Source organism: Cygnus olor, chromosome 6 (assembly GCF_009769625.2).
Source record: "Cygnus olor isolate bCygOlo1 chromosome 6, bCygOlo1.pri.v2, whole genome shotgun sequence".
In the NCBI taxonomy this organism is placed as follows: domain Eukaryota; kingdom Metazoa; phylum Chordata; class Aves; order Anseriformes; family Anatidae; genus Cygnus; species Cygnus olor.
Genome location: NC_049174.1, coordinates 18,453,697 through 18,525,785, shown reverse-complemented (window position 1 = coordinate 18,525,785; position 72,089 = coordinate 18,453,697). Strand labels below are relative to the sequence as shown.

Genomic DNA, 72,089 nt, shown 5'->3' with positions numbered 1-72,089 from the left:
GTGGGGGATTTTTTTTTTTTTTTTGGGGGGGGGGGGGAGGGGGCTTTTTTTTTCTTTTGTAAAGTGTGACATGTAGGTCTGAGGACTTACGCCCAGAAGGCTACAAGCTTTCCCCCAGGCTGGCTGACTATTGTCTCATAATGCAAAATGGGTTTTTAGTTGGTATTGTGAATTCTTACGTAATCTTACAGTGGCAAAATGGAAGCAATTTGCCTAATGTTTCTTCTTCCACACCTATGAAAATAATTTAACTGGGGGGGGGGGGGAATGCTGTGGAACTAAGCCCCAAAACCAGGTAACAACGATGAAGCTTTTAAAAGAGAACGTCTCACAATCTGACATAAGCAGTAACACTGTTGCTGTGCGCTATTACTATAATTAAATTACATTATGCTATTGCATTAAACTTAATCCGTCAGTAATACTGTACTTAGCAGTAAGATTTTGTCACATAAACATTATGAGACTTTAAACTTCTGCATTTTGTCTTGCAAACTGCAGGGAAAATACAGAAATTGGAGCAGCAGAATATAACATGAAAAGCTGTAGCAGTAGAAAAAGGCCAGCTGGTTCAACATGCCAGTCCTTTTAAAGCAGGTAAGCTAAGAGTGTTAGAATACATTTACTAAAAGGTTGGAACATGACGTGTGTGTGAGGTGCCTGTTATTACTTTGAAAATATTAGGTGCCAATCTAAACTTTTTTTTTCCTGAAATTCAGAACACATAAGGTTAAATCAGAAGCTGCTGAGAGTAAACTGTTAAGAAAAACATGCAAATAACTGAAATGAAGCTGCAATCTTTTCTTTGAACAGAGCCAGAAAAAGAAGGAGGCTACAGATCACTTAGACTATGATCAGTATAACAGGGCAGCTGATCAGAGGGATGCAGCCTTTAGAACAATGTTAGCTCTTGCAGACCCAGGAAGCAGAATAGTATTTTTCAAACTGAAGATTTTGCTTCCATTGTAACAGATCAAACCATCATTTGGACCAGCAGTTCCCATCCTCTCTCAGCCTGGTAAGATGTTGTACATTTATTTTGGTGTGAGATCTCTTCTAAATGGGTTGCTGTAGCATACATGCACATCCTGTTGTACAGATAGCCCTTCCTCGCTTTTGTAAAATAGAGACAGTCTTAACTGTTCCTTTTTATTATCAGGAACAAATACTTGGATTTTAGCAAAAATTATTGAGAAAAAAATCAAGCAGACTTCTGAGCCTTTGCTTGCATCTCCGAGGGATATCACAAAAATGCCTGCTGTAGACGTATGCCACACTACTGTGACATTTACTATACTTCCTCAATTTGCCATTGCCTTTAAGTATACACTGTACCACCTTGGTGTTCAGAACTTGTAGTCTAATTGTGCATGCAATATCCATGCTTAATGAATAGCATGGCAATAGAATGGCCATACTATTCATTAAGGATTCAGAATTTATACAGGGGTCCTCTTCTAGCTCCTGGGGGCAGGAGAAGGATGAAAACATGAGACATTATTAAACCTTGTAAGACTGCCACCCCTTGCCTCTGGCAGACTCAGGAGTGGGACTTAGCCTTTACAGGGAGGTTATCATCCATAATACATATTTACGCTCTGTCCATCGTGTATAAGAATGCTCTCCGTAAAACTTAGACTAGGCTATAATAATACTTTGCACTTCTTTGTTGCCTTTCATCACAAGATTTCATTGTGCCTTTAAAAGCTTTCATTAACTAAAATTCACAACCCCATTGTGCAGTAACTGTGCATTAACACCTCCACCATAAGCAAAATACAGTTCAGAGAAGCAAGGCTGGTGTAAGTGGTTTAAAAAGCTGTAAAGAATGAGGGGGGGGAGAAAGCTGGAATTGATTATTCCTCCATCTATGTGCTAGCCCTGTGCTTTCTATCTAAAATGTTTTAGACTTGGATTGATGCTATAACTGCACTTCGCTGCATTTTTAAATGCTGATGTTTGCCAAATTTAGCATTGTTTCAAAATTCTCAAGACATTTATTACCAGGTTCATTTATTATCTGCTGAAAATCTTTCCTTTGATAACTGGATGCAGATGTAGCAATGAGTGTGATATAATTGCCTGTGGAGCTAGGTATGCGTTTTTCCTATTGTTAAGCTACAGGGTCTTGTTTCCCCAGGATGTGTATGACTTGTGAATGCCGGTTACATACATTCCTGAGAAGAGAATATGCCCCTAAAGCTACAATGTCCTTCGTGCATAGCCTCCAATCCTCTACAAAGCTTACATTTCACAGGTTTCAACAGTATTGGTTCTTTTGGGATCAATGAGAAACTCACCACCCATCTCCAGTATCTCTGAATTACAGAGCAGAACCAGATCAAACACAGAAGAGTTCCCTCATTTATCCTGCCTCTGTAATACATCAGAGTGTGTGCTGCATTCATTTTGTGTAGGCGGACTGGTGTCTAATGTACTCTCTGAACATATTTATAAAGGATTAACCTGTGCCTGGTATTCCTAAAAACTGATTTAGTTAAAATACATATTTTATTCTACTTGTATCAACCATACAAATCATTCCTGTTTAGCTTTGATATTAGTCATTTTTGCTGGAGTGTAATACACTGTGCATTATCACTAGTCCTGCTATGTATGACAGGCTTTTTTTCCCCCAGCCAATACTTCTCGGTGCATTGTACGATCTGTGTCTGAGAACGTTAACCTGCAGTGAAAGTGTTCGCTAATAGAATGTGCTGCTTAGCAAATGCCAAAACACTGAGGATTTCAACAGAGCACTCTTGCTTTAAAAGTGCTTAGAAGCAAACTGAAAGTGGAAGGTCAGGAATCACAGGCGCTGGGAAGGACCTGGACGCGTGGTGTACCTGGGGACACTGTCTGTGAGTACACGCTCGCTTACCTGACATCTGCCATGCCAGGAACGATCCAGTGATGTGAAGCTCCTGGACTGCAAACCATTGCAGCTCCCACTCCTCCCCATAGTTGAGGATATGTTTTAAAATATTTACTTGATGCAGGCAATATTTAAACATTTGTCTTGTGTAGGAGAAGGATTAAAAGAAATTAAAAAAAAATAGCTTAGCAAAGGATTATTCTGACGCTCATCTGCAATATGCGAGGAAAGCTCCAAAACATTAATGGCAACTTCAGAAGTTTCCAGATAGGGACTTGGGATAAAACTGAAGAAGTGCAGACTTCTGATTAGGGACAATTTACTAAAGATCAGATCTGCAGAGAAAATGACCTAAGCGAGCAGAGGAAAATGTGTTACTTCAAATGCGTGACAGACAGATTTCTGAGGGTTTCCTCTCACTTGGATCTTCAGCCTGAGGTTTTTGTTGTTCATTTTCTGTTTGTTTATTTTGACTTTGTGTCAGCCTACACTGGGATAGAAACTGTGTGAAAAAGCTTACAGAGATTTATTTTCAATATCTAGTATCTTCTGGTAGAAATTAATGATGGTAGTTGATTATATTTTTGCCACTTACCTGATTGTCTTTGAATTCAAGGAGTTCAGCCCATTTTGAAATCTGTTCTTGATCCTTGTTTTTTTATATAACTTGTGTGTCAAATATTATTTGTTCTGCCATCAGTCCATCTTATCTGGGTGTTAGAAAACACAAAAATCAGTGTGCATGGAGAGGGAGGAGGATTCTTCGCAGCAGCCCATCAAGCAGTTTTTCTGGTTCATTTTCTTCCCCATTGTTCAAATATCAACTCAGAAGCTTGCAAATGTTTCTTTTTCTTGCCAAGACAGTGGTACTTTTGCCCTGGCACACAGTAATGTTTTTTTTTCCCTTTTCTTGTGTTTTGAGTGCAGCTGAACAACAAATTTCTCTCTGTTTAATAAGCAACTTCCTCATATTAAGTTTTTTCCATACCAAAGTATTTTTTTTGATTTCAGCACAGCTCTGCATTTGTATTTGTTAATTAAGTACTGACAAGGGAGTAGCAGCAAGTGCAGCAATATCATGTTTGCGGACAGAAGCCCCTTTGGAGCCTGAGCCCGTCTGTCTCAGGACAGACACACAGCACATGCTTCAGGAGGTATCCAGGAAGGTGACAAGTGGGGATTCAGAAAACAGGAGCGGCGCTTCCGTAAGAAATGTAACCTCTTTTCTGCTGTTGCACAGAGATTAGACTTATGTTACTCTCAGAAAATTTCATGCAGGTTGCATCCATTTCATACTTCTCCCTGAATCCTAGATCATTTCTAGTTGTACAATGGCAAAATAATTTGCTACCCGTTTTCTGACCAATTCAAGAGGCTTTCTTTAAGTGGAAGTTGGGCCATTGGAGGCTGTTGGAGGACATGGACAGATGGATGGACAGTTGATGGATGTGTGTGTACATGCATCTGGAGTTCTTTTGTTCCCTCCCGGTTAGCTTTGGTTGTTAAAACAACCACTTCAGTAATTTCTTGGCTGGCTTTGCAGGGAAAAGAAATCTTGGTCTTGGCTGCTGGGGAAAGAGAGGTTGTCATAATGTTGCTCTCCCTCTTGACTGACAGGCACCTTTACGAACACACAGCATGTTTCATCTCAGAGCACTCAGTGAATATCCTTACCCCCTCTCTGGACCAGCCCACCTCTACTTGCAACGTTCCTTGCTTTTTCTACCAGGATTGCAATCCCTGCCTTTTGTTCCTCCTTCTCGGCAGTTAATACCTCCCCACCTTACAAGTCAGTAGTGGATTCTGTCAGTTAAAAAAACCAAATAACAAACCCTCCTACCCTGAAGGCCTTTCCCTTTCATGCGTGCATTTTTCTAGCCTGTAAGGGAGTCAGAGCCATAACCCTGAGCTTTCATGGAATAGTTTCTAAGCCTGTTTCTGTGCATTATGAATATCTTCCAAAGGGGGAACGAACATCCTCTCTTCTGGCAGCTCATACATTTCGTGACTTCCTGCCCTCCCCCTCTCCCCCTCCGCTCCTTACAAGCCGCAGCACTTCTTCCCCTCTGCATGTAATGTCTCCCTTCGAATCCTTCAACACTGTTGCTGTCACCTCAGCCTGCTCCAGCCATTGCCTGGCAATGCAGAAACAGGCCTGAACCCCCAAATTTTTGCCACTGTTAAGACATTCCACTGTTGGGCTTTTGCAGATTTCCAGAAAGCTAGATGACCTGTGACATAAGCTTCCAATCCTCTTCCATCCACTCACTTCTTCCTTGTCTGTTGGATTTCTCTCTACATTTTGCTGGTCTGAAAGTAAAAGCATCGGCGCATATTTTTTTTTTCTTTTACCCCATTTAACATAACTGGTATCGTGTCACCACCTTTCTAGCTGAGGTCTTTTATTTTTTTTTTGGTGTTATTCAATGTTGCTTCTTGGTTTCTAACAAGATGCTATTAAGAAATGCCAGACACATCTTCTGTCCTGGGGATAGTTGACTGTCTCTAACCCAGAAATGCAAGACTGCTGGCTCAGGGGCAGGAGGCAACACTTACACAGAAATGTGAAACACTGGTGTGACATATGGGGCCAGGTTATAAAGAGAAGCATTAGTAGAATCCATGCTCATTTCAGAGACCTAGAATAGGATCCTGAAGGCAAACTGAAGTAAGTGATCTGACATTATCTCCTTCATTTAATTGCTCACTTTTGCTGTTTCTGACACACTTGCAGAGCCCACAGTGCTTAAACTGTGAGTGTATTCAGATTTTTTTCCCTTCACCTCCTCACCCCATCTTGCCTTACTTTGAAATGGCATCTGCTTAGAAATCAAAGATTTTTATCTGTCGTCTCAGCCAGTGGTGTGTCAGGTGGGTATATAAGAGACAGCGATATTTAAAAAACAGGGTGAGACTATCAGGATGACTGTGGCCACCTTGTGCTTTGCAGTGTGTGTAACGGGGTGACACAGGACATCCTTCACTGCAGGAAGCTCACAATGACAATTCCATCAGTCTTTTTAGATGTGACAGTGATTCAAGTTTTGTTTTAGTTCTCTGTTGTTTTTTCATCTCCCAGACACAAGGGACTGATGGCCAAGCAGAACTGGCCATCCCACTGGCCACAGCTGTATGTAACCCCTCTGATGTCCCTAACAGACCTCCTGTTTGCCTGCTTCCCTGTACCTCCTCATACGCACTCTGTTCCAGCAGGAGGCTGTCTTGGAGCTCAGCTGCATAACACAACATCTCCTGGCAATGTTTTGCTCCGTAGTGACTCACTGCATTTTGCACCTGATGGTGCAAGATAATCTGTCACCTCAAATCCTACTAGTTCTGCGAGATAGCTTTTATATAATCAGTGGGTACTTTCCCCCTCTCTTTTCCAAACATGAATATAAGGTCCAGCTTGACTCCCCCATAAATTTTTTTAAAGAAAGCAGCTGTGTTGTCCTTCATGAAAACAGCTTGTAATTTAGCATTACTGCATTATATCCCCTAGGCAACGCTTTCTGTCTTCAGGACATATATTTATCACAGACATCACAGTATCTCTATGGTATTTTAGTTTTCCATCAAGGGAAGCTCAAAGAGCATTTAATTCCATAAAACTCTGATTGATCTTCTTCACAATGTACCTTTGGTGCTTCTCACAATGTCTCTTCTGCTGACCAAGATTTCTTCTTCCTCTCTTGATCTCTCAGAAGTCTGAACTGATCTCAGAAGTGTGGGCTTGCTTTGCCTTCTAGCACTACCTGTCTTTGTGCTAGGCAGAGCTTTCCCGTCCTTTGGGCAGCTCTTCAGTCCTGGTCAGCTCCATCAGTCAGGGGCTCTTGGCCTCACTCAGTAGGCTCCTGAGGTGAGCCGAATGTATGTCAGCAAATAATTTGTCAGCATTGGATGGCTTTTCACTTTTTGTTCTGACTTTCACTTTTGGTATTACAAGACTGCCTTGGAGAGTAGATAGATGGGCACATCATAAAATGAGTTCAAGACAAATAGAACATGATGGCTTCACTATTTGCTCTGAAACTTTTTTCTCAGTTCCTAATGCGAGCTGCTTTGCCAATTGCTGCTCCTGCTGGTGACCCTTGAGCTCAGAGCAATACCATTTGTTGATATAAATACTGAGCCCCCCAAAAAACACAAGAATTCAAGCTTAGTCTTCGAGTAGGAGATACAAGGTACTACGGAACTTACCAAACCTATTTGGTCAGCACATACAGCTTGAGAAAAAGCAAGCAAGCAAGGTAGAAGTGGGAATGCAGATTTCACAGAATCACAGAATCAAAGAATCACAGAATTGTCTAGGTTGGAAGAGACCTCCAAGATCATCTAGTCCAACCTCTGCCCTAACACTAACAAGTCCTCCACTAAACCATATCACTAAGGGCTACATCTAAACGTCTTTTAAAGACCTCCAGGGATGGCGACTCAACCACCTCCCTGGGCAGCCCATTCCAATGCCTAACAACCCTTTCGGTAAAGAAGTTCTTCCTAATATCCAACCTAAACCTCCCCTGGCGCAACTTTAGCCCATTCCCCCTCATCCTGTCACCAGGCACATGGGAGAATAGACCAACACCCACCTCTCTACAGCCTCCTTTAAGGTACCTATAGAGAGCGATGAGGTCTCCCCTGAGCCTCCTCTTCTCCAGGCTAAACAACCCCAGCTCCCTCAGCCGCTCCTCGTAAGACTTGTTCTCCAGACCCCACACCAGCTTCGTTGTCCTTCTCTGGACTCTCTCGAGCACCTCCATGTCCTTCTTGTAGCGAGGGGCCCAAAACTGAACACAGTACTCAAGGTGCGGCCTCACCAGAGCCGAGTACAGATTTCAGAAAAATCTTTCCAAGTCTGCAGTAATTGGCAAGGTAAATGCAAGGCTCTTTCTGCTTTTCAAAGCACTGGTAATATCAGTTTATGATAAAAAGCTATTCTGAAAAGCTATACACAAGATGGCAAGATATTTGCCAAAAAATCTTTAGTTTCTGTTCTGTTTTTTAGGATGGACAAGAAGCGTCATCCATACTGATTGACTGTTGGCATGCGACTTACCACTGAGCAACTGTATGTTGATGGATAAGCCAGTCTCATCCAAGTGTCAGGAAGATTATCAGAAAAAAGAGCTGTCTGTAGTTGCTCCATCTCTGAGGAGATTGCCAACTCACCCTAACAAAAGAAAACATTAGTGTGCTATTTGCGTCTCACAAAGAGACTGTGATAAGATGACATGATAAATGATAGAGGGCTTTTTTTTCTCCAGTAAAAACACATAAGGTAGCTAAATCGTCAAGTGTAAAGAATATCTTGGCTCTTGCAACTGGAGCGAGTCATTTATTTTTTAAAAGGGGGAAATGGTCAGAAAAACGAGAGTGTAGGTTCTGGGCTTTCTGTATTTCTTAAATTCACTCTAATTGCATTAAGTAATTGTATGCTATATTAATTGATATACATATGCACAGAAGCACCCACCTACGCACATGTTCAAGGAGAAAATGATAAAGGGCCAAATTACTAACTTGCTTTCAGATATCCCACAGAAAATCGTACATGCAATCAAGCTACCATTCTGCTGGCTTGCTTGCACTAATGGCTATTTGAGTGTCCGTGTTTTGTTACTCTGAATTAAAGATCAAAAAGAAGGTAATTCTAGGTGGCAAAAAAGGAGGTTCCTTTAAAAAATATATAGCTCTTAAAAAAATATAGCCCTTAAAAAAAAAAAACAACAGATTTTCTGTATGTAGTCTAGAGTCATATGCATTAACCATAGCTGTGCATGGATATACCACAATTGTGCAAATTGCCAGTGATGCATAAGAAGCTATGTGGTTGCCCAATTCCCTGATTTGAACATATGTTAAATTTTAGAGCAGCAGGTACATTGCTGTTTGAGATTGCTAGATATCGTGGAGATTTGGCCCTGTGTGATTTTAAGAATATTACATGTTGCTATTCAGCACTTTTAGGCATTCAGAGACAGGTATTATCTACAAAAAAAAAGGCCAAAGATTTGTGACGAGTTGTTCATGTCCTTACCTAGCTTACTGCACTTATTGCATGCGTAGTGAGGTGAGGACATGGGTGTTGCTGTTACTGCATTTGTGCTCACCGATAATGGTTATCCCCTAGCGATGGTCAAACACCACATGCCAATGGCTCTGAACATGTCTGCTATTTAACAGGATCTGGACCATGTGCCTTGTCCAGTGGGAATCTGTATGAAGTAGAGTTTGTTTTTTGCATCAGAGGGTCTCTGAGGTGCCAAACCTTCTGTCCTATGGATTGCCTAAAACACACGTGTGCGCACACCATAGCTAGCAACCATATCTGTTAGCAGTTGTAACAGAGCACCCAAATATCTGCAATGGCAGAAGAGAAGAATGTCACTATCTTATGTCCTGTTCTGCATTGAAACACCAGGGTAACACAATAATCAGAGACCTTGCATTTTGCTTCCTAATTTCCAGAGAAATAGAGGGTTTCAATCTCCTAAGCAGTTTCCTGATAACTTCTCTCACACAAACTAAATGATTTGATATATAGAGACAAGTTACATGTTTGGAACAGGCAATGTAAGAAGGCACAGTTTTTAAGTCAATGAAATAAGAAAAAAGCTCCCCAAATAATCACTCATATCTTCCATTACAGGCATCTACACTGATGCTATGTTTAAAACCATGCATCCCCTGAGGTTAGTAACATATCTTCAGACGTAAATTAAGTTGTTGAAGAGACAGCCTCATATATTAGCAGATCCAGTCTCTCATATTCTTGAAAACAAATCACTTTATTTTGAGAAGCATGCTGCTGCTGTTTGGATAAAATATCTGGTGTTATTTTCTTCTTAATGTTTTTTTTTTCTTTATATCATATAGGTCTGCTTTCTCCTTGAAGAAATACCAAGCTGTCATGAGGCAAGTGTCTTAAGCACCCAATTCTGTGATAACATAAAGGAAAGTCTAAAGTTTTATGTATCTTAACTTTATGCAGTGTAAGTAATTCTACTGCCTTCATATCATAGTATGAAGGATATGGAAGTTTTATTCTGAGAAATGGAGAAAGAGTGGAAGACCTTTGCAGCAACATTTCATGCTGTTATGAAGAAAAGCAAATTCTGCATTGTAGTTTGCAAATAATGTCATTTTGCAACCTGACAAAAGATACTAAATGACTCAACCCTGTTAATGTATTGTAACACACCAGCAAGATCTTCTTCTTGTGTGGTACAAAATAATGCATATATTTATGTCTCTCATAGAGATCATTTTCCCACATTACAAATTTCAAATCAAATCACTGTAAAAAACAAGTATGAAAATATCTAATTGTGTTGAAATTGGTGGCCTCAGGGAAAGAAAAAAAAAACACAAAAACAAGCAAAAAACCATAAAACCAGAGACATCACACCATCTTGTGACAAATTTGCAGCCTGCTCTATGTTTTTACTGACCTTGTTTTCCACAGCTTGGGAGACTCCTTCTCCAGTGGCTATTTGAATTGCAGCTCTAATAGCATATGGAGCAGGTTGTCTGCAGTTGTTATTGCAAAAGCAATCTCCACGTTGGGGTGTGGGCCATATGGATGGGGCTTTGGGGAGGCAGTGTTTCATCCATATCTTTATGGTAACCTTCATAATCCAGGTTTGAAGAGACTGCAAACCCAGAAGCAAGCACTGACTTCCTATCAAACTGTCAAAGAAATAATAAAAACCCTGTCACCGAGACACCAGTGGCAGTCCTTGCTAGACAGAATAAGGAACCTGCTTAGGCATAAATCAAATTGTTCTGTTATGGAGTCATTGTTGAGAACAAGACTTTTATAACGCTCTTACATCCGTGGAAATTAATCTAATTTGTTCCCTGTTTTAATTAACCTCTTTATGTCACAACCAAGTTCTGATGCTTGCAAGAAAAAAAAAGAATTTGCTAATAATCAGGTTATTCTTTAGATAGAAAACAGCAGAAAGAGAATTTTAATTTAAAAATAAAGAGACAGAAATGTTTTAAAAGAAAAATGTTATTTCTTCCAAATTACAAAGTGCTGCTCTCTGGTGTAACATTATTATTCTGTGTAGCAATTTATTAAATGAAGCAATTTATGGTAGCATCTCTGAAAGATGCCATCCTTTATCGAAATGAAAGCGAGTAATAGCATAAAGACTGTAAAATAAAAAGGCAGAATATCTTCTTTTAGACCATTACAAAAATACACGTATTGTCTATTTGACAATCAATACACTACCATAAAATAAAATGGGGCTGTAGTATCATCATCATAATTTCTATTTCAAATGGTTTGCTGAGAGCCAAATTGTGTCTTTTATGGAAAAGAATGACAAATGGTTTAATTCAATATCACACACACATGTATATATGAGCTGAAATTCTGTTGCAGCTCAAAGCTGTTAGGCAAATATTTTAGGATCATCACAAGTTTAAAAACAACAGACGTGGGAGTACATCCATTTATTTACAGTTGTACTGACTTAAAATTCAAAATGTCATTTGATGCTTTTAAAGTACTGCTGTGGGATGTTAAATTACTGCTGAATTCGTACTGTTCTGAGATACCTTTCAACCTGCCAAGATGCATGATGATGATGATGATAATAATAATAACAGCGGCAGTGCAGGGATCTTTAAAATAATGCGGGGCTCATTCCTCTAAGATAAATACCATTTTCACTAACCCCCGTTTTATGATTCAGCATTTCTGATGCAGCAAAGTGAAATAATGAAAGTAAAATAACAACAGGTTTGTGTGGGATGGGAAAGGGAAAATGAGCATGTGCATTGTCAGAATTTTTGCAAAAACTGGAGAAAAAAAAGAAAAAGCTCTTATAAAAGGCACTTCCGTCCCCCTGGGGAAAATTCCTCCTTTTGTTTTTATTATTCACCACATTTCCTTCTTTTATTCCTCTTTCTCATCTCGTTCTTTTGTTCCCTTTCCCTCCTCAGATGATTCTCTTCCTCGCAGCGGGAGGCTCCCAGCAGCTGGGGATGGAGAACTGCGGCCCGCGGGATGGCGAGGGGCTCGCCGGCAGGTGAGCCGCTGCAGGCTGGGGGAACCGGTGGCCGAGGAGAAGGCAGGCGGCAGCCCACCGGCTGTTGCTGCTGCAGTCTGCGGCCATGTGGGCACAAGGCCTGCTGCTCCCTCCTGCCTGCTGCGCTGACTCTCCTGAGGACAGGGTGGGTATATGAAGAACTCGCGTGTGGCGTTCGTGGCTTCCCGCACCTGCCTTGCTCAGGGTGGCGGAGGAAGAGGGAGGAGGGACAAATGGAGGAGGAGGAGATGAGATGGCAAATATGTCCTCTGGCGAGGACGGGGGGCTATAACCCACCCCTCAGCTGTTCCGCATGCGGGCTGGGAAGCGGGGATGCAGGTGCTGCCTGCTGCTGACCCTGCCTCCCATCCCCATCTGGCAAAACTCTGAGTTCAGCGCAGGCTCCTCCATGCACGTGGCAGAGGTAACCACGACTTGCCCCGCAGAGCTGGAAGGGAGACGGCTTTTTTGCCTCACTTTTACCAAAATACTTTTACCACCCATGGGCACTTTGTAAGTACCGCAGCTTGGCCGCAACCTTGCTGGCATGGCGTTAACAAGAAACCTCAGTGCTTTGAGAAGAGATCAGAGGTCACCGCTGCAGGGGACCGGGGGCTGATTTATTAAATAGCTAAATCCATTTAAGACATAATTTCTCAAAAAGAGTGGTGTACTCGAGGCCGTTCAAATGAATAAGAAAGTATGTTGGCTGATGTCCCTCTCTACTTTCCCGAGCCACAAAACCGGGGCTTAATGTGTGGATGCAGGTTGTTGCAGACCGACGGGTCGCCTCCAGCTCCTGAGACATGACAGATCTGCGGAGCTGGTCCCCGCTCGTGCCTTTTGGATGAGCAGTGACACCGAGCTAGGTGAAACCGAGCCAGGGGTTCGCCCCAGCGGGGCCAACCTCGCGTGTGCTGCGCTGAGTATCAGCACGGGAAGGGACGGAGACGCTTGAGGAGGGCCGCAGCCGCCCTTAGCGCCTCCACACACGGGCCGGGCCTTGACACCTGCACGCCCCGAGCCTCCCGCAGCGGCGGTCCCCAGACGGGCAGGCGCGGCCCCTGTCCCCCGGTGCCCAGGCCGGGCGGCGCCCGCCTCAGCCCGCGGGGCCGGCAGGGGGCGCTCTGGCTCCGGGTACGCGGAGCCGCCGCCGCTCCGGCCGCGTACCGGGCCCCGGCCCCTCCGCGGGCGGCCTGGGGCGGCGGTGCCGCCCCGCTCCCTCCTCCGTGCGGGGACGGAACGGGACGGGACGGGCGGCGGCCCCGGGCGCCCGGCAGGTACCGCGGGCTCGCACCGCAGCGCGGGGGGGCCAGGAGGCGACCGCGGCCGGGCAGAAGCCTCGGAGGGACCCCCCGGGAGGCCCAGCCCGGCCCGTGGCGGCGCCCGCCGGCGGAGGCTGCAGCGCCGCGGGCAGCGGGGGCCCGGCCCGGCCCGGCTCGGGGCGGCCCCAGGCGGGCAGCGCCGGCAGCCGCGTCCCGGCTGGAGCCGGAGGAAGTTGGGAACAAAAATATCGTGTCCGTGTTTGCAGCCCAGGGGTTTCTTTGTGCGCTCGCGGAGCTTCCCGCCGCGTTCTGCCCTCCGTGCAGTTTGTTTTCCCTTTTTTTTTTTTTTTTTTTATTGCTCGAAGAATTTACTCTGAACAAGAGGAAAAGAAGAAAAGCCTTAGTAATTGTTGCAAAGGTTTTCAGAACGTAGTGCTTAAATGACGAGCGAAAAGCAGTTTTTCTCTTGCTAGTTGGTGAGTTTGTGGAAATTCAGGGTGATGCTGCCGGCAGTGCAGGTATGTGCGCTGAGGAGATACGTGCTTTCTTTCACCGCATCTGCGTAACCTGGCTGCTGACTGCCATTTACATACCCCTGCGGCTTTATGTGTCTTTTAGGACTCAGTAACAAAAACTATTTTTATTAAAAACCTTACAAAACAAAGATTTTAAAGGACAGAGGAGAATGTGCTAGCCTCGCAGCTGAAGCAGTCCTTCCTCTTACGTGATGATCCAAACATTTTGGACCAAATCCTTAGCACCGTGAACTGGCTCAGTGAACCTACCCGGTTCACCTCAGCTAAAGGTCTCATTCCGGGGGACTACATACACACAATACGGAGCAGGTTCCAGAGGCGCAAAAAGGCACGGTCTCGCATTTCAAGAAAAATCAAACTAAGCTAGACTAAACCAAAATAAAATCTTATTCTGTGCTACAGTAATTATCTGTAATGACTGCACATACTTTGTATCCCATGCACAGAGGCACATGTTCAACCAGGAGCTGTATTTGATGCTTTAGAATGAAAAGAACTAATTTTTATTTTATGCCTTTATTTGCTTTGTGGTTGATATGTAGTTATTTCATCCTAGGATATGTGAACAAATCCTTAAGAAATGAAATGCAATCCGCTTTATTATTGCGTGTCCTCAAAAGGCTGCTGGTGACTTCACCATTTCAAATGGCTTTACATCAAGAAGTTTAATAATCACATTTTTATAGTTTTTTTTTTCTGTGATGTTTTACTTGCCTGGTCAAAATTACCCAACGCAGCACAAAGATCAGGGAGCGTTTCAGGTAGTTGCTTATCAGTTATTGTAATAAGAGGTTTCCAAAATCCCCTCTGGAGTGAGGCATTCTTTAGGAGAAGGGGCAGGTTCCCTACACTCAACCGCGATCACCCCGGTGACTTCCTTCGCTGGGTTTCTTCAGTAATTTCTCTAATGTGTCAAGCCACTTTGCTGCAAAATAAATATTCAGAGATGGGGGGGGAGGAGGGGGAGAAGGGAGGAAAAAATAGGCTTCCCAGTGAGCTATTGATTTGAAATATGAAACATTTTATTGATACAAGAAAAACCCAGACATAAGGAAGCGGTTTGATATTGCACAATATTTGAAAAAAATCATGTGCATCTGTTTAGCACAATATACTGCATAATGACAGCAATCTTCCCTGTTTGTATCTATTCATCTGATTATACAGCGTAACAATTCTTTTTGCTACATATTTATTTACTAAGGATTTTTTTTTAATGGATAATAAATTAGTAAATCAAATACCATGTGCTTGGGAAAATACGTTAGTTGACTCCCTGCACACAAGATAGTTGCAATTCATATTTTATGTGATATTCAGTGATACTTGCATATACAGACCTCGCTATGAAGTTACGTGCTTCCCTTGTGGAGAAGACAAAGGAAGTTCTAAATCACTATTTAGTACTCTTTCATCTAGGCACATGTTATTTTGAAAAGCTTCAGTTTGTAACACTGCAATGCAGCACTGATGTAATGAAGAGCTTTGACTTACTTGAAGTATAACCCAGTGGCCCTCTTTTGATGCTTTTTCCATAGCTATTTCTGCTGCTGCTTCCTGTCCTTGACCCAAAGATACATTGTGAAGTTCTCCTGAGTCAGTGGTAAATTCAAACTTGTCCACTAAACAGAACAATACACTGTACTACTTTGAGCCAAATAATGAAGTGTTCAAACAAGCATGTGTTCTACACACAGCGTTTAAATGGCACACATCACATGAGTCACTAAAGTGAAGAAACAGCCCTTAAAAATATAGTTTCAATTAACCAGCTGAGCTAGGATATTGTATTGCTTTCTAGCTAGGTATTCTGTGTTAGCAAAATACTGTCTGAATATTGTCTGAAAAGCAACCCAGAAGCGGAGCAATTGATTCATGCTAATGGATCCCTAACCATTGCCTACATAAATATTTCCATGCATGCAAAAGTGGATATGGTGTACATGGACGGCTGATTAAAGAAAAAAATAAAGAATAAATGAATTTAGTGAGTCTCTAAGGTAACACTGCACGCTGGCAATACAAGGGGGTAGACAAAGTCCTGACGCTGACTCCAGGAGTTAGTTTGCTATGAGGAGGGTTAGCAAGTTCTCAGCCTGTTTAGGTAGTGGGGTTGTTGCTCAGGTATCCTTATGCAAGGTGGATGACTTGCACTAGTAAAATGGAGAAGAGCAGACAGTTACCTCTTATTTCAGAGAGCAGCCGGCATTCACCCAGGCAGCTGTCTGAGTCAAGCACTGTAACTTTCATCAGATAGTTAGTATGTGCTCCAGCTGTAACACTGTTTGTGCATTAACATGTGACAGTGCTCAGCACTTGCTAATGGAGCCACCTCTTTTATTTCTCTGCCTGTGGTAGTTAAAATAAAGACCGGTCGTAGTACTAGGTCATTTGGTAGAAATTTCTCTAATGGAAAATGCTGTGTTTCCTTGTGGTTGTTAGTGATAGGGTCTAGTCTCGTGGTTCAGAATCCATAAGGGGACCACACCAGGAGAAACAGTACTGGGGAACAGCACTACCTTCTTTAAAGTTTCTGTGAATGCTGCCTTACACCTCTTCGCACAATTTGTTCGAAGTTACGTTTGGACAAAGATCCCGTAAGTTAAGAATTACAGTTGACAGAGCCTCAGGGAAAACAACAGTTAAGGTGTAAGACCCATCTACGGGGCATAATATTTTATCATGACTTAAATTTGGTAGAGATCCAAGTACAACACAGGTTAGGGTCACTCACAGTGTAAAAACCTGTCCTTCAAAGGGCTGAGGCTAGTAATGCAAACTGACAGCACAAGTCATACCGGCAGGTCGGCCGTCTCACATCATTATCAGGTTCAGGGGAGAACTTTTTGCTTTTCATTCTTTTAGAAATTTCTTTTTTCTGTGTGTTACAACTCCAGCGCTTCTGCTTGTCCTTTCCAGGAGCCTTCAGTACTTCTGTCCGAGCCACAAAATTTATTCCTTGTCTGCAATTGAAGAATTAATACGGAGAGCCAGCACGTTTGAACATAAGCATGTGGATTTCAAAAATCTGTATAACTAAAGATCTTGATTTTTTCTTTTTAAGTTGCAGGATCTTTATTATAGTCATGCCTAGGTGACCAAAGGCATGCCATTTGTTAAATTCTCTCCATGCGGAGTTACAAAATCAGGTAACTGTTGAGTTAGTAGTCAATGTACATTTAGAGAGTTCATAAAGCATCCGTTCCTTTTCACTTATCTAAAGGCTTCAGGACAGAACAGCCATGAAATTAATGGAAAAGACTTGAAAGACTTGTAATACTTATCAGTGTTTATTTTTGCAAAAGCTTTAGATTTTATTTGTAACCAAATTCCCTGTTCAGAACATTTTTAAAGCTTTTAAAACCATGGAGTACAGGCTACGGTTATCATAAGCTTAAATGATAGACATATAGAAACATTTCTCATAGTACACGAATCAGTTTCCAGATCAGATGGTGATTAAGTACCTTGGTTTGCAAGACCAACTGAGCCTCCACCAAAACAGGGAGAAATTCTAAATGTAAGACTTTTCTGAAATATCTGCCTTCACAAATTAAATGTGGACTTTTGTGTGCAAGCCTTTTAGTATGTCAACAAGGCTGTAAACAGTAAATTGTGTTGAGAAAGAGTATTAATACAATATTCCAAGGTCAGCTGAACCCAAATTTCTCTAGAAGAACGGTTTACATTAAGAAATTGCCAGGTCAGAGATATATGGTGAAATGCTTAAAATCTTAGAAGATTGTAAGACCCAGCTGTAAATTTTCTACTGTTGTAAAAAAAAAATAATAATAAAAGGGGGAAAGGGGGAGCTCTACACCATTATTTATGGTGTTGTAGAGGGATGTGCTGTGTACTGTTAGTTGGTATTTAATTCAGAAGTGCATTCAGCTTTGTATTAGTAGCGGCCACTGAGTTATAAGCCATCAGAGCAGCAAAAGATAGGACAGAAATAAACTATTGACTGCAATTGCCCCTTTGAAAAGGAACAGGAATTTTGAGAGGGGAGGGAAGGAATTTCCTTGTCTCTGGTGGTTTATTATTCTCTGGAAACAGGTAAACCAACCCTGGCTCATGAAGATACTTTAGAATAGGAAATGTTTTGCCTTTGAAATGTACGAGATTACATGTCATTTCAAACGGTGTTCATGGCGAAGATACCCCTGGGACCACCTTACAAGAGCTTTATTTCTTGCCTGCAAATTAGTCAGTTCAAAACACTTCTCATCTCTGCCTTCAGCTCTTAATACCACACACGCCATTCGTAAAATAGGGGATAAGAATGAAAAGACCCTGAATACAAAAGTACAATTAAAAAAATAAAACAAAAGACTGTAAAGGCAAGAACAAGATGCATTTCAGACGACAAGGAATAGAATGAAATTTTGGTGCATTTTTGGAGGCATTTCAATAAGCCCTCTTTTTTCAGATTCAGCAGGGGCTCATTGAAACAGCTATGTTTTCCAAGTGGCAGACAGACAATAGCATCTAAATTATTTTTAAGAAAGCACTCATAGCACTAAAGCACCCTCTACTACTAAATCCATCTTACAGGAGAAGGGTGGAGGAAAAAGAAAGGTCAACAAATGTATCAAGTTCTTTGTGTAATGCTTCACTGACATTTTCCAACTGCCTTAGCTGGCTTTTATTTTTTTATTTTATTTTTTTAGGAATCCTGGTAAAATGCAGTGAAGGATTTAAGGTCATCATCTGTCTCTCCCTAACTTCTGACATCTCTTTATAACAAGAAAGAGTCACAGCCAACTGTAACAGGAGGGCAACACAATGAATCCCAGTAAGACAGGGAAGGGGGGAGGTCTGCTGCCCTTTTGCCCCTATTTCTTCCTTGCAGAACAGAAGTACCATCTGTTCCTAGCCCTAACATCCATGCATTTGATTTCCATTCCATAATAACTAACACACAGGAAAAAGATTATCAAGTGATCTAAAGCACTATCAGCATTAGCGAGTCTTCCCCATCCAGCATGTTTTGTTTGCACCTCCAAAGATCTGTAGATAAAATGGATACAGGCAAGTGCCTTAATTGCCTGGAATTATTCTGCTCTCTGGTAGAGGGCCATATGGTCAAGGTGTGGAACATGACCAGACTGAGGATATTTAGGTACTGGGGTTAGAAAGAGATTTAGGAAGACCAGACGAGAGGAAGGATGTTTAGATACGTCAACGTGAATTCAGTAAACCAGTCCCTATTACTTGGTGCTGTGGTATCTCATCAGAATAATGCAAAATTGAGTTTCTGTTTGATGTGTGAGGCTAGACAGTCAGTATTAAAGTATAAGCCTCTTTCAAAGGAATCTGTAAAAAGTTTCTTATGCTTCATAGTAGAATTTTCTGCATTCTCAAATTAAAAGCGCAACACCAGCAAATCCCCCAAACACAATCCAGCAAACTCAGCTTGAGATCCAAAAAAACAATGAGAACTTCTTGCCTTCCTAACTCAGTGCAGGTGCCAAAGATGCTGTAGATCCCCCACTTACGCCCAGTTATGCCTGGTGTATTGTTGATGAAAGTAATGGGGTGGAGCAGTAGATGTCAGTGAAGGAAAAGCAACTACAATGTGATGTTTGCAGAGCAAGGTAATGATTAACCAATAGGTTCAGTGAGACTTCTCTGTCCTAGCTCCTCAGCCATTTCAATGCTATTACCTCTTGATCTCTATACCAGATCATTTTATGTCTCTCTTTTCATCTTCTTATCTTTTCCCCCTTTTCTGGTGCTGCCTAGCCCACCTTGTTACTTAAAGCACTTTGATGACCAGAACTTTGATGTCCATGTTGTCAGATCCCAGCTTTCTACTCAAGGACTGGGGAAGGATCTCAGCCATGGGAGAAGCATGGACTGTAAATAAACTCAGAAGATGATCTAAGAGGACAAAGTCATGAAAACGGCTAGCAAGTAGTTTGTGCTTCAGGCTGGATTATTTTGCGCAAGTCATACTTTGCTTAAGCTGCATCTGAAATCTGAAGCTGATCTGTCTGGCAAACCTACTGATGTCTACGTTGTCAAAATACATGAGACAACATTTCATTTCTCCAAATTTCCATTCATTTCATTGCCTTATTTTCTTTCTTTTCCTCCCACACCGGGATGACATTTTGAAGCATACTTTAAAGAGCATAATTTGATCAAATGATCCAAGGGAACTCCCTATAGACATCCATGATTTAACGCTAGATCTGTTCTAAAGGTTGGCACGTCTGACAATGGAAATTGGTTTAACCCCAGTTAATTTCTAGATAATAAATGTGGTGTGTTTTTCAGAGTCAGGATGGGATTTTGTTTACACAGCTCAGTCAGAAATATATCAAACAAGGACAGAGCCCAGCTGGGTATGGCGGTGAGCACGCTGAGCATCCCAGCCTAGGCAGAAGCAGAAGGGGCTCAGCACCTTCCTGGAGCCAGCCCTTGTACATGTCCTCCCGTGAGGTCCTTGTAGGTGACTTCCAGGTGACTTCAAGGAGACTGGGCAGGAATTCAGTGTTCGTCTGATTTACGGTTCGGTACAGTAGATACTTTGTGCTCTGAAAACAAGTAGGGTCAGCACTTGAATCTGAATTTTTGTCCTCCCTTTCTCTTCTCCATTTGGGATTTCATCTCCTAGCTCACAGCACATGCACTGGAAGCCAGATCAGCTTTTTTTATTAGGTTAGAATTTTTCTCCTAGTCCTGACTCACATCCCTGCAGGCTTTGGGTTCCTCTGCTCTGTATCCATTTATCACTTTTTTTCAAAGGGAAGAAGGCAACTTTTGGTATGGGTGCAAAACTCAGAAGAGGTCTGTGCCGAATAAGAGCAAGAACACAGCTGCACAAGACTCAGCACACTTCTTATAGACAAAATGCAATGAAGAGAAAGATGACACTTTAAGCTAAATCAGACATCATTATACAATACTTTTCCCATTCAGCTTGCTCTAGCAGGAATATGTATGTGCAGCGGCAGCACTTGGGACATGAAGAGCTACTTTGAAAGTAGATGCATTTCCCAATGTTTGAGGTGTGGATGGAGAGTAAGAAAAACGGCTGTCCCTGCAGAGGTGCCCCCAGCAGGAATGGCTTCTGTGAAGACTTGCTTTTGTGTCCTTAATGAGAATGCAACCTGGAATGGCTCAGAGTAAGCTCAGTTTGCAAGAAGCATTTCAGACCAACATCCACTGCCTGAGAAGGTTTCCAGAGGCTGGGCAGAGACAGTCAGCATCATAAACAGCCCAAGCTACAGCAAGGAGACCCAGCAGAAGTACACGGACAAAACCGTCCACATTCCCTCTACCTGTGAAGACGAGGCAGCGAGGCACATGTCCCCTCCCTCTCTGATGTGAGGCCTGAAAGTCATTAGGGAAAGGACTGTCCTGAGGACCGCATGGCCGCACGTACATGTGTATGCACACACAGTCGTAAATGGGAGTTTGTGCAGGGTCCATGCTGTACTGGGCTGTGGAAGTGACCTTTTCTCTTTCAGACAGACCAACATGAATGGTGCCTGGGGGTGTTAGGCAGGTGGTCGGGTCCTTCACCCTCAGCCTCTTTACTGTTTTTATTTTGGCTTCCAAGACCTGAAATACTGGAGGTGTTAAGAGGTGATACTACAGTCGAAGACTTCTTATTGACAAAAGGGAACACACTGCATGTATGGACCTAAGAATGTATTGTTAGTCTAATAAATGTTTTAAATAGTCTAAGAGTCAAAATTACCAAATTAATACAGGAAGGCCTCATTAAAAATAGAGTTAAAGCTATTAGACAGAATTTCCCTGTTCTCTTGTGTTGTGCTTACTCCTCCAGGGTGCCTTTGGGTCGGAAGATTGACACTTTGGTATTTCTCAGAAGGAATGGGGGAGTATTGTGGTGAGTCATCACCAGGAGGAGTGTGATATTCAGGGGGCAGGGGGATGCTTTCTCCTCAGTCTGGTGTCTGCTTGGATTTGATTTTATATGTTTTCTTAACACTAGCAGCTTACTGTAATTAAATCACTGTGATGTGTCCTCTGTGTCTGCACTCTTCCCTGTGACTTACTCCAGAGCCATACGCAGTTCAGTCCACAATGAAAATCCACTTGTTTCTACTATAAACTAAAGTTAAATTAGTTGAGAGTACCTCACAACTAGACATAGCTAAAAGAAGTTAAAACCTACTTAGGCCAAGACAAACCCAGGGAATTGCTGAGGCCTTGCACCATCATGTCAATACAACCCCCCTTGCTATTTACTAATAGTGGCAAAGTCACATTTACTTGGCTATAAAGTCCCTTTGGTTAGTCTATGAATTGCAGAGTTCAGCAGGGATTTGCAAACCCTCCTCTGACTGCAGATTCCCAGCTGAGCAGCAGACCTTGGGAGTGTTCACACTGCTTGCTATCTGCTGCATCATGGAGAGCTGTATAGATCTGACTGACCTGTATTGCTTCATTGCCATAAGGAGGCAAGCTTACAAAAAGTGTTTGATTTCTGTTGTCTACATAATTTGCACAATCAACAGAAATACTGTGATTATTAAAATGAGAGCTGTAGCTTGTGGAGCTAAGTTAAAAATTCCTGTATGTGTAGGAGACCATAGTGTAACCTATAAGGGTATAGGATAATTAAAATCATATGCTTCAATCTATGATGCATCACACACCCACACACACACACACACACTCGTTCAGGCAGGTTTTACACAATGAAGTAGTTCACAATTTCTGGAATTGGGTATGTGCACAAACACAACTAGATTCCCACATATATGATTATAGATTGATTAGAAACAGAAGGAGAAATATCATAATCACATCTGGTTAACTTTTTAGCTAAGCAATCATGTGAAGACTGGAAACTAATATCTTCACATTTATATTGCATATTTCAATGCTATTTTCTGGCATTCTTCTGAAGAGACTCACTGGAATATTCCATTTTCTTTGATAGTCAGTGTTCACAGATGCACACCTTTAATAACAGAGACGCGACTGTTTTATATCTCCAAAGTTATCCGATCAGCTTTTTGGTAAGAAAAAGAACTTTTCTATCAACTTGATACATGATGATATAGCTTACATATCTGTGGTGTTTCCATGTGCTAAATTCAGGATGTTTTAATATATCTCCAATACAATAGTACACAAATTCAGAATTTATTCAAAGAAATATAGTTTTCCATGACAAAAAAATTTTAAACCTTGTTGACCCATCTTTGCTCCTATGTTTTTTAAGTACCTGCCCTTGTAAACCTCTGAGAAAAATCTGTCTCTATCTTCTCTATAGCCTCTCATGAAGTATTTTTAGGCAGCAATAAATCCCCGCCACCCCCTTGGCCTTTTCAAGGCTGAGGAATCGCAGCTCCCTTGGCCTCTCCTGGCATGCTGCCTGCTCCAGCCGCCACGGCTCTAGTGCCGAATGTCAGTGTCTTGTACTGTGGGAGACACCATAATTAAATCCGTGATTTTCATTTATGGTATCTACTTTTGTTCACATACTTACTGAGAGTGTAACAATTTTAACTTGGTCTGCTGTACCCTCTCAGCTGTACCCTCTTCTCAAGTTTTATCCTGAGCCATTTCAGTTGGATGCGCTTCTGTTTCAGCTTTCAGTTTCCCTTCTCTGAAGCTCAAATTTCCGCTTACGCTGCCTGTTCTACATTTACCTCTCTTGCCACTAACCAGACAGCAAGCATATGCTTCAGCATATTATAGGTTTTCTGAGAAAAGAATTTAGACTTTTTTTTTTTTTCTTTTAATTTTGCAAAATCTTGCTCTTCTTCCTGGATAATTCTGCAAAAAGCTGGACCCTAAAGGTATGGTCCCCTCAGAATGAGCGTAATAATAAGGAGGACACTTCCAAGGAAAATAGCGAGATGATTTGAAAATTAGGAGAGCAGCAGAGCTCCTCTGAGTTTTCCTCTGCAGAAGTCCTGGCAGCATTTGGCTCTGCAGTAAGCCAGTATGGAGGGCACCTGAGTTTCCCCTGCAGTCAGTGAGAACAGAGGATACTCAGGACTTGGTAGAAAGCATTCTCCCTTTTGAAGGGCTCTTGAAGAACCCCCTCCCTCCATTAGGAAAATTACCTCTTCCCTTCATCTCCCCCATTCCAATTCATGAACTTAAAATGATCGTAGTAGCATTAGAAGCATTAGAAACAACACAGCCCAAAAAATTATTCTAGCAAAGGCAACGGAGCTGTAATTGCAGGTGTCACAGAATTTAGTGTGAGAGGTGGTGTTTCCAAAATTTGTTTCTTAAATATTTTCAAAGTGTGTAAAGAGGGGAAGCAAGCAAACTAGCAGGCAGCATTTTTCCCCTCAGCGGTTTTTGTGGACTAAGAATAGAGGGAACATGTAACAAGCATCTTGCTATTAAATTTGCCCATGACAAATAGTGCAGCTGCACGTAGTGTGCAAGAACATCTGTAGACTCATGACACATGCAGAATCCCCCACACTAAGAACGTGACATTATACTGAAAACAATTCAGTTGTAAAAGCAATATAAATCTGTTTTATATAGTCTTTCTCCACCTTCTCCTCCCCCTTCTCTGTTGAATTATGTTAACTGAAGGATTCTGTCACTCCTACATGGCATTAGTAAAAATCACAATATAAAAGTGACTAAGCATTTTGGGATTGTCCCCTTTTTTCATTAACTGCTAGAATGCAATTATGCCTTTCCTGGAGAAACAGAAAGTTAAGAAAGAATAACCAGCAGCAGAAATGCATTAGACACCAGAGCCTACTCCAAGTGGAACTTGACTGGGTTTGCAGCTGCAATTTAACTCTTCAGAAATCAAGGGGTGATTTCCTGTGTCTCTGTCTCTTGTGCAGCTGGTCAGTTCAAAGTGAGCAGCAGGATTGCTACCAGCCTTTACTTCACCGATGTAAATGCCTGCACAAAGTGCAGTGATAGGAAAAAATATGGAAAAAATGCATGGATTGCTAAAGTAAGGGGAAATTCCTTGCCTGGGATTTTGTGCATTCCTACATCTTCACATTCAAAGAATGCTGCTATTGTGGAGTTCAGTAAAAGCTCCACGTTGCCCTAATGAAGGTGTGTGCGTTTTTCAAAACCCTTGAAGTCTTTTATTCTCCCCAAAGTGGTTTTAACAAAATGTTAGCTTCCTTTTTCTACATATTCTGCAATTTTCTCCCTGACATACTTTCTTTGCAATCTTTAGATCTATTAAAGTAAGGAATATTATAACGGCAACACAAGCACTATTTTTTTTGTAAGTCTGAGGTTGTCTAAAGACTGTGATGGTAATGTCATGACAAGGCAAATACATGTCATTAATACCTGGATCATCATTAACTCATTTCTTAGGAAACATCTTATTTCCAGTCGTAAGGGCAGTTCAGGCCTGATAACTACCTGAAGCCCCAAGAATATTTCCACGTCCTTTATGCAGACTGCAGGGCAAGCCTGAAGCTGGAAGAGTCATCCAGCTGGGTCATAATTTTCAGCTCGGTGCCCATTAAATTCCTGCAACCTGACTGCAAAAACACAACCCTTGAGAGAGATGTAATGATTTTATTGATAGCATACATTTTGAGTACTCTGACTTGCTATATTCTTTGGTCAAGTCCTTTGAACTCTGCTTCATCTCCTAGCTGAACGAAGCCTTGTTTTTCTATTTCAGAGACATATTGAGCATAAGTGACAATGTTTATGAAGCGCTCTGAAGATGCAAAAGATATGCAAGTGCAGCTGATGTCACCTGACAACATTCGCTTACTATTAAGGGTATATTTATCTCTTAATTAAATTAGATATGATGACTTAGTTAATAATGCAATGATTTTTAACATCCATTTCCCAGTTTGCATGTTCAGTAACTGTTTGTACAAGATACATAATCATGTGCATCACCATAGCAGAAAGGAATATCATACCCCCTGCAAAGCAGTTCTGAAGTTGGAAAAAGCTTTTATTAACTTTTAATGTCCCCATCTTTCATGTGGAGAAGTGGACATTCAGCGGTCAGGTGTGACTGCCATCAGTTGCGGCCACCCCATGCCAGCAAAGACTGCCTGTTGTCCATACTGCTCACCTGAACATTGCTGCATTTATCTTTCTGTTGTTGCTGGTTTTATGGTGATTTTTAAAAAGTCTCATTTATTTTTTCTTGTGGTGGAAAAGCTATGGTTCTTGGTGAGTAGACACATGCAGTTTTCCCATGGACAAGCTATTTGAAAAATACAGGTTATAAAATAAACACAATTTTAAAAAATAAATGTATTTGTTTTAGACCAGAAGGAGCCAAATTCAGCATTAAAATTATTATTATTGTAGCTGATTTAATCCTTTGTTTATCTTCATTTCTATTTCTGCTGCTGTGAGTCTTGTTGTTTATAGCTTTTCAGCCAGAAGACTATCCCAAAGGAAATTACTGTCAGCAGCCAAAAAGAGTATCAGTAATTCATCCTCAAGCACCGTCAACTTAATTCTAAAGTGATGTCGCTGCTTTACAAGTTCAGGCTGAAGCGGTGAGTTTACAAATCCATAAATCAAACCACATCAGTAAAGGAAATATATATCTCTTTTTCAAACACTCTGTTTTCCTAAAACTTCATGGTAAGCATAGATTTTAGTAATTGGATCTTCGATTACTAGAAAAAAAAAAGAGAAAATTGTGAACTGTTTTGTACATCACAGGAAGGTTTAAAATAGAAAAGCTAAATAACTACTGCCTACTCAACCCTAATAAGTACACATCGAACATCCATAATGGTAGCATGAAATGGTACCTTGGAAATGGCACCTGCCTTTACTGGGCCATTTCATTTGTTTAACAATACCCAGCAGCTGACAGCCCCCACCTGCTTCTCTGAAGGCAATGCCCTATGGCAGCAGCAGGTGTGCCCATCTCACCTGGCCTGCAGAGGGCGTAGAGCCTGGAGAAGGAACTTGTTTTGCACTGCTTCAGTACCTTAAAATTTGATAACTTCAGGCGTGGGATTGTGCTGAAATTGGTTGTAATTATAAAGGTCATTCGTGAGCTCTAAAACTGAACGTGAACTGGTGTTCTGGTGTCCTCCAGAGCCTGGGGATGTTCTGCACAAGTCTTGGATACCCGTCATGGGTGTATTAATGTGCTTGTTTCCACAGGTCAGCTGTATCTATCCACTGTTAACAACCAGATTAAAAATATTCAAAATGGAAAGATTTGCTTACAAGTGTTATCATGTCTGCTGACAAATGGCCTCTGGGGACACAGATATATTTACGTTCTAGCTATGCTGTGAACCCAGAGTGATCGCCTGGGTTGTAGAAAAGTTTCTCTGGATTTGTAATAGCATAAATGAGGCTGGGTTGCGTGTTCCTCTGAGTAGCGTGAGGCGCGTGAGTGCGCAGTGGTTTGCTAGGCCTGGGCGAGGCCTGGGCTCTGTGGCTCGCACCCCCATTGTGCCTGCAGCCTGTGACGGTTGTGAGCAGCACAGGTGCTCATGAAACATCCTTGGTCTGAATGTTTCTGAACTGACCTAATGCTTCCTGAGTAACAATAAAACTGATTGAAATTCTTTAGGTCTAAAAGTGCCACTTAAAGAACTTAGATTCGGACACTTTCTGTGGAGAATCAGCAAACGATTTGGTGACATACAGCCCCAAGTGCAGGACCAAGAGCCTGGCAGTCCATGCGAGTGCACTCCCTGCCTTCAGCTCAGCCCACTGGTAAAAATGTGCAGAATTTATTGTCCAGGGCACAGCTTATTGCCACAGGCAGAGTGGAGCCTCAGCACGCATTCAGATTCAGAACTGCAACCAGCACTTAGTGAATAGCAGCCACTTTCTGAGTCTCAGCACACTATGAAAATCCTTCTTGAATCAAATGCCCCCGGGGGAGTGAGAAATTAAAGATCCTCTTCCACTCTGGGCTGGGGCATGCCACTAGATCAATGCTCGGCATAAAGAGCTTTCTGCTTGTCAGTGCAGGGTAGGGGTGGCAGTCGGGGCGGACGCTCCTTGTAACAAGCAAACCAACAGGCGACATACCAAGTAACATGAGAAAATGACAGTGGTGGTGAAGACCAGGAGGAAAGTACAGTAGTGAGGGGCCCTGCGATGCCTGAATTGGAAAGCATTTTGCCTCTCAGCTTGAACTTTTTAATTAAGGAATTTCACAGTAATTTCAACTATGTTTAAAGAGCAATCATTTCAGTGCTCTCACTCACTAAATATTTCTTGCAGTCTAACTAAGCAGTGACAGAGATGGGAGCTGAATTCCTTCAGCTCCACTGCATTAACAGCAACTCCTTTCCAGCCTACGCTGCAGGTCGGTGCTGTCCTGTGGCAGCCTTCTTGGGCTTACAGGGTGTGGAAAGCTCACACAGGGCCGGTACTGTCCCTGGCTGGCACTCAGGACCCATGTGTACTCAGACACAGTCCCAGGCAGCACAGGCTGTGGGAAATATTTTCTGTCATTTCCTAGAGGGGCAGGGAGGGAAGGGAGGACGCTGGTCGCTGTAGGAGGGGCAGTAGGTACGGCTGAATTGGAAGGAGGGGAAGGGCTCAGGGATATAATGAGGAGGTGGGGGAAATGACACGGGAATGAAAGGGTGAGTGAGTGTATGAGATACCCACTCATCCTGGCCTTTCTCTGTTCAAAGCACTCCCTCAAAGGGTGGGTACAAGACTTGAACAGAGGGGATGGATGTCAAAATGTTTCCATAAAGAATATAGTGTAATAAATCAGAGAAAAGGGCAGAAAGGAGGCAAGGAGCAAACGGTAGGAGAATTATTTTTATTCTGAGTGAATGATTATGTCTCCTGGGTGATTACACATCGGGGTGGTGGTGTGTTGGGGAGGACTATTCAGCTAGAGAGAAAGGAGTGCTCAAATTGCAATCATTGAACTATAGTGCGTGCAAGGGTGTAAATAAGATAAGAAAAGGTCAGCGAAGAGAAAATCCAGCTGGATTCAACATATCTGGGGCACTGCAGTCTTCAGGATTTAAGACAACTATCATACAGGAGTAGGAGAGCTTTCAGAGGAAGATAGTTTGAATACTGGCAGAGCATAATCAAATAGCTGCTGGGGTAAACAGCAAAGACTATAAAAAAATACTGAGAACACGTAACTTGCAAGTGCTGGGTCAAGTACAAGACCAATGATTTCTTTCAAGTTGTCTACCAAAGCAGGCCTCTAGCAAGAAATACCTGCTACTAACATGCACCTATAAAAATCATATCAGTATAGGGCTGGAGAAAGACAAGTGATACAACGCCAGTGTCATGTATCCATGCATTATCCTTCAGTGAGCTTCTGGTAGGAAAAGGTTTTAGTAGTGCTGCAACAGTTCCTGGGGCATTAGGAAAATTGTGTGACATTAGGAGCTCTGGAAAAATAGTTGCCATGTTTTCTCAATAGCTTAGCAGATGTTTTTACTCTCACTACTACCTGTTGCTGCCAACTGGCTCTTTCCCATTTTGACTGAAATAACAGATAACTTTCAAATCTGAACCAGGTTTAACTTTAATCTGTTTGGTCCCTTGGAGCTATGGCTTGACCAATATATGCCAGTGATGACTGTATGTAAGACCAATGGCTTTTTGTGTGGTCTTGGTATTGCCAGGCACTGCCTTCACTGTTCTATTTAGCAACTGTTGTATCATCCATTGCACAGTGATGGTTCGGGAACTTCTGTCACTGGAATGGCGACCTGAAATAACAAAGGGTGAGTTTTAAATTCTTAGTGACAGTAGCTGGTATGTCTCAGTATTCACTCGTTTTTGTAGTAATAAGCAGCATCAGTGGAAAACATTATTTTTCTCACTTTGCTCAGAAGTCAGGGAAAAACAGATTCCTGCTTGGAATCCAAACTCCGAAAGCTTTGAGTTACTTTATGTAGCAGCCCAGCATTCAGAGACCCAGGGCATGGAGGCAGTAAATGCTACTACATGCCAATTCCCCACTTCCCTAGACTAGCTTTCTGGTCAAAGTTAATGATTCATAAGACTCTGCACTGATTTCACTGTGAGCTTCACATTTGCATAAGTAAAAGCTTATGCAGCTTCTGTGGGGAGATTCTTAGTAAAATTGCAGTACAAAACATTGATATTATGTAATTATAGTAGTTCATAGCAACTTAAATGAAATTGTTACTTTAAATATGCTCTAAGTGGCTCACAATGAAACTTTTGTACAACACACCTACAAAACAAATGAGTTAATCACAATACGTGTCATTTTTAATTTTTCTCTTTCATTTCTCTTTCAGTCATTCTCTCTTTGTAATTAGCATGAAGACTATCCTTCAGTCAAAACTAGCCACCTGGAAAGTTTCAGCTTGTAATATGCAGCTTTTTTGTGAATTATGAATGTGCAAAAAAAAGAGACCTTTCTCCCCACACCCCCTTCCTTGCATAATTCAAATATGAATGAATGAATTTTATTCAGGCTTACAAAAAATAAAAAAATAAAAAAATCATATTTCAGCTGAAAACAAGCATGAGAAATTTCAGATGAAAGGGAAATTTTTTAAAGAATATTATGAGCATGGGCGAACAGCAGGTTAAGATGGAAGGCTCAGTGCAGCCTTAGCTATAACAATTGCTAGCAAGCAAATACTATATCCAAGCACTAAATCTTGCTTTGTGCTGCCCTGGTGCACAGTAGTGGGGAGAGAATAGAATAATAAAAGCCGGTCCCCTTATGCAAACAGCAGGGCATAGCACTCAACAGAATACAAGAAGAAGGTGAGCCTGCCTACTGTTCTGTCTTGCTAACCATATTCCTGAGGTCTGTGGGTTAGTTGTCACCCCTAGCTCCAGTCAGCTAGCAAATGTACTTCAAACAATAGCAAGGGGCACATTTTGGGCCTTTCCAGAAGAACATTGTACCAATTCTTTGCCTCCAAATACACTGTTCTGTTAAATAAAGTATTTGAAGGAAGTTCATATAAGCAACACGGTGGTTTAACAGGTCAAAAAGGGAGTGGAACAGCTGCTAGATTTTTTCTGATTAACTGTGTATGTTAAAAAATACAGAGCTGTGAAGAAGGCATTACGTGCAAGCCCTCGCTTACCTTCCTGCTTTTCAAGTGAAGCACCCCCAGATTTCGGCTCATGCCAATACCACTTTGAAAATGAACTTTCACAAGAACTAAAGTATGATCTGGAACACCTTTCTGCACTGCTTTTTCTCTTGCTCCTAATACTGCTCTGGTGAGAAGTCTGTCTCATATTTTCTGCCCAGAAAACAATATTAAAGAAGCATTCACTTACTGCTAATAAAAAACTGTCCACCACTGTGGCTAAAGACTAATCAGCACTTCAGAATTTATGCATGGCAAGCTCAGACATACATAAAAAATATCTTCTATTCTGACAAGAGTTGCCTGTTGCAAGTTGAATTTGGCAGTAAGTGACCAAAATTGAGTTGTCAGCAGCCTCTTGCATAGTAGGAAAAGTTGTTGCTTTCTTGTGCAGATGCAAGAGTTTCTGTGGGAAAAACAGAACATAATCATGGTTCTGAATGTCTCCGCGGATTGGTAATGTCTCTAATACATAGATCACTTGTGCAAATTCAGTCCCAGCTGGATGGGAAATTATTGAAAATGGTTGTTGTTTGATTGATATAAAATGAGTTGTCAGCTTGATTCAATGCCTCCAGGGCAGATGTCCACAGCGTAATTGGCACCTGTCAGAAGCAAAGAATTCCTTGGTACAGAGTAACAACTACTCAGGCAGCCACCCCAAAATAGTCCTTGCATGCCAGGGCTCGGAGGGAAGGCAGGCAAAAAATAGTTTCTACTTTTGGGCAGAATCTTTTATGCCATAAAATTGGTAAGAGATTTGACATGACACTTGGTGCAAGGTTTTTCTTGGCTAGAGACTATCCAGTCAGCTCCCCTGCTGCTTGGGCAACACTTTCCCTAAGAATCAGAGGAAAGCACATACATTTATATATTTGTTAATATCGTCATGGTAAGGGTGTATTTATAAAGACTTTTTTTTAATGTATTTACTTACTAAAAGAAATGCTGTGAAGAATTTTATTTTCCTACATCTTGAGCAATTTTCCTCATAGCAATGACAACCATACAACTAGGGAAATAAGAGAAAGTCTTCTCAGAAAAAAATATGGCAAAGAAACCACCACTACTGACAGTGCAGCAGTCAGTACTAACTGTTTGCTAATGGTAAAGAGCAACCCATTGTTTACCACTGACTGGAATAAAACTGATTTTTTTCCTACAAGTCACCAAATAGCTGTCATATGGTTGTTACTGCCTTTGACCGAGTCTGGTACAGCTAACAACAGGAATGAATTCAATTTCCCGTCACCAATCTGTCGAGCTGGCCACCTTCTTCATGGAGCTGCTGCTCTGGGAGGTGCCAGCTGAAGGGCTTTCCATTAAAATTCATTTTACTGTCTTCATCTAGCGAATGGCTCAACTTTCCTTCTTTCATCTCTGTTTCCTCCTTTAGATTATTTTTCATTATGCCTCCCCCCCAACGTACAGACACTTTTCCTTTCATCTCTATATGTATGCTATTCCAGCACTTGTCAGCCACAGCAGGAGGGACATGGTAGAACCAAACAATATGATATGTTAGGTGGAAGAAAATATTATTATCAGATGCCTCAGAACAATCATTTATTGTCACACTTTAAAGAGGTCTGCTATGTTATTTATTTTATTATTCTGTATTAGGTACATGGTTTAATTTTACAGGCATTATTAATCACTGAAATACATTACACTTTCAGCCAGGATGTTAACATTTTAAATGCATTCATCTTGCTTCTTTAAACAGAAACAATGGGCCTTCTGCAGTGCCCTCCCTCCCCTTTAGTCAATAAATCCTTTCTATTGATTCAGGAAATAACTCTAAGCACTGTTTTATATTTTAAGTTCTACTAGCCAGGCTCAGCCATATAATTTTGCTTAATAACAAGTGGATCTTCTATTTTTGCTGGTTACTACGTGTTTGGTTATCAAACTCAGTTTGAATGTACTGGGTAGCAAAGCACAACACTTATAAAGGCAGAGAGGCACCACAAGAGATTTCCTAAATGAATGTTACAACAAAATAAAGTATATAAAAAAAAAGTGTGTGTGTATGTGTATGTGTAAGAAGCAGCCTCATCAGTAGATGAATGATAAATGAAAAATCCATCAGTGAGTATGGATTCCCTTGAGCCAGCTTGGATCAACAGACGATATGGATTTTTGATAACTCATGGCTTTGCCATTATTTATTCTCTCCTGAAATACCCATTGCAAATCTCAGAGAGATAATTAGAGAATTATCATATTGCTTAACTAAGTAGTGCAAATTGTATTATATTCTATGTATCCCAACCCAGGGCAGTATCATTAGCATCGTTTAATTGTTGCAAATATAGTCATTGCATTTTAATAAATTGTCTTCATTGTCAATATCTACGATTGACTATTTCTCTTCTCTTAATGTTCCTGGATAGGTTAGTTACCAGGTAATCTTACAGTTAATATATACCACAATGAGGCAAAATGTAAGAAAATGCAAAGGTCAAAAACATGTTTCTATTATGAAAAAAATGAATGATAATGACATAATTTTTTCAGCTCATCAGGTTCTTTGCTAAGTGCCTCTGTTATTGCCAGATCAGTAGTGTATAACAAAGAAGTGCTTTCTGTGGACTGCTTCATTAGCCTGCCCTGTAGGACCTCACCTCAGACCTTTCACTAATCTGTTGGCCAGCTCAATAGCCTTGTTAGTTCTATTCACTTCTTCCTGGCAGCGGCTTTTCTCAGCTGTAGCTCTCTCCTCTCAAAGGAAGTGGTTAAGGCAGCCAGGATTGTGTCTAGTTCCTTCAAATAAAAACAGTAAGAAACAACTTGGACATTGTGAGAACACGTGAAAATATTTCTGCTGTCCCATTTTTATATTTCTGAAAGTTAAATTATACAGTGCAAGAAAGGTGTAAACATCTACTGCTCTTTGAGCCTTTGTCTAGGTCACACTTGAAAGGCGGATTTGGGAAAAGCTTGGGGAAAATGTAGCTGGTCTTTAATGCTCCCCACTTGTTCACAACAGCATTAAAAATGAAGCCTCAAACTTGATCTTATATCAGTACAACAGGAATGCCACCTTCTCCCACAGGACTTTGAAATGTACCAAAATATAGGACATTTCTTATGACAGCTGTATACATTCTGTAGGTGATAAAAAATTTCAAAGGTCTCTGTTTGGAAACTAAAGGGAATAGGAATGTCAAAGATGATTGATTGATAGATAAAATACTTGAAAATGCACAAGTCAATGTCCTTTGCTGGCTTTCAATAGACCACGCTTCCAAGCGCAGAAAGCCCTTCTGAAAACAGAGCCTGAAATCCCCAGCCACCTCAGGCCTGGGAGCAAGCAGCTCAGTGCCCGGCCCATCGCAGTGTTTAAGCGCACAGGCTGTCCCACCGGGTCAAAGCCTGAGCTATCCCCAGGGGGAGGAGCGGAAGGTAATTCAGCACGGATGGCTGAGCACGAGGACAGGGCAAGAGCAATGCAGCTCGGGAGAGTTGCAGGAAAGGACCCAAGTGTTTCTAAGTGCAGAAGAGGAACGGGCTGGGAGCTGACAAACCCAACACCAGAAGGGTACTGCAAAGACCCCGCGTAGTGAGGTGTGTGGCAGATGTGCCATTGGGAGCTTGGGCAGGGCGAGCAGCCAACAAAACAGACAGGGACAGGCGTCGTCCTGAGAGGCCTCTCGGCTCAGCACGTGGGTGCCCGTGTCCCTCCACTGACCTCAGCCTCGGCCTCCTCTCAACGCGAGGAGGAACAGTGCGAGGCAGCACTTGTGTGTACCACAGGACACAAGAAGGAGCTGGGTGATGGGGCAGATGGACAGGTATTTTACTGGAGTGGTTTGGAAGAACAGAGTAAATTACAGAACAAATTTTTCTAAAGGGGGCCCACAGATGTCCTTTGCAGAAGGGCCCAGCAGGAGGGTTGAGCACCCTCCCTGCCTGTGGGCACTCCAGAGGGAGCAGTGCAGGCACATTGTCTCCTGCCTTTAGTTGCCTCAGTGCAAGGTGAGCACCGGCAGTCCCTGTGTGTGTCAGAAACACACCCGGCAGCACGGCCGAACCCTGGCCCTGCACAGGGTGGGTGCTGACTCCGAGCAGGAGCTTGCCATGCGTGAGGTAAGTGGCAGCTGTGGTGCCGAGGCACACAACGTGGCTGCAGAGGCTGTGGATGTGGCCCAGGCATTCACCTGAAACTATTAAAAATGTTAGTGTGATAAATTACACTGGCAAATTCCTCTGCTTGGATACAATGAATCACACTGGAAAGACCTCAGACAGAGAAAGGTGTTATAAATAACTGAATTTAAAAGTTCTCTAAAATGACCCAAAAGCTTTTTACATACATCCAGTGGTCCTGGTTTTAAAGTTCAGGTCCTCGGGCTAAGCAGGATCCCAGCTTTCCCTGAGATCTGTCTCCCACAGCTGTGTGCTCCCACAGAGCTCGTCGCTTGCTGCCCACATACGTTGCCCATACACAAATGACAGCTGACAAACGGGTAGCAATAGGTCTGCAAGTCAGATCAAGGGCCTGGCACTGAACCTGAGGGGACGGAGAGAGAAAAAAGAAGGAAAGCTACCTGCTGTGCTAAGCGTGGTGCTGCGGATCTCAAACAGGTGGCAGAACTTGCTTGGAGCTGTTTGAGCAGGTCCTTCAGCAACCAGGAATGATTTTTTACTGAGCCGGGCTGAAACACACTGCACGCTGCCCTGCCCTCGGTTCAATGCTTGGCAACTTTTCTTCTTGCAAAAGAATGAAATAAGGAGGAGGTATCTGAAATGAAATATAAGCAGACAAGAGAGACATAAAAACCCATATATTTGTGGTTAAGCAGTGGAAGAACATTTCCAGTTCACACAGGGCAAAAACACGACTCATGGAAGCTGCCAGAGGCAGCGGAGTGTGGCTGGACAGGAGCTGCGCCTGGGGAACAAAGCTGTCAGCTCCTCCGCGAGCATTTCAAGGTTTTATCATAGGAAACACTGCGTGCCAGGAAAGGTGTGCAGCTCACCGTTGGCTACCACTTCTTGCCTTTCATCTTTTTCTACCTCATTTGCAATATGAGCACCCCGCCTCAGCCCCCCTTCTCATCTGGCAAAGCGTCTGTGGTGTGCAGTGGATTTGGGCAAGGATATGGGGGCCAAGCCGCAGCGAGGCTTGGGCACCGCGCAGCACCACTCCCTGCTCGGATGGAAACCCAGAACAATCAGGCCCTTAATGTGCTACAACCCATTTGCCTAGCCACATTTTTGACTTTCCGTAAATAATATGCTAAATGGAAAAAAGGAGATACCATTTTTCCTTCTTTCCCCTGAGTTACTGATAACAAGACAAGTTCCTTCCCTTACAGTTTGTGCATATAAATGTGATTAATGTTAAAAAAAAAAAAAAAGAAAAAAAAAAAAGAAAGTGCCAAAAATCTCTTTCTCTCTCTCTCTTTTTTTAAAGCATTGCCCTTTTCAAAACAAGGGGAAATTCAGTATAGTTTCAGTGCCACAGTGATCAAACAGTGTCACATCACTATGGCAATTGCTGCCCAGGCCAGGAATACAGATCAGCTTTAATTGTGCAACGCCTTATTGCTGGTGCATGTCAATCAGAACCTATGAATTGAGAAAAATTTGCTCTGTTCATTCTGTTAAATGATGTATCCAATTAAACCTGTTAGAATTCATGATCTTCAGTCAAGGTTAAATGAAAGTAGTTACTCCTGTCAGCTAGGTGATTAAATGCTGCCTACATCAGGCACATTTATGTGCAAAATTAAAATTTTGGTATAAAGCATGAATCTTTATGCATGCCAGTTAATTATCTTGCGGTTCCTCCATTTATTAAATGCCCACTGCATTTCTTCTTAATCATCAGCTTCCTTTCAAAACTTATTTCATCCTCTACACTACACCAAATTTCAACGTTTAAAATGAAATGCTTTCTCAATGAAAACTTCCTCTTTTCAAGGGTTTGGCTGTTGCTACGTTACTGAAGATGGCCATTAACAGTTTTTTGAGTCATTATGCAGAAGGCCGACTTGTGTTGTTTTGTTTGACTCCGGGAGCACGCGATAGGAGCCCCCTGAGCTGCCGCCAGTCATCCTCTCCTTTGCAGAACCCTCTGAGTTTTGCTGCACGTCAGCCAACTTCAGCGCACGGCCAGGCAGCGGGAAAACGAGCAGCGGTCGCGCTCCGGCTGCCTCGCACAGGAATGGAAGGACGAGGAGACAGCAGGGTGTGGGCACCCACAGGCACTGGGTCCCTGCTCTAGCAGAGCTGGGGCCAGCCCGCAGACACCAGAGCCACCACAACGTGGGCTCCAAGGGCTGGCCCCTGCCTCCTGCCAGCCTTCAGCCTGCACCTGCATTTCCTTCAGTTTGGCAATGTGATGTGTCCTGTTTGCCCTAGGTAGCTACCGTATTGCAATATCATACTTTAATTAGAAGGAAAACAATGTGTTGCATGCTTAAAATTAAATTAAATTGCATATTTATATTTATAAGACACAGTATTGGCAGGATCTAAATGCTGTATGAATTGAGGAACCAGAATACAGGTGTATTATAGTGATTTCTAGCTGAAACAGTTGCTACAAAAGCATACAAAACAGAGCAGCACCAAATGTTAATTTAATACCCTAAGACAAGGCTCCTTGCTCGTACAAGCACAATTTCACATATTCTATGTGAGCATTTATCCCCTTTCATTATGAAAAGGTATTAAGAACCTTTGTTACAAACAAGCAACATACAAAATGTCATACCACTTCATGACTACTAATGAATAATATAATTTAAAACAGACTGGGAAATAAACTAGTATAACACATTCAACTAAACTAGTACTATAAATATGCACAAAGTTGTTATTAAAGATAAATGCACACAGTAATTTTCTACTTGTAGGTTTTACAGGTATAATTTTGAATCACACGATATTTTTTAAAACACATCACAGAGATGGGAGCCAACAGAAAGCCTGACTGGCAGCGATTCCCTGTGATCAATAAGTGATGTCTCCATCTATCTTTGAGGGCCCACATAAATTACCCCGTGGCAGCATGAACCTGCAAGATGAGTGATGCGATTGACGCGTTCAGGGTCACAACGGACAGTGCCCGATCAGGCGAGGTTTCCCCCTGTGGCACTGCAGTAAAGCAGCAGCATTCGCAGAGCTGGGCAGGGGCCAGCGGGCGCCCCGGGCAGTGTGGCCAGGAGCATGGTGAACCAAGCTCCCCTCAAATCCCCGCTCCTGCAGGGTGGCTCATTTTCTCCCTGTTGTGTGAGCTTTTTAGTGCCCGGGATCAGGTCAGCAGCACATGGAGGCCAAGCACAGATCGGCCTCGCCTGCAGGCCTCCCTGGGAATCCACGGAGCAGGGAGCAGCAGTGCCTGCTCTTGCCTTCCCCACCAGCAGCAGCCTCCTCTCCGTGCCCAAGGCAGCAGCAAGCAAAAGAGCTCTCCTTTCCTGCTCCCGTCAGCTGCAGATAACAGAAAAACAGGTATTATTTTCCTTTTCTGTTCAGCAACCGTAAGCCCAGTCTCTCTAGATACCTCGACAAAAGAGGAATAAAAGGGAACCTTCACTGTCACAGAGGATAATTCCTCCGGGCCTCTTGCAGGAGACGGTGTTGCACCAGGGAAGGTAGATGGACAATAAGCCTCTTTGGAGGTTGCTGGGATGTCTACTGCTGAACTGCTTTAACCTGCTTGGACCATCTAGAACTTAGATTTAACGCCTGCTCTTCTTTCTCCAAGTATTCTCTCACTCTGATCCTTTAAACCCAGGTATCATAAGCTGTGAACACCAGGCCCAATGTGCCATAATGTTACCTCATGAAAAGATACCGGCAGGATAATTTATTTCTGCTCAAAAAAAAACCAATTTCCCCATCTTAAAATTGCGATTGTTAGGCTAGCATCCCATTGAGATGAGAGGAGAAAAGAGCTGCAGCGTCAGGTTGTGTCTAAAATTTTAAGGAAGGTGAGCTGCACTACTGATTTACCTTCAGCATACTGCTTTATATCCGTAAGAGCAAAACATTTCTTTTTAGTGGTGATTAAATTGTGCAGAAACTGACTGACACTGATAAGGCACACACCGCAGTCTGCTTAAACAGACCGGAGAGCTGCACATCAAAGGCTGCTTAGTCTCAAGAATGTAAGTGTGCATACACACACACACAGGTTTATTTGATTTCACAGGCAATTTTATCTTTGATATAAGGCTATACATTAAGATAAAATAAAATTGGCATGGAATTATCTATTTTTAGTAGATAGATTTACAAAGAATTTGTGGTTTAGATTATAGTCATTTTCAGGCAAAACTTACTTAGAAAGTAATTAAGCATATTTTATCCATTAATTCATATTTTTTTGTTTTGCATTGTGCTGCTGAAACAAAACTAAAAACTACGGAATGGAAGGATTTTTTTTTTCTGAATATTATAAACGAATAGAACAAGGGTTGTTAATGTTTGTCATTTTCCTTATCTGTACACATGAATATGTTATATGCTCATTTCCATTGCAAATGGAACATCAGAATGATCATTGCAAACTGAAATATACTGTACATTTCATTACTTCATTTCTTTGAAAATACCACTGACAAAAATAATCAATTGCTAGTATTCTCGTACTAAAGCTTTGCAACTCAATGAAAATTGACTGAATTAATGGCGTCTGTCCAGAATAAAGCAGGCATCGTACTCTGGAGGGTCATTATTATTCACTGCTGGAAAAAAGTCAGCCTATGGAGCCCTGAATCATGACAAGGCAACTGTGCAAGGTGCTGCACAAACATGCAGTCGCTCTGTTTCTGGCACACCTTTCCTCTGCCCTCCTCAGGTGTAATGCAACAACATGAAGGCAGAGAGGAGACATGACTCCCTATTACAGCCACATTCATGAGCAAATACAGAAGAGGGAGAAGAACTGTTTGAGCTAAAGGATAAGGTTTTCATAAGAACAAACGTATAACATGTTTGTGGATATATTCAGATTGACAATTAGGAGGTTTTTAATCTATCTCAGCAGCGAGGTTCTGGAGATGCATTCCTACAGCAGCTGTAGGGCATGAGATGCCTCCCCAGGGTTAGGGAGAAACTTGCTCTGGTTCAGAATTGGATTATAGGCTTTAGCTTTCTGTCCACTACTCTGTTTAGTGCAGAATGTCTCATTCTCATTTGGCCCTAGAGAGCTGCAAAATGTACCAATGAATTAAAAAATACAGCGAGACACAGTTTCTAGTCCAAAGTGTGACTTTTGTCATAGAAAACAGAACCAGAGGAAGAAAGAGGCATAAGAGCAGGGATTAGTTCAGAGCTCAGAATGACATTTGATGATACAGTAAAAAACTGCTCCAGATGGAAGGAGGACAGGGACACTTCACAACATGATGAAGCTCTGTCAGTCAGAAAACAAAAATAATGTAGACTAACCGCACAGGAATAAAATCATAGGAGATACAACAGGAAGGTAAACTGCATCCTTCTGAACTGAGTGGAACTCACAACCACGTATGCTTCATCTTAATGCTAATGGGACAATAGGTCATACCCTGAAAACCCTTACTTATGCAAGTAATCCCACTAAAATCAATGGTAACCCATGACTGTAATGACTGCTTCCTTGTCTCCGTTAGGGATTGCAAGGTCAGGTCCATTTTCTGTGCAATATTGGATGAATGGTAGAAAATCAATAGCTCTATTGAGACTTCTTCTTTTGGAGTAAAAATAAACCTGGATCATTTTAAGTTCAAATGCTCGTTGTTCCTGGGTGTTCTTATAAATTCCTTTTGAAAGCGAAATGGCCAAATCAAAATGGAGTGAAATGCTCACCTTTTTGGTGCATTTTACAGCTTGTTTTTATAACTAACTTTGCAATGCTGTAAAGGGCAAAGGCAACTCCATCATTTCTTTGTATTTTTTCTCTATCAATTAAAATTGACATAAGCTCAAGTTTGCAGTTCTATAATATTTTTGTTTAAGCAATTCCCTATGTTCAAGTGACTCAGGGACAGGTAGAAGAAAGAGAATTGCAGAGTCTGTTGTTTCAGGAGTACTGCTATATTATGGAAAATGTCCTGGTCTTTTTTTGCAACAGAGAATTCAAAGGAAGGAGTTTCTTTTTTAATGAAAAGATTTTAGTGCAGCCATAGAAATAAAACTCGTTGTGGAGTATTGCTTTGGTACCATGGAAAACTTTACTCAGTTCTGTTCACATTACAGGTTATTATTATACTTAAGGCACTGTGGAGCACCTTCAACTATCATTTCGTTTAGAATGCCTAAACCTAGCTTGGTATTTTTATTCTTAGTTCGCTATGAATCTACAATTATACCTACTTGTGATTGTGTACAAATTGACTTTTCATACTGAAATATGCTAAATCTCTGTGTTTGGTTGCATTATACTTCACTCATGGTGGGTTACAAGGAAATTATGATTAATCCAAGGAATACAAAAAAACTATTTTAAGCTTTTTCTAATAGCTCCAAGATTTTCAGCTGCAATGGTGAACCCTCGTTGACTTGAATGGAAGTTTAAGACCTATTTCATTATGGTGGAGATGTGAAGTGGTCAGCCTCATGTCTGGCATGAAGAGTAGGCTGTGTCAAACAGTTGTTACAAAAGAGGTAAACTCACAGAAAATAATGGCTAATTCCTCTAACCTTGATTATTATCAAAAGTGCTTAAAAATGTAAAGTCTGCCAATTAAGAAAATGGATTAATGAATAGGAATAGGTGTGTTTTCTCTCACAGGGAGTTCTTTAAAATTTCGGAGAAAAATTCTGCTTTTGCAGAATGCTAAACCTGAAACACTTGGTTGACTCAGTTCAAGTATTTTTTCCCAATATATTTTCCCAAGTATTAACTGAAGGATCAGTCCAGCTTAATGGGAATTTTGGATGAGCAAGAAATAAAACTGCTTTGGTGCCCAGGGTTCCGCTGAGGCGGTTGCGTTATTCCTGGGGCCCATACATAAGTATGGACTTCTAGGATTCCAGCACAGATAGATTTATTTGTCACACCCTTTTACCTAACTCTTCACAGGGTGTTTTCCACCTGCTGTGTGACACATCAGCCGTAACTTCTTCCACTCTTGCACCTCTGACTGTAGTTTGACTTTATGACTGCTAACAGCATTATTCACAAAGCTATGTATAACAATAAACTGTTCTAACACATTTTTAGCTAATAATGTATACTTTTCAGATACACCATGCTTGCATTCTTTTCATAGCTGTATTGTTTACACAACAAGTTTAGTAGCACTAACATTCTTAGTAGTACGAAAAATGTAACTGAAAATCCAGGAGAAAAATTGGGACCATTAAAACCTCACACAAGCACAGCACAATACTACATCAATCGATCTTCAGTGTCTTCACTGCATCCCTAATTTACTTGATTGTTTGGTTATGTTTTTAATGCAAAAAAACACTAACCCAGAACAGTGAACAACATGATACAGTCTGTTTTTTAACTAACTGTACTGGATACAGTGTAAGAATAAAAATATTCCAGTTCTTGGAACAGTATAAAAATTAGGCATCAAAACAGGTCAGAGACGTACATATATCTTTTTGATGTACTCATATGATAGGAGAGCAGATTGATAAAGGACAGAAGAAATGCTAAATATGCACCATGACAAACAGTGAAAAATTAAGTATTATAACTAACATTAATTACACTCTAGTAAGATGAATAGGCTGCTCATCATTAATGAGAATGTACACCTTTGTCTAAGTTTCACATCTACCTGTGATAAATGTGCTAATGGCGATAAAATACATCATAGTAACATTTGAATTAACAGCACACTAATAGATTGACATACAAGTATGAATAAAGCATTTAATCATAAACACTGTACCACACCCAACGGCAAATTTTCTTTTATGCTTTTATCAAGCAAAATGGATAAACATTACAATCTTGTTTTAGTTTATACTGAGATAATCTAACAGTATGACCCCACACTAACCCAATATTTGCAGTCCAGATTTTTAGATACTTACAGAGTGTTTTGGGACACATTTAGTCAGTTTAACTGAACTGTAAGGGGAACTTCTGAATAGAAAGGGTGGGGCTGGATCTCAGTACAAACTACCCACTGACTCTTGTCCATGAGTCAGGGATGGAATATTCAAGCAATCTTCATGACGGACCAACTTCAACACCTATTAAAGACTGGCTTTAATTTACTCTTAATGAAAAATCAAAGAAAGGCCTCTAGTCTTCAATGCTTATCTGTATCATTAGGAGCCTTTCTCTCCTGTGTTCCCAATGCCTCTTTCCCAGCAGAAAGGCAAAGGGGTGATTGAGCCAGGCATGGAGAGCAAATGGCCAATACTGCCTCCTGTGCCTGCAGAGCACAGAGCCAAGGAGCTGCAGCCTCCCCATTTAGAGGAACTGGCACAGGCAGCTTTTGGGCCGTGCCCTGTGCCTCCACAGCAGCCTTACAGGGAAGGTCCTGGCAGTGGCCAAGGTCAGTCCTCTCCTAACAGACATTTCCCTGTTCACCCACTGCCCTGCTCAATGGCCAACAGTTCCTGAGGCATCTGGGCTTGGAAGCTACTTCTGTTTATCCGCGAAGGCCACCTTGCAACAGGGCTACAGGATCTCAGCTGGCACGGAGATTTCTGGGAGTCTGCTTTGGCAAGGTACTAAGTAGTTTCTGATCCATGCCACAGCTTCAGCTGCAAGGGAGAAGGAGAAAGATCCTGATGGTGGGGTGGGAATAAGACTGGGGTCTTGTTTACTGAGGTATTAATCATCAAATAAGGGGAAGAAAAGGAGTCTCAGAGAGAAAGGAAGAGAGAGGGACATCAATATTGGCACCTCCTGCAAGAATCCTCTTGTGCCCCCAAACATGCCCAGCAGCAACAGCACATATTTTCCAGAGTTCGTCACTCTTACCACCCACTAGAGAAGTCAAAAGCACCCACAGATCATTTCCAAGCAGTGTTTGTAAGTGCTTGTGCCCTGCTACAGGGTCTCAGATGAGGGACATCAGAAGTTGCCAGCTGAGGTGATGGAAGAGGCATCTGGAAGTGAAGATTTGTCAAGCTACTCCAGCTGGATTCCCAAGACAATGTTTCACCATTCTCTGCTGGTAGAGGACACTTTGGTCCTTTGACTGACAAGTGATTTATGCTGGGCACCAAGCCAGAGTGTACAGGCAGTAACTGGCACAAGCTTTCCTCCTTGTCCAGACCTGAAGCTCAAAGCTTGTCTGGGAAAGAAGAGGGATGGATTTTCCAGCCCAGCTCCTTCTCTCATGTGCTAGTCCTGAAGTCTCCACTTTCACGAAGAGCTCGGCAGGCAGTGATGAGAAAGCAGAGAGAACAAAGCACCTGTGAGCCCAGTAGTAGGAAGCAGGGCTCTGGTACATGGAGGACTAACAAAAGGTATGAGGACCTGCTGTAATTTACAGTGCAAACATTGTGAATTAGTTAAACATTGCCAAGGGGGAATTGCTTTAGCCTAATAGTTTCCTGAAGACCATTCAAACAGTGCAAGATCATCAGGGTATTTTTAATGCAATTAAATAGATGGCTTAAAATACTTTATTTAGGACTCACCTAAGCTGCACAGTAGATGATGCTGTGCCTGTGCAGTACCTGTTACAGAATCCTGAGAGACATTATACAAGTTAGGTACGCTACTCAGGCACAATTCGTTCACTTGTCTGGACCATAAAAAGATTCTGCAGATGGTCAGCAGCCATACAGAGAAAAGTTGAATATCAGGCCTATTGCCATCCTTGTAAACCACACTGTGCCAAGATGACCCATGCTGGATTTGTACACGAGGAGGCTACAGTAACATCTGAAGGGAAAGGAAGGCCCCACATGCAGAACAAGGCAAGCACACATGGCCAAAACATTCCAACTTTCCTATTCTGTCTAAACTGACAGGTCTCTCCAGAAAATCTAAATGATTTCCTACTAAAATGAATGTAGGGATTTCAGACTGTATATACATTTTATACTATTCCACACCAGCCCAAGCAAGCAAATCAGCACTGCAATACAGTATGACTGCACTGGTAGCCACCATATTCACATTGAAAACACATATTTTACTCTTTCTTTATTACACTAAGTGGTACATTACCTTAGTGCTGTTTTCCTTTGCATTCCAGCTGGCAACTTATTGATTAGGGGAACACTTCTGAGCTTCATCCTCCCATGCAATAATCTTTATAATTTCAAATTTCTAAATGCTGAAAGTGCACTAATGCAAGTGGGAAGAGTTTCCTCTCTGCCATTTCACATACTTAAGAAGAAGTTATCGATTCATATGCTCTGCTCTGAAAGTGCTTTGCAAAGGCTGTAAGTATTATTATTTTCATTTTAGCAAGAAGGAAAAATGGCACACACATTGTGCAAGGTCACCCTGCAGATCAGTGAGAGAACCAGGATTAACATCAGCCCTTCTGGGTCCCTGTGCAGACACCATTCTGCTGAGCTATTTTTGGAAGGTCAGAACCCTCCAAATGAAGCACAGACCTGATACACAAGCCATTTTAACAGTATAAGAATCATTTGTGACATCTATAGCATTTTTTCTTTGGTACCTTTTAATGGCTATAAGCTTAAAGTGAGTTCTTTGCATTAACAAAAGAAGAGCTGAAAGAAGAAAAATTTTTTAAATCTAAAGCTGAAGAAATTTATACCAGTTTAACTCCTACCTGCTGCACTCTAATGATGTTAATAACCCAAGCACTGTGTCCAGCAGCAGCTGAAATTTTGCTTGCACAAACTTTGAACTGAACTCTGGGTCACTGAGATAATCTTACAGTTTTAACAATAATGGCAGAAATGTATTCCTTATCAAAATTAATATGCTTTTGGAGAAATTCATCTACCTAAAGAAAAAAAAGAAATGTATTAGGTTTACTAATCATATAATCAAGTTTGAAGCTTGTAGGCATTTCAATATGCGCCAGAAAAAATACCAGCCTGTTGTGGCTCAGTGTGGAAAAGCATTTTCTCTTCTGTATTCAATATTTAGAGAAGGCAAGATGACAGTATTATGTTCACATTACAGCTACAAAGGGAAGCAAAATAGAATTTAATGACAAACTTAAGAGGACTATTCAAGGGCACTTAGCAGAAATTCTTATTCACAAAATACCAGCAGTGGTAAAAGATGGTTCAAATCCACTTTCATTAACCATTCAAAATGTTAACTGGCATAGTTTTTCTGTCACTTATCTGTTCTTCTTTCCAAACTTTCCCTTCACTGAAGTTCCTTGTGACCTGAAAATACAGGTCTTTACCAATAAACTGCCTCCTACTGCTTTTTCCATATCTCCCTCATATAAGTACAGTATGCAGAGGTTTAACTGCTGAAACTTAAATATACATTAATATGGAGTAAATGAATAAAAGAACTCACATAGAAAGCAAAATACAGTTTTGCATATTTCATGATTTTTAATATTTGTTAAAAGAAAAAGAATTACAAAATTTAAAGGACTACCTGAGGGTATATTTCATGATTTTTAATATTTGTTAAAAGAAAAAGAATTACAAAATTTAAAGGACTATGTGAGGGTATATTACAGTTTTACCTCATTAAAACTGCAAATATATATCATATAATACTCAATTCTGGCCTTTATTTTGCATGAGCAACTCTCACTAACATCAGCATGTTCAGATGGACTGCAGGATACTATTTTCCCATGGCTCCTATTGCTATTTTCAAATGGATAATGCTGCTTTTTTAAGCCCACACTGCTGAGTATCTTTAGTATTAGGTATGACCTTTTTATGCAGGCTTGTTCTCTGATCTCAACAAGTCTTCTGGGTAATCTAGCAATTTGCTAGCAACAGCCTCATAAAGAAAAATAACACAAAGCTTTCATTGTACTTGCAAACTATGCAAATATTGTACATCTCAATAATGTGTTTTGCAATCATAGTTTTAAACGTCTGTGATCCTGGGGATATTCTAGCTCTTCCAGGATATGGGAAGCATTTCATCTCTGGAGATGAACATTATTTAATTGGGCTAATGACTGATTTACTAACAGGAACTCCACTTGAAACATGCGATAATTTATTTCTTTTATTCACCAGGGACTGTTGTTCTTCTTAAACAGATCAGTAAGAAACCAAAGTAACAAAATAGTTTAGATTCATTACTTTGCAGAAATGTACCCTTTAAATGCTTAATCTAAATGGGGCATTAACTCCAGTAGGTCAATCATTAGCTTAACTAACAACTTGATTTTTCTTATTTTGTTAACTGATCAATAGATCAAAGTGTGTCTTCCAAGTACTGTCATGACTAATCCCTGTGATAGAACTGAGTACAAAACTATTAATGATCAATAACCCAGGATAAACTAAAACTCCACATATGCAGTAGTCAAGATATGATATTCATACAGGGTTTCCTGGCATGTCTTGGCTTCACACATGGGAATTCTGCAGAAAGATGTGTTTGCAGCCCTACAGAGACCCTGCCTTAAAGCATGTAAGACCGAGAGCTGAAAAGCTCACACCCTTTTAAGACTTTCAGCAGTTTTGTTACAGAATGGTCAGATAAGAAGGTCAGTTATTTCACCTTTAATTTCAGCATGATGTTACTTTGTATGGCCATGAATAAATTTCCAGTCACTCTTTTTACTGGTAGACTGGGGTTATACTCTCGAAGATACAGAGTGACATCTGGAGAGGCTGAAACCTGAACTTGAGTTCCCCCAAGCCTAAGTCTCAATTTTAAACCAGTAAGGACCAGTATCACAAGACTGATTTTCCACTGAATCAAGGGGGATAGAGCAATCTGCAAAGCATGTAGTATCAATATTTTCTTCACCTTAGAATTGTGAAGCATATTTTTGTAATTGCTCTGTCCTTTACAAGTTCCCAAAGTAAAGAGGCACAGCTGTCATGTTTACTTCCTAAGTTAGCACTAAAGTGTGTAGTATAGTATAACTGGAAGCTTTTTTTTTTTCCTGACATGTATTTTGAACTCTCTTTATTTAGACTTTTCAGCCATTTACCTTTAGATAGCCTGGGCTAGGCAGTGCATAACTGGAGAAGAGAGCAGAGACTGGAGGCTGGAACACAGCCCTGACATTGTAAGTCTGCTATACTATGATTGCAGTGTTACCACTGAGGACTGTCACAACACCACTCACAGTAACTGTTCCTTCACCCACCTGAAGGCATCCAGTGCGTCATCTAGTCTTGTTCTCAGCCTAACCAGTCTGCAGGGGTTGTGCAGTTACACCACTGCTGGCAATTAGAAAAGAAATGCACAGTATTTTTCCTCCCAGGAAAACTTCTGGAAACATTTGCACTTTCCCCTTCAGGGATGTGGGGCATAAAGAACATCATTTATCTTCCAGGAAATTTAGTACCTGTATGTTAAAGATCCAATTAGCATTAATGAAAAAAGAACCCCCTTTCTCTCCACAATTAGCAGTTATTGACATATATATATAAACTGTAAGGCTTTGGGGCCTTACTCTAATTTGTGTCTCATCAGAGATGCTACAGACTGACTGAGGAGTGGGACCTGATACAGAGTAGGTAGGATTCCACCTACTCATGCCATCCAACTGGACCTCAGAGCTTTAAGAGTTGCAAAGGATGCAATGCCGAAACTAAACATTTTGTGCCTGACACTATCAGCTACATGAAATTCATCAGCATGATAAGTGTTCCCCTCATGCAGTATCAATAGCCATCTTTCTTACATGGTATGAAATTAATCCTTCCCTTGAAGCAACTTCCTCTTGGTCACTATATCTTATTTTTTGGTGACCAATGGACTGGATGTGCCACAGAGGAATCCAGCACGAAGGAGATGAGGCAATGTAAACAGGCATGCTACACACCTCCCACTACCTACCTCTTTGGGATGTCAGCACTGCTGTCACCCGCTGCTCAGCAGAATGCTGAAAGTTAATATTTCCCAAGCCTCAAGCAGAGCAAACAGGAGCTTTTTTTCCCCCTTTCACACATGGACATTATTTGTGAATTGTAGCCTCCAAGGCACAGCAAGAACAGCGTACGTGCTGACTAGGTGTTAGTGCCTCCTCCTATGACTGCCTGCCTGGGGTTGTCTGACATTGTCCAGTTGGAACAAGTCTGATAATGACAGCCCTCAAGAGCTGTCACAGAATTGCATTAATAGTACGTATCAGACTGAAATTTCTCAGGCTTCTTAGGAGAAAGATTTTCTGCAGCACTCATCTGGGGAATCTTAGTTTTTGTCATACATCTTGGAGTCTTTATGTTTCCTAAAAACATACTGACATTTAAGAAGCATATTCTTTGGCAATGTTTAAATATGTCACATTTTGCAGAAATAAAGTGGCAAAGGGGCTTGCAATTAACTTGAGAACACTTTTGGAATTTTACAAGCTCCTGCCATTTCTGTGATCTTTGATATTTTCTTGAAATGTCACTAGAAAACCTATGCCTAGCAATAAAATCTCATTTATTTGTACCGTTCAAATAAATCAGATTTCTTAAATGTGCTCACACCAATTTTTCAATTACCTTCTCCAGGTATATCTTTGCAGTTTTGCAGCCTCAGTCCTCTGGACTTATTCCCCTGGCCCCACAAGGCCCCATGCTGCTGTCTCACGTTGGTTACAACTTGAGTAATTCAGGACAGTTCTCAATTCTGTCAGGTTTACCTGAAGCCTGACGAGAAAACTACAAAGCTCAGTTGTAAGAAGTATAGATCCAGAACTCACAACCTGTGGGAAAAAAAAAATCAAATTAAGAGCAGGGTCAGTTTAGGCAAAGTCGTGTTCAGACTCTTGTTGCTGTTTGGCAATTTCTGCCTGACTAGCAACACCCTGGAAAGTTTCACACCTCCATTTTCACACCTACTGTGGTCATGCTGCATGGCAAACAATGACTGGAAGCAAATGTATTCACAGCCCAATGAAACTAACCTATTTACAACCTAGTCCAGCTCAGGAAACCCCTCAACTTCAAATTCAATTGCACAGGTGCAAATGACAGCCTATTTAACACTTGATTTAAATTTCAAGGTTTTACAAATTAAATAAGCTTATTATATATTCCATACTTCTAGCTCTGAAGGATACCATTCCTACAGGAAAGCTACAAGATTTGTGAGTAGTCTATGTGGTTAAATAAAAACATAATTTTGGCATCCTAAAATTTAAGTGTTAACACTCTAGAAAAAATTGAGGCATACAAAGTGTCAGTCACAAATATGATGAATTTATATATTTGCAAATGAACAGGTTATTTGTTAATTCAATAAGGCAAGTATGTGAAATCTGTAACATACTGCATTCTCTAATATTTTGCATCTCTTATTTCCATTAACACTCGATGAATACACAATCTGAAAGCATGGAGAAGTGCTATGAAGATGGCTGTCACCAGCATCAGTAATTCTAACAAACGTCTGGCATTTCAATCAAAAGGAATGCATGCACTGGATAGAATGAAGCAGAATTGGTTCCCAACCAGACACTCTGCCAAATCACTTGAATTTATGCCCAGTGGCAATTGTGCAATAGCTGGAAGTTTGGATGCACATCCTTCATTGTGAGTATGGTCATACTAAAAGGGGTGAATTAAATCAACGCAAAGCTGCTTTCAGTTGGATGTGGAGGCTAACAGAAATGTGTTCTAGCTCAAAGCAGAGGACCAGACAGTGACACTTGTTACTAAACACTGGTTGGCAAACATGACACAAAGACAAGACCCGAGGCAGCAGTCTCCATGTTGATGGGGCCTTTATCACTGATGGAGGAAGTCAAGAAGCTACCCTGTTTTCTAGATTCCTCATCTTGGCAGCAAAGGCAAACCTGCGGGGAGATGGGTGGGAAGGTGGAACCTCAAGGCAGAGAAGCCATATGCTCTACTCTGTGCCTTACCTTTAATGCAAAGAGAGATGACATTGCTGGGGTCTTTGGACAGACAAATACAACAGTATGGGTGGAGAATCTTCAGTAAATCAGTCTAAAGAAATAGGTTTTGACTATGCAACATTTGCTTTACATTGCTTACCAGGTGCTTTACTGGGGGTACAAAGCCAAGGCCCTCCCCCTGACCTCATGCCTGTAATTCAAACATACAGTTGCCACTGTACCTGTTTCTAACAGTTATGGAGAATTGATTATCTTGTTCTGGAATGTAGCCTTAAAAATAAGCATGGATCTATTAGCATTCAAACAGTAGAAAAACATTAAACGTGCCCACACCAAACATTGTCTAAACTTTGTGGCCAAGCCAGCTTTGAATTTAGAGCTACTCACTTTTACAGCTGCCCCGAGCAGCCATCACCTTCCAGACTGAGAACAGCTGGGAAACAGGGACTGAGAATGAAAGCACTGGTCCCTCGAGTACCCTCTGGGTGGATACCAGCTTGAGCTACATCAGTATGAATGAATAAATTACCACATACATGTACACATATTTGTGTATATGTATATTTAGGTGTATACATATGCTGGTGTACTTATATTACCATCATAAAAGACATAGCTCAGTTTCACTTCACGTGGATGTTAATAAATATACGTATTATCATCATCATCTACAGTGGCATTTCCTTTACCACGTTTTTCTGTGCACTGTCCTATTTTGTCAATCTGTGCCTTGGTGTCTTTGTTTCTCTGAAGAAGTTCTCTCTCTCAAACAGCAAGCTTAGATCTTAGACCTCAGATCTTCCACCTAAATTATTACAGAAGAGAATTGGTAATTAAGTTTTAACAAGATTTAAATGATATTAAAAACAGACAGTTAAAAGGAGATACTGCCTTGGGCTTTGTTATAAATTTGTATAATTATTTTTAGTTCTCTGGAGGATGCATAATTACGTTTCTGTATTTATAAAAATACAGCCCTGGAGGCACCAAAACGAATTTTATAGTCCACTGATTTGCATATTAATGTTACTCTTGTGGTGTCAAATGTACTTTTTAGCAAATAAACGTCCATTACAATTTTCAAAACGTCTGAAGAATTTTATAGTGTTCTCGATCTGGATTATTTAATTTTTTAAAAAGATATGGTCTAAAGACAAGTAAGAAAAACAGCACAGGGATAAACACACAGCTTAAAACCTCAGGAAAGAGATGAAGCAGATGAACTAAACAAAACCTTAAGGCTTTTTAACAGTTTTTGGTCTGCTAAGTAAAGGGTTATGGTCTGATGCAAAGCTCTTTGAAGACAGTTTGGCTGAAGATTTTTAACAATTCAGTTCTGTACATTTGCCTCCCTACAAAAACATATCACTGTGAAAAATCCTTCTTTTGACCAAGTGTCCTTGGATACTTTTCAGAACGAGAGTAAAACTCAGGGATAAAAGACATTAGTTGATACAGCCCAAAATGATAATCAAAGGCTGGAGCTGTAATAGCCAGTTTGCATCACCAGTAGCAAAGACTTTGGTTTAACGGTGGCAGATCATGGACACAGAGCCATCTCATGGACATACAGCCATCTCTTCTGGGTTGCTGCATACAGGAAATAGTAGTTATGTAAGGACTTGTTGCTCCCATTTATTTATCTATCCTGTAAAATCCTAATAGATTCACAGTTGTCTTGCAGTTTGTTATTTCTAAAAGGCATTTTCAAAGCCAGAAGCGCTACTCTTACAGTGCTAAGAAAAGGTACACACTTTTTGTACTTGTTTAGACAATTGCATAATAACAACAATAAAGATATCAAACTAACTTAGGATTCAATCTGGTTATATATGTATATGGAGAGGAAACTCTTACTAGCACTCAGTCAAAAGACAATGAAATCAATGGGAGATTTCTTTGTGCATGGATGGAAAAATTACAGTCAGTTAACAGTATTCCATTTTGTTATCATAATAAATCCATTGGCCTTGCAGTTTATCTCCATATGGAGCTAATGTATTGTCAGATGAAAATTGTTATTATCAGTGCAATAATTATCACTGTAATAATCTTAAACAATTATTTCGATTAGAAACTTGTCTTATGGTCCAAGTTTGTAACGAGAGTTAAATACAAATTTTGTGATTATCCATGCATAGAATAGAGCTGGGACGTTTGTTGTGTGCCAAAAATGAAAAGAGAAAGTCAAATCTCAGTGTCTAATAGTAGCAGGTAAGTTGCATTTTACGAAAATGGTTGAGTGTCAGTCAACTACTGTCTCAGGGCAACACTTCTTAGACCATAAATGAGCTGCTCGCATGTTCTGAACTACAATTTCCATGAAGTCTCATTCAAGGAGATATTAATGATCATCACTTAACTGTGACAAAATGGTGTCAAAGAGGGAATGTACACCTGACACTCCCATGTGTCCCATGAAAGCCAAACTCCCAATATGTGATCTTTTGTTCTATATACGCTTTAGCCAGAATGTTTAAAGAAAAAGCAAAAATATCTTAAAAATAAGAGTAAAATAAAAGACAAGCAGCCAAGACTGAGTAAAATGTTTCTGTGACGCTTCAAGGTTGATTGCCAATCATGTATATAATCTTGGGGATGAAATGAGGTGGTCTGAAAAAAGCAAGAACAGAAAAATCTCGTGTTTCTTTTTTATAACGGAGAAATCTTTGGTGGGTTACTGAGATCATTTGCACTTGGAATTTTATACCCACAATCAACTGCAGGAAATAAATTACAGATGTTACTCACTGGAATTTGCCCTTGCAAAGTGCTATGCATTGGCTTTAAGATGAAAAGGCAGGGGTTGATAATACTCAGCTCTTTGGAGTACTGAGGATGAAGGGAACTGGCAAGGGATGAGATCTGAGCACACAACCATGCTTCTGCTGGGTAAGTCATAGTACTTGACACAATATTTATGCTGTCCTTATGGCGTCTGTGAAAGGATAGGCTGTGAACTACATGATCCAATATAAAGCCTGCCAGGGAAAGTGTCTCTCAGAAATATTTGATTACATTTGAGCCAGCAGTGTGAGTTTTACTGTTATTGACCATGCTGTAAATGAGGTTGGAATGTTTTTGACTCTGAATCTCATGCCACAAAACTATATTTAATGTCTTTATATTTAATGTCTTGTAGTACCATGATTTATAATGTCTGACTACGGACAGAAAAGCATACTTACATTGAGGAAAATATACTTAGCCTTTGTTTGCCGTGTAAACCTCCCATAACTAGAGAGTAAAGTTTGAGGGCAGGATCTGTTTATTTTCAGGAGTTGCCACTGATATAATGAGGTTTACACATAAAGTTATAGAGCACTCTACAAAGACAACGACAAGAAACAAAAAGAAACAAAAAACAAACAGAAGTATTTGGAAGAGCTACTGGTAGAAATGTACTTCACAGCTTTAAAAAAAAAAAAAAATTCTTAGCTTTTGTCTTTACAATTCTTTCTCTTACTCCCAAGCAGAGTTTGATAGATTTTCATTTGTTACAGAAAGCTCTTGAGTGTTGTTTAGTGAAAGTGATTTTATTCTGCTGGAACTTGATGCTTACTTCATTAACAGTCATACATGCCAAGGCAGTGAAGTGGCTGATGGACCTGAGGCTAAAAGTAAATTCACAGCAAATGTTATTTTTACGCATACACAAACCTGTTTTATCAGGGAGATAGAGTTTTATAGGCAGACATGTTCAGAATTGCTACCTGTTCCGATAATTTTCTTTTTAATTGAGAATAACTGGGGACCAGTTATTGCTTGGCTTGACTCTTTGGCAGAGGAAAAGGAACAGAGAGGGGATGAAGAGACTGCCAAAGGAGTCTTCCTCCCCTTCAGTCAACCTGCAGGAAAAGTCAGTCACAACTGCAGCTGGGCCAGCTTATTTTGCACCTGTGGGATATAATAATCCTGTCAAGGGCAAAGGCAAAGAGCACTGGCATTGCTGCAGATAGGCTCAGTTTACTGAAAAAGTGGCATCTGAGTGGCTCTAACAGTGCTCCAAACTGAGGAAGAATCCCAACTCACTGAATTTCTTGAGACAGTATAACTCTGCCCTGTCTCTTGTTCTGGGTCGCTTGCATTGTGAATTGTTTGGTTGTAAGAGAAGTGAAGGTAAAACTGCTGCTAGGGTTATCTTTGATCTGCACAAAAGCAGAATCACAAAGAGGCACTGGAAATCAGATTACACACAACAGTGTCTGTGTGTACCTGTCTAGCCACACTGCTAATGTAATACTGTAGAAAGCTGATTTATTACCAACATCTTTTTCCAGGAGTTTGCAGCCCTGTTTAGTACTTGGAATGCCTCATTATACAGAGTCTGCACCTCTGGACTCTTTCTTTTCTGGGTAGTGTCATTTTGAAGTAATACATTATCAGTTTCCATAGGCCGGTGATGCATTACCAGAACACATCAGAAAAACAGCTGGCTCAGTCTCTCAATCCTTGGCGTCGAGCAACAGCTGACTGTGATGATGTATTACATGAACTCTTCAGTCTATCATTGTAATACATCAAAACAAGGCACTGGTCTGAAGGTGTATTACTCAAGGGAAGGCAAAGCTGAGTGAACCTGTCCAGAAGGGGGGTTCTGGTTTAATTATGCAAAAGAAGTTACAGTACACTGCTCAAAGAAGGTTTGTTAGCTTCAAAATTTTGGTGCACTGGTAAAATACAATTTGCATTCACACAGATGATATAACAGGAGAAGGTCATGTTGTTACTTGGTTTAGAGACAAACACCTCGACAACAAGAGTTCTGTCAAAATGTTGCAGTGTGTTGTGCATCACAGAGGTTGCACATTATAATTGAGCCAGGTGGGATCTGAGTTCAATTAATAAACATATGCACCACCACCACCCCCCCCCCCTTTAAAAATTATTTATGGAAAAAGCAGACAAGAATCAGGTATTTGAGTGTAGTAACCGAAAGAGCATACCAGTGAGTTCTCCTTGCTGCCTCTTTTGGAGGAAGTCTCAGCAGGCTCCAGGCGATGCTATGAGTCTCAAGAAAAGCAGCAGCACAGAAGACATCCTGAGGCACTGCAGGTAGAGATGGAAGTGAAAAAGAAATATCAGAAATTGAGACAATCTCCAACAAATAAGTACAGAAGCTGAATTAACTGAAGACTTCATAAGAGCTTAATTTACTGCACTTACTTACACTGCAATTCATGACATCGAATGAACAAAAACCTCCCATTGACCAGGACTGCAGACTTGCCATAGCAGTGTCTTGGGATGTTTAAATTGGTGCTAAACCTGTTTCCTCTTCTCACATCGCAAGGATTGCAGTATGGACAATGTCTGCGTTTCTCACTCCATTTAACCAGGGATTCTATTCTGTTCAAAATACAGGAAATGCTGCTATAATGTCCGCTTCGGATTGGATTCACACAAAGAGCATGAGCTGCATTTTTCATCTACAAGCCCACTAATGGCAGGCAGGGTATGATATGAAGTACAACTAGTTAAAACTAGGGCGGCAAAAAGCTCACTTGTCTCTAATGCCAAAAATATTATTTTCCAGTATTGTTTCAAAGACTTGGCTTCCTCACCATTGTTTTGCCTATGTCAAGTCCCAGCTTCTTTTTAATGGGGCTCAGGATTGCTTTTTCAGTGTTTACTGCTGACTTCATAGCCTACTGTTTCCTCTATGTCCCTGCAATATTAGCCTGCATGATCCCTTCTTTCTCCTGCCTGTCATGCTGCTATGCTTTCATGCTTCCAGCAATGTCCTTAGAATTGAACACCTTCCCGACCACTGTTTCTGTAACCTTACCTCAGTCCTTCTCCATCCTGTTGCCTTAATTACATTGGTTTGGATGCAGATAAACATACAGTAAAACTAGGTCAATAACACATACTTTAATCTGTATGTTTTCCCCTTTCTCTACTATTCTTCATTACTTTCTCTCTACGAGTTGGAGAAAACTTTTTGAGTGAGAGTTGCAGTGCCTGAATTTACCTGCAGAAAAAAAAAGATTAATTTTATGGTGAATTGGGAAACTTAGGGACATGCATTTTTCTGCTATGTATTTCTGTCCAGTAGAAGCAGCCAATATCTAATGTTCTATAGGAAGTATTTGAGAACACAAGCTGGTCTGAGATGGGGACAACAGGCAGTGGTTAGTTTAGATCACTCAGTACGTTATAGGCATTGTGAGTCAAAGACACACCTGAGAGCGGGCATTTCACCAGTATGCCAGACTCATTAGGACAATTTTAGCTCTGTGTTATTAAAAAAAGATCTAAACAGTCTTATAGTTACAAAAGAGACGGCTCACAGTGATATGAGAAGAGGGCATGACCACAGGCCCTGAATAAAACATGCAGCAAGAACAGATCAAAAGTGTGATCAGTAGTTAATGAGAATGGACTAACACCCATTTTTGTAAGCCTTGAAATGGTTCAGTGTGTTATAGATTTAGTTGTGAATGCAGATGACACGCCCTTCACTGCAGTATCTCACTGTATTGGTGTTGTGGGAGGGTGTGAGTAAGGATTAAGGACAACAGAGACATGGGATGACACATGTAAACACCAGTTACAAAATAGCAGGAAGGACAGGAATTGATTAATGGATGATGTCCTGTAAGGATGCTTCAGTGAAGGGACAGGTGAGACAGATGCTGAGATAGAGTGCCTCAATGAAAGGATCCTCTTCCTCCAGCTTGCTTGTTTTTAGAATATCAAAGTCCTGCAGAATTCCCTTTTTCAGGAAAAGGGGAAAGAGCAGCTCCCTAGCAGCACGGCTGCCTGGAGTATGCATCCTCTGTCACACAACTTGGACATACTGAGACCCGCCCCCCCCCCATTTTCCTTACTGAAGCAGCAGGTCCACCTGTCCCAGTGGATAAGAACTTAGATTTTGTCAAGGGAATACAGCAATGCAAGTACACTTAAGAGTCAGACATGCTGTGCCATTAGCCATTTCCCCGTCACCAACCTGGCAGTGAAAGGACAGGGTATTGCTTAAGCACATTCTTCAAGGAAAATCAGCAGCTATGAGCAACTATGGTTGCTTTTGGAGTATGTATCTTTGTTCAGTGGGAATACAACTAAGCTGTAACCTGTAGATATTGACTGAAAGGGCTGGGTTTGTTTGTGACGCATGACTCAGGCCCACTGTGATGCACCACGTCATGTCGAGCAGCGCCTGGTGGAAACCTCAAACAGAACAACAGAGCAAAGCTGGGTGGAACCAGCGGTGGAACTGCTAACCTTCATCCTTACCCTGGTGCTTCACCCTATGAATTCTGTAGGGAATAATCTGGAAAAAACGTGAGCTGCTGAAAAGTACACGGCTCTTCACAGTCAAATAAGGCAAAGTATCTATGTTGAGGCACTTCAACCTTCCTTAGACAGGGCAGAAAAGGGCAGACAGAAGACAACCTGACATAAGCTTTAGGAAGAAGGAATTCATTGCTCTATCTCTTTGGCAGATGCTACCAAAGTATTACCTGGGACGGGTGTTACTGGAGTATATGGAACAAATGATGTTTTGATAAATTCTTATGTCTATACTCAGTGGTATTTTTAACTTGAAAAACGCACACCAAACAGCCTGTGAACTCCATGGAAGACTTAACATATAAAAGTGTATTACACAGGAAGTTCCTCTGTATCGTGACACATTTTTGTTACAATCTTTTCATGTTTCCTCTGTTTTAGGTGACTTCAGGGTATATTGGTCCATTGCCTGAACTGATGCATAATACTCGAAGTTTTCCAGAACATAAATTTTCTGCTTCTAAGGATCATGCCCCACCAACACCGCAATAGTAATAGTAGTTACAGTGCTTACCTGTTCACATGTAAGTATAAAGAAACCCATTCTAATGAGATGAATGAACTCATTCACTAGCCTAAGGCACACCCACAACATAGGTCATTTTAGAGAGGCACACAGAATAAGATATGATATAATCAGCAAAAAGTCTCATACAACTGAATTTTGTCCAGACTTTTACTAGCCAGCAAGTTCTAGACAAAAATGAACAAAGCAAGGCAGACTAACTGTATATCTTCTTTCTTCCAGGTACTCAGAGTAATAAACCCTTCAGAGAAGGTCACTTTTTTTTTTAACCTCATCTAGGAATCTACTTCAAGTTAGTGTAGCACTTGATTCTGACACTCTCTGCAATATCAATGCTCCATTGTTATTTAGTATTTGGCCAGCTTAGTTACTATATTGTTCTGTTTCTATGAAAATAATTTCTTGGATTGACTATACTTATTCTTTTCCTCTTCATTTCTAAATTATAAATCAACTTATGCTCATCAGGGATATTATTAGTAACTTACTGTTACCTTTCTCAATGTACATTTGAATACCAGTATTCCCCAGCCACAAGTGTCAGTGTATTAAGTGCTGTTCAGACATTTGAACATAATATACTCTGTTTCTAAGGCTTCCGTTGTATTACTAGTATGATAATTATTACAGCAAATGATAAAATACAGCAAAATTGTTTTCTCCCCCCTTAATAACATAAATAAAAGGAGCAATTAATTTCCTACAATAAAAACAGGCAATACAATAACATACAAATGTGGAGTTTCTTCATTATTGCATCAAATTGCAAAATGGAAACATATAATTTCAAAAGGCTCATAAGCAAAAATGGAAACACAGCTGATGTTGCGTCAGCACGTAGTACAAAACTGTGAAGCTTGCACAGCTCACAGCTAGTCTCCTCAAATGAACCAGTTAACATTTCTAAATGAAAATACATAACACAAAGAACCTTCTCCCTTTTTTTGCCTCCCTTCCAGAACGTTAGGTAGTTTTCCAGGATGTTACTTCTATATATCCATCCAATACAATAAGCTTATAGCATCACCAGTTATTTTAAGACTTGATATCATGCATAGCTACAGCTATAGCTTTATCAACACATCTTATGACAGACGACAATAGCGTTTTCAAATGGAATCAACATACTTCTGAACTGATACATCTCCCACTATAACCCATATATATGCCAGATGTGTTTTAAGCCCTCTTTTGTTCACTGGTATTTTGGTTGCTTTGGTTTTAGGTCGCTGAGAAAAGGTAACACATTTTCTTTGACATCTCATGCAATTTTACAAGTATTCAGGGCACATTCCCTGCTCTGCATGGAAAATGTATTTGCACAGTTGTCAGAATGATGGACAGGGGGAGAATGATAGGAAGGAGCACTGATCTTTGCTTGTTATTACATACAATAGCCCAGTAGGAATCATGATGTGTTGGTGAGACAAACTGTGTCCCATTCTGGAACATATTAAGTTTGTCTCCAGGACACACATGACTTCACTAGGGTGTCTAACCTCATTCATAATAGATGCTAATCTTTTCAGGGCTGACTGATGACAGCACTTCCTGCCCTTCACGGAATTAGAGCTGGGTTTTATCAAAGGACTCAAACTGCCTGCTAATTAGACTAATTCCCTTCATCATGAATTATTTATTTCCATTGGTAACCGATCACTGTGACATTAATGGGTTCTGCTCAACTTAGTTTCATACTAATATACACTATAAGTTAAATGTTTAAAAACTCCTGATACTTCACTCCAGGTCAAGTGTATCTTCATATAACTCTTGATGTTTTCAATAAAGTTTTGATAATTAAAGACTGTTAGAATAAAGTCTCATTACTAAGCCAAAAAGAAAAAAAAAGAAAAAAGAAAATGAAAAATAATTTTTAAGTTCTGAAATAATTTTCCCCCCCAAATTAGAGGTAATATATACAAATTAATTTAGGATTAGGAAGAAGAACCCTCTACTGCACTGATGACAGGGTTTCATGGCAATTCACAGAAATGAATACATTCCCTCAGCCAGAATGTGTAGTGCCTGTAAATTCAAAATTCTTACCCAGTGCAAGAAGCTGTGGGGTTGTAGTATCAATACTAATTCCTTTACTTAGGTAGCAAGTATCAAATACGCAAATACAAAATAAAGAATACCTGGACAACAGACAGCAGCACTGCAGCCTAGAATCAGGTGAAGAATGCCAAAGGCAGAGTGCAAGTCATCAGTGAGACAGAACTGGGAAAAATATAAAACAGTCAATTTAGGATGTCTTAGCAGCAGGATCTGAGCAGGACACCAGAGGTCATCCATGCAATACTTAGAAGGTTCCAGCATGAAAACTGATGACCAGTTTTTGGCATCACCGTTCAAAAGTTGTATTGACCACTGAGAGAAAATTCATAGGAGAGCAACAAAAACAGAGCAATTATGAAAACATGACCAATGGGGAAAGACTGAAAAATAATGGTTACAAAATAGATGAGGTTAGTGATCAGTTTTCTCCATGTCCACCACAAGCAGAACAAAACCCAATAATTTCAGCCTGAAGCTATGAAGATTTAACTGAGAAATTGCGAAAAGGCTTCCTAGCTGTAAGGACAGAGAAACACATGGTCAGCCTAAACAAGCAGATGGTGAAATTCCCACCACTAAAGAGATTTCGGCCCAGAGTAGATAGGCTAGATTGTCAGGGAACGTTTAGGTGTACGTGAAATCACCTCTGTCACAAAATTATTTTACATGTCACAAAGAAATGTCAGCTCAATTACCATAGAATGCGTCTTCAGAATTTTTGCTGTTTCTAAAGAAAAAAATCCTACTGGAAAGTTGTGATTATTTGAATATTTCTCAATAATAAGACTGTCTATTTTATGAACATTATATATAGGACAACTTTTTTTATAATTTAAATGTTGACCTTTCCCACTGTCATCATAGTAGACAGTGAACTTGCACTATGCCTTTGATGCAATTAATTCATGTAGGTTTTTTGACACAAGCACAGGATAGTACAGTTCAGGCTGTGCATTTTACAATGGCACTCTTTACCTGAACTCTGTAGAAATCAAGCCTGAGAGAGACAACACACTACTTGGTCACCGATTTCACCTTTGAACCTCCTGTGTTTGAGCAAAATGTGAAGACTTACTGCATGTTACAGTGTTGGGCTCAGAATTCTATACATACTCATGAATAAATGGTGCAGATTCTCACTCATTTCACAAAGTAGGTTTTATTCTGTCTGTGAAATATGAGAAAAATGGATACAACACAGAAGAATCAATAAGAGGCTTGTTTGGGGTAATTTTTGCACCAATAAAGTGAATTTAAAATAATAAACAGCAGAAGACAGCTGGACAGAGTAGTCTATATCCCTTAGGCTAATGAAGACTTGGACTACAGTATATTTGACAAATAGTCTTTCATGTGACAGCCATAAAAGAACACATATCTTTCTAATCCATAGTGATAACAAAGAAGTTAGGTAAAAATGAACAAAGATGATATTCAATAAGCACATGTACTTTTCTATCACAGTGTGAGGTACTTTGGCTGTGAAAATAAAGGTGTTATTTTTCCACTGTTGAAATAATACAGAATCAATGAGAGGCAACTGCAAGCCTCAATGGCATCAAGGGGTTTCTGTTGACATTCACAAACCAAATGAGCAAAGCTCTGCTGGATTGAGATGTCACCAGAAACCCCAAGATGGCATTACAGCCTTGTTTTTCTAAGTTGTGGTGTTTTTTTTCTTCAATAAACACATCCAACTGACTTCTTATTTTAATTAAAAGATCAGATTTTCATTTCTTTCCTTTTTCTCTCCATCCTCTCCATCTTTTTTTTTTTTTTTTTTTTTTAAAGATTATCTGCCCCGCTCTGCCTTACTTCCTCCTTTTTACCCTTCTCCTCCCTCCTGCCCCAGCCATCCTCGTCTTACCTTTCTCTCTTTTCTCATGTACCATCTTGCTTTCCTGGTTCTCTGACTCCCCAAATCAAAACATTTCTGGAATGGGTGACTCTGCTCAGTGTGTTAGCAGCGCTCCCTAATGTCATTTCAACAGTACAAACCACTCCTACAGCACTGTGGATAGACTATCCTATTAAGACAAGATAAAAATCACTCATGTACCACTCGTTATTTGTATAGAATAAGAGACTTCAAGTAGCTCCTGATGCAGCAATATATAATAGCTTTCATTTCAGACCTAGTAATACCTGATACTTGAACAGAGACTTCCATTTGATGTTCTAAAAACGTTTCTTAGACATTAATGAATTATATCTCACAAGTGTGCTCTGACAAACAGGCTATTCCCATTTCACAGATGGAGATAACTGAGGAGGAAAGAGAAGGACAATTTGTTTTTACAATGTCTCTCAGGGCCCAATTCTTCACTGTCACATTTAAAGTTTTTATTGTTGGCTTCAAGCCAACAGTGAGTAAATAACATCAAAGAGCACTCAGATGTTCCAAACCTTGGTCCTTTTATAATGAGAGATTCCTTCTCTTTATATGACAGAGCATATTCTCCTTGCAAGCTAGTATACAGACACCTTTTGGGACATTTCATTTCATAATTCTTACGAATAAGTTACCAAGGAAAGTGAGATTTTGCACCAAATTGCTCTAGCATCATAAATTAAAGCCACCCATTATTCTTTATCAGCCTTATGGGGGTGGGGGTTCCTGAGGAGGAATATTTTTTAAAATGTGACCTGAAAAGTATATTGTTGTAAAAAGAAAAAAAAAAATGCAGTGTGAACATAACCTTTCAGCATCACGAACACCAGCTAAGATCACAAAATAAGAGGACAGTGGGCAGAAAGGTCATACAAAATACATGTTAAAGAATTTGCATAGATTTTTAACTATGATTTGCTTGTATTAACAATTAAGAGTGTATGAAGTGTTACTCAAACTGTTCCTGAGCAGTACTCATCAGAATTAACTTATATCATGAGATGTGACAAAAAGATGTCACTCATATCCTCTATAAAGGGCAGTTATTCATAGTTAATTTTAGAGGTTTCTGCTCATTTGACAAATTTACAGAAGAAAAATGAGATGAAAATACATTTAGATATATTTCTATACAGGACTTATAGGTGCAGAATAGGCACCAAAGAGTTACCACGAAAGGCTGAAGAAAAGACGAATAATAGATGAGGCCATCAAGGACCCTATCTTCAAAAAAAAGAAGTTTTCACTGTGCTCATATGCACAATTTAAGGCAGTATAAACATGCAGGATTCCTTAGGGAACAGGAAGTAGAAGGTTGGTCAGAAAAAAACAGTTTGTTTGGTACTACAGAAAATCTATGTAATTAAAACTGCTCTTGAGCAAAGATCAAAGAGCAAATAGTTGCCCTAGTTCCTAAAACTAAGCACAGTAGGAAAAAAATGAAGAATCTTGCACAGATTTTACGAGAATTTTTGTTTTTATAATCCTAGTCACTGAAGAATCAAGTAAGCATAAGAAGATAAATTTGCATGGAGGGCTGAGGTAGTCAGGGGGTATTGCATGGAACTGAGTGAATAATTGTGTGGGATGCTAGAGCAGTGGAGCAGAACCAGACAGACAGGTTATTCTGAGAGGCAAAGAGAGCAGGAGGAAGTTAGTATTGTGGGTCTGGGAAATCAGATGTGAGGGACAAAGAGGGACAAGAAAGCAGAAAAAAATAATCAGCTAGGTTGAGCAGCCACTCATCCCGATGCGCTACAGGACAGCAAAGGAGGATCACTGGAGTGAGAACAAGGGGACCTGCATTGGACTGGGCACTCCTGGCAGCTGAAGAACATAATTTGTTCCTTGATTTTTAACAGTGTTGTTACGCTTGTGGCATGTAAATCAACCTCATTTAGGAGGGGAATTTATCTCCCCTTGTTCATGGATGACATCTTGAAGGCAATGCTGGCTGAATCACTCTCCTATTATGACACAGTCTACATCTTGTGGTAAATGTATAAATAGAACAGAATAAAGTTCCCTGCAGATATGAGGTGCTATACCACAATACACAGAAATCATCCATTAAAATAAAATTATTTTCTCTGGTACCAGCCCACAAACGAACCTTCATATGAACCCCCACCCAACCCTAATACACCCAGTCATAAATATAAATAATATAAACATAAATAAACATAAACAGAAAAGCACAGAGAACCTTGTGCTATTAATAATGTTTTTGTGTTTCCCATCTATCTAGAGGAACATTCCCATTCAAATTCCCAGCTAATCAATATCTGTACCTTCCAAAACAGCTGGAGAGAAAGCAAGCATTTCAGGAGAAGCATACCATTTTCCAACTCTTAGCTTATTTTCCAGCTGGAATCAATAAGGCATTTCCATTTCTTCTCACACTTCTTTCACTGATCCCACAGTCCAACCTTCTGTGTTATTGCTACCTGTGATTTATAAACACATAAGGATTTCCTGGTTAAGTGGTCATTTCACTTCAAGAGTTTGTGGTCCAGTGACAACATCCTCACTGGACACGTAGTAATAGCTTTATATTATTCCTTTGCCATGCTTTCATGAGGATCAAGCATAATACTGAGTTGTTCAGAGCAGCATCCATGAAGAGGCTATGACAGTATTCTCCGACAACCAATTATTCACACTATCTATCTAAACATTGATAGAAAATATCCAGGGAAAATGGACCTGACAGTGACTTTAGTATTTAAGATGTGAAACTTAAAGGTACCCAAAGTCCTGATTTCTCCCAAGTCTTGCAGTGAGTTTACCCATCCCCTCAGGAAAACTGCTATCCTCTTTGGAGCTGGTAAGTTGGGGCTTATAGACACCTGCCTAACTACAACATCCAGCTGCTGCTTTAGAAATAAAAGAACAAGTCTATGATTTGTTACAAGCCACCCACATGCCTAAAAGACACCCCCGCAAATTCTGTTGGTGTTTGATTCTTTGCAGAACATTGCTTTGAAATCAGCCTCTGTGCTAAAATGAACAATTAGACAGTTCCCACAAAACCAGCATCATTTTGGTTCCACATCTGCCCCATTACCCACTAGGATGGAGCCCACATTTCACTAGACTTTTTGGATGTTATTAAAACAAGCACATTGTGCAACAGGATCAATAAGAGAGAGCTAGGATCATTAATTTTGTATTCTACTGTACAGAACACTACCAGCCACAGCCATAGTTTGGAGGCAGCAAAACATTTCCAGAATTGTCTTCATATGTGGTCATATGAAGAACAGAGGAAGCTGACAAACCTTCAGAGGGAACTGGCTGATGGTAGAGTGTCCGTTTGTTAGCATAGTATTTAAGCTCACCAGAATTCCATTGCTCATAACGTTTATTACTTTAGCCTGATAATTTACATGGACAGTGAATTTGAAAGTATGTATCTGTGGTTTTGGTGACAAGAGATCTCTTCTCAGCTGAAGTTATGCCTCTGATAGTCCCAAAGGTAAAGTGAAGATTAAGCACATAATGAGTACTTTGAACAAATGTCCACAGGTAAATCCAGAAAATGGAAATTAAAATCCCATTTTCAGTTCCCAGAACTTTCCAGTTCCAGGAAGCTAAAAGCAGGAGATACCTGCTTTGTTTCATAATGTCCAATGCATCTACTACTATTTCTGGAGATACTGGCCTGTGAGAATTACTCTTTCAGTATGAAGGAACAAACAAAAAATACCCAAACAGTAAAACTTTTGATATTTATGCATGAGAAGATTTTTGAACCACTCAGTGAGTCATTTTATGGAGCAATTAACTTTCCTTTTTATGTAGATATTTTTTCTTCGTCTGCCACCTTTTTAATAGTCCTTTGCATAAATTGGTAAAATTTCTCATTCCCTCAGAAACAACAGCTGCATTGTGAACTCCTGAATTGGCATGTCTTAGGAATATATTATAATAATTCAGAAACTGCTGCCATTTCTGTCAAGCTTTCATTCATACGAAGGTTGCCTTGAACATCCCCTCCTCCCTCCCCCTTTCACTGCTATTGCTGATCTCAGTCAGATTGTCCAGCCACCTCCCCTGCTCTTCCAACTCCCTCTCCCGCCTCCAGTCTCAGCCCCCCTCTCTCAAGCTCTTGACACAAATCTCCTTCCCTTGCCCCTCCCTAAGTCTGTCTCTCTGTAGCCTTCTCAGTCGAATTAGACACAAATGACTTGTCATGACTTTCAAAGTCTTTTGTGGCCTATCCGCTCACCACTGACCCTCTTATGTTCAATATCAAAAGGTCAGCTCTTGCTCCCAATTAGTCTATGAGCCAAGGTACCTTCCTCTGACTGCAATGCTTTCAAACAAGCCCAGTCACGCTCTTTCCTCTGTTGCCCCTCATACTTGGTGAAGGAATTGTCTATCGGTGTCTGCAAAGCCTTCATGTTCTTCCTTTTCAGATTTCCCCTCAGAACTTCACTTTCCCTTCAGAAGCCACAGCAAGGGCCAGTGTGTTTGGGTGCCAGGCCAACGCTAGCCAACCCAACAGGAGGGCTTCTTGGGGATTTCCCCTTGTTTGTACCTCACTGGTGCCAGTCCTTCACAGCAAGATGCAATTTTTTTTCCCCGTTTTGCAGTACATCATTGAGATAGTTCTGGCTGGTAATTAGAGCTTCTAGGTCCTGCAAAGATGCAAAAGATAATGAGCAAGAGAAGCAACAATAAGGATCCTTGGTTTTGAGGACCCAGGCTTGGCCACCAGAATGCTCAGTTCAACTGAAAACTGGTACTGAATAAAAAGCCCTGGTTTGTCATTACACCTTCAGGGTAGACCTCTCATGTTTCAGAGCTGTGAAGTCTGGCAAAAATACACACAGCTCATGTGGTTCTAACATAGATAAATTTGGGTAGAATTTCACAGATTTGGCAAAAAGCTTGGTGTTTTGATCAGCTTCAGAGCCCTGCCCACTAAAAATTCTTAGATTCTCACATAAACAATCACCAGTGTATAGCTTGAGCAAATTCACATTCCTTGCCTCAGCAATTCTGCTGAAAATAGCTGAAATGCTTTGGTGGCAATTTTCCCAAAATTTCAGACTGAGTTAAATATGTAGGAAAAAATCATTTGGATAAAGGTTATAAGTAATTGAAATTCTATTAAGTATCTGAAATTCATTCATATGAATAACTGAAAACAGGGCCATTTAACGGGAAGTTTAAGGCAAACTGATAGATGATGCTCTGAGCTCCATTATTATAAACATAGCGGTTTATTATAAAGATAATTGTGGGTTGTTCAAGTGGAGGATGGAGATGTGTGTGTGGGAAGTAGTAGAATGGAGGTAGCCAAGTGAGTAGAGTGCAGGTGAATAGCTGAATGGCTTAACTGTTAATTTCCCTTATTTTTTTTTAACGATTTACATTAGTATGCAGAGAAGTAGGACCTAACTCTAAGAACTTTTCTGAGCAGGGACATAATGTGTACATACCCATATGAAGTACAGAAACACTATGTATTGGATTACATAATTTACTTGAAATTAGTAGCTTGTTGACAGAAAGGCCCTGCTGGGTTTCATAACCTGAGAACGTAGCTTTCATGAAGCAAATTACTCTTCAAGAAATAAGTAACAATGCCAGTTGCTTCATACCTCTGACACAATATTTAGCTCTGTCATTTAAATATAATTGCTCTATTTTTACATTAGTGCTATTGATAAATGCAGACTGTAAGGAGTAAGTAAATTCTTTCATAGTAATAAAGTGATTGTTTATTAAGAAAATAAGAAAACTGACACTTTTTCCATGTTGTAGATTAAAAAAAAAAGTTACCATTATTACGGTAGCTTAGTTATAGAAATGGTTCAAAGTTTTTGTGGTCTAGTATTTTTAATACTCCAGTGTAATCTACTCCAGTCATCCTTGACGGAGAATAAAGATGGGTTTTCAAGGATCACAGCTTTCAAGCTGTGTGGAAATGCCCATTTCCTGTCTTGAGAGTAATCACACACACACAGAAAAAGACAATGATATTTTGAGTGATGTTTATAAACTGAATCTAGAACAAAGTGCATGTTTCTGCCAAAGAACAGTTTTTCATGGCTAAGTTCACTGTGTACCCAGAAATCCCATAGTGTAAGTAAAATTGCCATCTTTAGTGGGCATTTCATCCCTCTGGCAACAACTGCTGCCTTTTGCACTGACATGAAGTCATCACTTAAAAACAGCTTGTCATTTTCCTGTGAATATAAAATTTATACTGTTCTACAAAGTTGCGAAAAAAAAATCCCAAAACCTCTAGCATATTTCATGAACAATATGATGAGATTCTTTCCATGACTGCCTGAAATGCTGGATTTCAAACTCAGACTTCAAACTGGGAACACAGTCTCGACCTCTGAGTTCAAACAATCATTCCCGACTGACTGGAAGCAAGAATCTGAGTTTATGACATCTCCCTCAACTACAGTTTCTGTATCATTTGTACCTGGTGTTCATTTTGTTTGCAGAGGACAAAGACCTGATGAGATGAGGCAACAGAAGATTCTGCAGCAGCAGCCAGAGGCCTCAAACCTGTTTTCTTTTCCTTCCTCACGTAGTGCTGGTCCAGAATCTTGCCCTCTCCCTAAACTCATGAGGACTCGGTGCAATCTAGGGAGTATGGTTTATTCCAGCACTGGGGTACAAGTCAGGTCTTACAGATGAGAAACCAGGAAATCCTGCTGATATCTACGCCTGCTATACATTCCACTAAAGACCTGAATTGGCTTTAAAATAATGAAGTAAGAAAGTGTTTTTTTTTTTTTTTCCTTAACACTTATACAGAACATGCTTTAAAGCTTTCCTCTGCAGCCCTGGAAGCATGAACATAGTTAGCGAGAAAAAGAGAGAAAGGAGAAAAAAAAAACAAAGAGGGGAAAAGGAAAAGGAAGAAAAAAAAAAGCTAAAATTTCCAAATAATCCCTTGATTCTAGGAATTAAGACTAAGAACCTAGATTATAAATAGTACAAATCTCAGTATCACAAAATCCAATTAAGTTTTTTTGCCTTACTCTCTACTCTTAGTTTGGCACTTTTCAAAAGGATAAAGCAGAAAATTGAACAAATCAAAGAGAAATCCAGTTGACCTAGGAATATTTTTCACAAATTGTTTTGCATTGCTGTGCTGCATTATATTTAGCAACATTCAAACTATTCAGCTTTTGGCTGAAGCTCTTAACATGTACAATTTTAACAGATAGTCCAAGAGTTCCAAATAGCACAATACTGGGAGAGGGTGGAAAATTATATTAACACATGAAATTATATTTCATGTATACATCTGAGAATTATATTAACATATGTCAAATAACTCTACCTTCTCAACGACACAGTCTCCAAGTCTCCTAGATGCCACGCACGAGTCACTCTACGGTTGAGCAGAGTTCACCACTACTGAAACTTGTTCTTATTTTAAAAGCCACACAACCAGGAGACACTGCTGGCTGCTGTTTCCCACTCCCCAGTATCAGATAGGTGTTTCAGGAGTTTATCTTGATTTTGCAGAACTTTATCTGATGGAAAAATTCATTTTTTTAGTCAAAATATTTTACTTTGACTATTTAGAAATTAAATTGTTTGGGTTTCTATTAAAAAAAAAGTGTAACTACATTTAACAGTTTAAAAACACAACTATCAGTATTTCCTTTGACTCAAGAAAACACTTCCTTCAATTTGAAAATTTGCTAAAATACATCAAAAAGCATATATGTAGAAGTATGTAATTATCCATATAGAAAAAGTTACTACCTTTTTTCTAAAAAGTCCTTCATAATACATCCTTTCTAAACACTACCAGAGAACAGAGGAACACTGACTTTTAAAAAGCAAGCCTTGAAAGAAAAGTGTCTGGAGACAATATGCTAAAAATTAGAACACATGCTCCATCAGAAATTTGTTTCTGTTTTTTATTTGTTGCGTTCTAAAGTGAATGTGAAGAAGCTATACAGACAAAGTTCTTTTAGTCCTTTTAAAATCAAGATCACTTCAACAGTGACCCTGGTACCAATGTGTGTTCTCAGCTAAATTATTATAAATCAAAATTCTGGCATATTTATAACATGCTGTTGGTCAATTTTGTGTTCATCATAAGATATTGGTGCAATTTCATCCATCCGAGACTAAGATCTAGTCATAAATACTTCATGACTCTACTATACAGGCCAACCCATGATGCATCCAAGCATGTGCACAGCTGGGTACAAATATATACAATGCAAAGCATAAAGCAAAATAACAGAGATGGACAGCTCTACGAATTGATGTGGGTTAAATAGATTTGAAATTAAAACAAAACAAAACACATTTTAATAGCTAGTTAAAAATGATTATTTTAGAGACTAATTTTGGAGGTGTTGTGGAAGGTTGGTGCTTATTTAAAATTATTCACTTTTTTTCAGGCTTGTCAGCTTCAACAGAGACAGCAACCTCCTCCTAGCTACCAACCAGTGCCTAGGCAATTCCAGCAGCCTCTCTCCTGGAAGCTGGATGCTGTTGCAGTCAGATTTAGCATCATTTGGCCAGTGCCCACTCCCTTAAAAAATAAGAATTGCTCATTACTTCACTTTCCTTAAGTTCAAAATAGCACTGTATTTTGACTCTGACTCTAAGCACAAGTAAATATGTTCTACCCTATGTTTTATTATGACTCTCCCTATATGGCAGGGAATAGATCTGCCTTTATTTTTCTCACAGAGTAAAAGGGGGAATTGTGAGGCTTTCTGTGGGATTATGAAAAATTCCCCTGAAGATCTCTCTTATCTCTGACCCTGTGTGAGTCACTTTGGAGCACCAGAAAGCAAGCATCAAGACCAGACATTTATTATTTGGGCAGTAAATACCTTATTTTCTCACTTAGGCATCTCCTATAAGTACTTAAAACACTCAGTCACGTGAAAGTAACCTGTTGGAAAGGGCTGGATCACACTTAAAACTAGGTCAAGTACAGATTACAGAAATGTAGAAGTGGATCAAATAACACCCAGCTGGTGAAGCATTGTGGAACTCTACAAGACGTCAGAACTCCAAATGTCTCAGGTTTATTTTGTTTTGTTTTCTCTATTTCGGGAAATCTAATTGAATTAACAAGAGAACCTACCAGGACTTTCTTTAACCATTTGGAAACAGGCGTGGTTTCTGCATGATGTCTGAAGAACTCTGGTATGAAGGTCAGTGCTTGGAGAATTTGATGGTAGACAGGACAACAAAGTAGATTACAGAGTTATCCAAAGCTATCCATCATCTGAATAAAGGAAAAGCAGTAGGTATTGATCAGTTCTCTGAAGAAAGGTTGAAAGAGGGTGGGAAGGTCAAGACATGGATGTTTTACTGGATCTTGGAAAGGTAGGAAATCAAGATCAAATGACAAAGGCGGGACAACAGATGCTCTGTGTGCTACGCACAATATCTATATTGTAGCACAGCTCAAGGGAAATTTCATAATGTTTACATACACACTAATATACCATGGAAATACATTGTATGTCAAAAAGAGGCATAGGAATGTCAAAATATTACCTGGAACAAGGCAGCGGGAAAACAGGAATAATGTAACACATCCAGTGGTATAAAAGCCAGTTGTATCTGGGACCTGTTTGTTGCAAGTCTCCAATTTCTATCACTTATTGAATAGAATAACAAAAGCTGAATATATAAAACATTGTCTGTAAATCAGATGAGGTTTTTAGAAAGAATTGCAGAAAGATGAAGAAAC

At 40.5% G+C, this 72,089-nt stretch overlaps 4 long non-coding RNA genes across 8 annotated transcripts in view; 2 read left to right on the top strand and 2 right to left on the bottom strand.

Annotated features, from left to right (window-relative positions):
* LOC121072450 overlaps window positions 1–591 on the top strand; it is a 6,700-nt gene extending 6,109 nt beyond the window's left edge. The window contains exon 3 of the long non-coding RNA XR_005821222.1: window positions 502–591. This is a non-coding gene — a long non-coding RNA (uncharacterized LOC121072450). The remainder of the gene's footprint in view (window positions 1–501) is intronic.
* A 12,479-nt stretch (window positions 592–13,070) lies between these two features.
* On the top strand, window positions 13,071–32,748 carry LOC121072447. Of its 4 annotated transcripts, XR_005821217.1 has the most exons (8): window positions 13,101–13,199; window positions 15,259–15,323; window positions 16,785–16,869; window positions 18,391–18,515; window positions 25,344–25,447; window positions 26,060–26,190; window positions 27,231–29,379; window positions 29,923–32,748. It is a non-coding gene; the product is annotated as an uncharacterized LOC121072447 (long non-coding RNA). The 4 variants fall into 4 exon arrangements; XR_005821218.1 differs by lacking the exon at window positions 27,231–29,379 and having other exon boundaries at window positions 13,114–13,199; XR_005821219.1 differs by lacking the exon at window positions 29,923–32,748 and having other exon boundaries at window positions 13,114–13,199; window positions 29,329–29,378.
* A 489-nt stretch (window positions 32,749–33,237) lies between these two features.
* On the bottom strand, window positions 33,238–38,179 carry LOC121072449. Of its 2 annotated transcripts, none has more exons than XR_005821220.1 (3): window positions 37,752–38,179; window positions 35,292–35,485; window positions 33,238–33,504 (listed from the first exon to the last, which is right to left on the bottom strand). It is a non-coding gene; the product is annotated as an uncharacterized LOC121072449 (long non-coding RNA). The 2 variants fall into 2 exon arrangements; XR_005821221.1 differs by having other exon boundaries at window positions 37,769–38,179.
* Window positions 38,180–49,263: 11,084 nt separating this feature from the next.
* LOC121072446 lies at window positions 49,264–55,939 on the bottom strand. The gene is made up of 3 exons (XR_005821215.1): window positions 55,771–55,939; window positions 55,547–55,649; window positions 49,264–49,445 (listed from the first exon to the last, which is right to left on the bottom strand). It is a non-coding gene; the product is annotated as an uncharacterized LOC121072446 (long non-coding RNA).
* Window positions 55,940–72,089: the final 16,150 nt, after the last annotated feature.